We start from the raw sequence: 72,089 nt of genomic DNA on the forward strand, positions 1-72,089 counted from the left end.
ATTTGGAATTCTCAATGTATGACTGGCACGGATCCAGTTTTTCTGTCCAGCACACTTCACAGCTGTGGTCGTGGTCAAAATGACTTGTCGTGGTTTTCCCCACCTTGGAACCAGACAATTTCTTCCTTTGTGGACTTTTATCCTTACCCAATCACCTGGGCTCAGATCATGGGCTTTCTTCTTTTCAAGTGTGGTGGCATCTGGTCCAACCTGATGAAACACAGAATGAACTGCGTCAGCCAGGCCTTTACAGTATTCCAACACCATGTCATCAGAAATTGTCATCAGCTTGTTGACTGGTATAAACACATGTCTCATTGTACGTCCCATGATTATTTAATGAGGACTCAATCCTGTAGTTCTGTCTGGAATGGCCCTTATTGTGATGAGTACTAGAGGCAAGACATCAGGCCATTTCATACCTGTGGCCAAACACATTTTCCCTATTCTATTTCTGATAGTACCATTCATCTGTTCAACCACACCAGAAGCCTCTGGTCGGTAGGCACAATGTAGTTTTTGTTGTACATTCAATGCTTCACAAATTAATCCTACAATCTCATTATGAAAATGTCCTCCTCGTTCTGACTCAATTGTCACTGGGAACCCGAACCTGGGAATGAATTCTCTCAGCAGTAGCTTGGCTACTGTCAACCCATCATTTCTTCTTGTTGGGAATGCTTCCACCCACCTGGAGAATAGACAGACCATTACCAAAACATACCTCAGTCTGTTACAGGGAGGCATCTCAATGAAATCTACTTGCATTCTGGTGAAAGGCCCTCCTTCTCAACCTATTGTTCCCAGACTCACTACTGTCTTCCTTCCAGGATTGTACTGCTGACATATTAAGCATCTCTGACAAAGACTTTCTGCTACAAGTCTGAATTTTGCATTGTACCAGGTCTGCTTAAATGACCTGACCATGGCATCTCTCCCAATATGTCCCTGACCATGATACATTCAAACCATGGTAGACATCATGCTATCAGGCATAACTGGTCTTCCATCTCGATAGACCCACACATGATCCTTTTCCCTTGGGGCACATCCTACTTTTACCCACTGTCTCATTTCTTCATCTCCTGCCTCATCCTGCAATTGTTTTACCTCTTCCCAAGTTCCCACAATGTTAGTGAACATCAATGAGTAAGAAGACATTTCACTTTCCTTAGCCCGATTGACCGATTTCTGATTTCGTGCACAATACTGCGCCATGTCGTTTGCATACCTATTCCCAGTGGCAATATAATCACCACCCTGACTATGTGCAGCACATTTTACAACAGGCAATTGTTTAGGCAGCTGTATCGCCTCAAGCAACTTTCCAACCACTTCTGCATTCTTAATGGGAGTTCCACTCAAGGTCAGGAAACCTCTTCCTAACCATAGTTGGCCGAAGTCGTGTACGACTCCAAAGCCATAATGGCTGTCAGTTATCACAGTCACTCTCACACTTTTCCCAATCTTACATGCTCTAGTCAAAGCCACAAGTTCTGCTACTTGGGCTGATTTTACTCCTTTCAAATATGATGCTTTTATTACTGCTGCGACTGTGCATACTGCATACGCTGCACTCAGCACTCCTTCATCTGTTCTCAAACATGACCCATCAACGAACATCACAAAATCCCTTTCTGGCAAAGGTACATCTTTTATGTCTGGTGGTGGTTTTGTGCAAAAATCAAGTACATCCAAACAATCATGATCTACTTCATCTCTTACTTCCACAATCTCAGCATCAGGCAACAAAGTTGCAGGATTCACATTCACACATCTCACAAGACTCACATTAGTTGCACCCAATATGACCTTGTCATACTTAGTCAGCCGACTGTGTGTCATATATTGAGTACGACTCCTTGTCAACAGAATTGCTACATCATGGGGTACAAACACTTTCAATGGATATCCCATCACAATTCCTTCACTCTGCTCCAAACTTCGACATGTTGCAGCCACTGCTTTCAAACATCCAAGTATACCTACAGCTACTGGATCTAGCATTGATGAAAAATATGCAATTGGTCTTCTCATTTTTCTATGCTTCTGGGTCAATACAGAAAGCGCACATCCATTTCTCTTACTGAAATACAAATCAAATTCTTTTTCATAGTCAGGCATACCTAATGCAGGTGCTTTACACAAACCATCTCTCAATTGTCTAAATGCTGCCAATTCTTCTTTGTTTAATTCAAGGGGATCTTTCACATCACTTCTCGTCAATCGCACCAAAGGCTTTGCGATCAAGGAAAAGTTACCAATCCACTGACGGCAGTACCCTACCATTCCCAAAAACATTCTCACTTCTCCTTGAGTCATGGGAGCTCTCATTTCTTTTATTATTCTGATTCTGTCTATGGTTATTTTCCTTTGTCCTTTCTCAATGTTGTGTCCCAGATACTGCACTTCCTTCTTACAAAACTGTAGTTTTGTGGGTGACACTTTAAGCCCTCCATCTGTCAAATGATTTAGCAAGGCTATTGTATCTACCTCACAGGCTTCACGTGTTTTTGACGCTACCAAAAGGTCATCAATATATTGAACCAATACAGAGCTTTCTGGCATTTCTAGACTTTCCAAAGACTTCTTTAAAAACTGATTGAATATTGAGGGGCTCTCTGTATACCCCTGTGGGATTCGGCACCATGCCAAAATACGCTCAACAAAACGAAATGCAAAAATTTGCTGACTGTCATGGTGCAATGGGATGGAAAAGAAAGCATGACACAGATCAATTACTGTGTACCATTCTGCATCATGGGGAATCTGATATAAAATCACTGATGGATTTGGTACAATGGGACAACATGATACCACAATTTTATTCACCTTTCTCAAATCTTGTACTATCCTGAATTTCCCATTAGACTTTTTCAGTCCCGTTATCGGTGAATTACATGGACTACTCATTATTTCTCTCAAGATTCCTTGACTGATCATTTTCTCTATCACAGGAGTTACACCTTCAATTATTTCAGGTGTCAATCTGTACTGTGGAACATTTGGATACGTTACTCCTTCTTTTACAGTTATTTTGACTGGATCTACATTTCTCATTAGTCCTACATCTTCCCCAGTGAAATCCCAAACCTCTGCCTTTACAGAGTTTCTCATTTCTGTTGGTAATTCATCAGGGTTGAATACAGCATATGTTTTAGTCACCTCACTTTCTCTGTTAGCTAGCGTCATCTTATACAATACATCATCATCTGGTGTTTCAAAAGATATTCCATCCGGAGTATAAAATATAGTGCAATTCATTTTGCACAACAGGTCCCTACCTTATAAATTCACAGGACTGGTGTCACACACCACAAAGCGGTGCATTTCTGAAAATTTCCCTATGCTGACTTTCACTGGTTCTGTAAGATATGTCTTAATTTGTCTGTTGGACACACCAACTACTTGGATCGTTTCATCCAAGAGAGGAAGATTCTTAACATCAGCTGATCTAACAGTTTATCGAGTAGCACCAGAAACCACTAGGAAAGTAATAATTCCATGATTAACCCTCCCATCTACAAAAAGTCCTGTCTAGTCTACTTCTAGAGTTGCGCCAAGTACGCACTCTTCTTCCTCCCTTCGGCACCATCAATAATGTTCTTCATTGTAGAATCCCGATTCACTACTATACTTCTGTGTGTTTCTGCTCTGTGGAAAAGGCGGCTTTGGCACCTGATTATGTGGGGGAACAACTTGCTGCTGTTGCTGCAGTTAACCACTCACCTCATGCTGCAACTGTGGGTTCAATGACGGATTTTCATTGTTAGTACTCGGGGGAAACTTACACTCGGATTTCCAATGCCCTATCCTGCCGCAATTATGACACGGAAATTTCTTTTTAGCTTCTTCAATGTTCCCTTTGTACTTCCCATTATAAAATTTTGGCTTGGTCCCTGCTTGTTCCACCAATTGTGCTTCCTGTCTTTCCGCTACCTTTACCTGTGCCCACATTGCCTTCTCCTTTAACTTCCGCTGTTATATAATATTTAGCATGTCTGTTGGACTTGGCCCTTCTGGCAGGTTCACCCCGAAACTTTTTGCGTTCTCCTAGCCTTTTTCTATAACCTGGTGTTGGTGATTTTAGGCCTCTGAGCACTTTAGCACTGTGGTCCAGTGTAAAGTGCGTGCGCTCTGTGTATGTTTTAGTGAGACTGACCTGCCCTTCCATAGGAATGCATGGGGGATCTTAGTGACTGTGTTAAGTCCTGATGTGAGAGGAGTGCAGGGTCGAGTTTGGTATGTGCGAACTCGTGAGAGTGAATGCTGCACAATGATGGGTGCAGCGTTATGGTGTCTCGTGTAGAAGTGCCACTTCTAGAAGCTGGCCTGTCTGTGTAATAAATGTGCAGTGACTGTCTGGCTTGCGATTGGCTGGTGTGTCTGTCTCTAGGAGTCAGGATGGGTCTGCCCCGGTGGTGAGTGGAGAGATCTGCATGTTGATGGCAGGGAGGAGTACACCTGGGACCTGAATAGGGCTGGGCTTTCCCTACACAATCCTTGCTCCACCCCCTGTGGTGCTTCTGATGTCCCTGGCCTGTCCTGTGAATAGGGAGAGGGGCTGAACAAACCAAAGTGCTCAGGAACCAGTTGCATCTGGTTCGCCTCTTCCCTGCACCTTTGGAGACAAAGGATTTGGTGTATAAAAGAGGGGCTGTGACCCCATGAAAATGTTCTTGTTCTTGGACTAGAAACTACCAGAGGCGTGCTGCTGCTGGGGCTCAGGGGAAGGCTTGCCTCCCTGGGCCCTGCCCAGCCCCTGGATGCCTGATGGACTTCTGGGACCTTTGGGGATTTATTTTCTTTGCCCCAGGACCTTTTGCTGTACTGGCGTCTGGTGAGCGCTGTTATTTTAATTTGACTAAGAGGTGAGGAGAAAGGAGCCCGTGGGCCTGGCAGCGCTGAGCTGCGTCCCCTTCTGAGGGAATCCCAACGTGGGGATTCCCCCGCATCGCAGAGGGAGAGCGGGAGCCCACCCCGCGTTTTACCGATCTCAGCTGGAGCCTATCCTGCTTTATACTTCTTGCCGAAGTGGGTGCCCACCACGCATTCTTTATGAGCCTAAGCGGGTGCCCACCCCGCTGTACATTTTGTATTACGGAGGGAGCCCACCCCTCATTGCCCCCGAGAGCTGAGATCGCTGCTGCCACCCGCGGCCCGCCTGGTTGTGGGCGGGGCCACTGGACGGAAGCGGAAGAGCCGGCGTACGTGTTGATGCGGGGCTCCCATGCTCGAGGGAGAGCCCCGCGGTGATGCCCGGGTGAGGAGAAGAGAAGTCGCCGGCTCATGCCTCAGTGGGGCTCCCTTGAGCTGCTGGGAGCTCCGGTTGAAGATCGAGAGCAGTGCGGGGCTCCCGTCTGGGAGGGAAGCCCTGCGGAGTGCTGGCCTGTTGGAAGCGAACCCCGGGTCCCAGGAGGGGGCCCGGGTGGAAGGAGACACCACCGGATCCCCCAGCGAGGCTCTCATGAGTGAGAGAGCCCCGCCCGCCGCCTATGAGAAAACCCGGCCCCCAGGTAGCGGGACCGGGTGAAAAGGAGACCGGAGCAGAAGGGAAGCGCCGTGTCCACCCCAGAGAACAGTTAAGTGGGGGGTCCGGGGGTGCATTGTTGGTGCCGATCGTGGCACAGGGATGGCAGGAGCGATGAGTGGTCCCGCAAGAGAGAGGGCCACTCCACCAAAATGGGCCTGTGTATATTAAGAGCCCCGTGTGGCTCTAACGCTTGGGGGTACTAACTATCTCCAGAGCCTGTGCGTGGCTCCAACGATTGCCTCATGGTTTTAAGAGGGCCCAGAGGGGTCCATACTGATGGCCTGATTGTTCTTAGAGCCTAGGAGGCTCCAACGGTTGCTCTGATTTATCTACAGAGCCCCTTGTGGCTCCCATGTGGGGCATAGTTTGCTGCAAGGGCCATAGAGTGCCCATGCCTCATTTTTACATTTCCAGCTGCCCAACAAGTAGTGGGCAGCTGCACCGTTTAGGTACTTCTTTTAGGGGGCATGTTTGAATTCAGAGTGAGATGCCCTCCTTCGCCCCCTGACCTTCACAGCTGCGCAGCACTTGGTGCCAGCTGCAACATTTAGGTCTGCGCAAAAGTGCGCACCCTTGACTTGCGCTGCTTAGGCAGCGCGCCCTGACTTTTGGGACACAGGGCATTTGAGCCCCTCGTTGGGATGGCCAGTTGGCCAGGGGGATCGTTAGGTTTGTAGGGCGCCAGGCCCTAAATGTGATTTATGATTAGGATGTTAGTGTCTAATGCGTTTAGACTTCTAATGTGATTTTGATGCTAGGAAATGTAATTCATGCAGTATGTTTTACGCACCCTGTGTTATACCTCTAAATGTGGTCTTTTATGATTATGAGGTAGTTTTGCATATCATGGTTTATGCTAGGGCGATTATGTTCCACTGTGTGAGTTATGCCCCTAATGTAGTTACACTTAGGAGGTTAGGGTCTAATGCGTTAGACTTGTGAGAGATTGCATAATGTGTTTATGCCCCTGTGATGTATACAGGATAGGTTTTATACCTGATTCTATTGTGATAATGCTGAGGTCATTATTGTGCCAGTAGTTACTGGTTGTGCTCTACAGTTATAATTTGTGTTACAGTTGGTATATGTTCTACATTTACCATTGTTGATTTGTGCTAATTCTGACAGTGGCCCATGTGGCCCTGCCTTGTGTAAATAATCCCTTGTAAATATTGCCCAGTGCCAGTTGGCACAGTGTATATTGTGTGATTACTATTCTAATGTGTTATGAGAATACAAAGGCTATTTTTGATATAACCTTGTGTGGAGTTCCTTTTGTAGTGTGCCTTGGATGTTGTTGCTGTGTGCGTGCGCAAATGCTTTACACATGACCTCCGGGATAAGCCTGAATGCTCGTGCGAAGCTACCAAGGGGGTGAGCAGGGGTTATCCTTGGCGTGTAACTCCCTTGCCCTGACTAGAGTGGTGGTTTCTGCCTGGCTTTGGTGCAAGCCTTAGCCAACCAGAAATCCCATTTCTAACATTGGTGATCAGCGATGGGATTAGGACTTGCATTTGCGCAGTACCACAGCGACAACTGGCTACACTACAAAACTCTGCATTTTAGATAGTCACATGTTGGGGATTATTGTTTATGATTTTGTTTTCTCCTCAAGAGTGTCATTTTTAAATGGTGTTTTCTGCGCCTTTATGTTGTGTGGCAGAAGAGAGAAAATGACAGGGAGGGACGCAAGTAGGTGGGAAGGTTCTCATAGATAGGGAGTGCCTTGCTGGGTCCAGTGCCCAATCCCTGTTACTGTCCCCAGAGGTGTGGGTAGATAGGAGGGAAGAGAGGGAGTGTGGAGGAGAAACAGCTAGCTCAGGGAGGTGGTAATCCCCTGAGCGTATTGTGAGTGTCTGGATTCACCAGTAAGGGTGGGATCCAGTGGTGGCAGCAGAAGTGTGTCCAGTGCAGGAAGCCCCATTCCCGTTCCCAGAGTATGGTACCTGGTGCTCAGTAAGAGGGGTACAGGTTGAGATTCAGGGGCAGTGAGGAACTGTCTCACCAGTCTGGGGGGGGCGTGTGTGGATGAGTGATGTATTGCACTGGATGAAGGGGTGTGAGTTCCTTTTGTGATAAGGAGCTTGCATGGAAGGTGGACCTCTGGCTGTGTGCTAGAGGTCTTGCAGAGGCATTGGGGAGTGATTCCAAAAGTAGTGGCTTAGGTATCTTCTGTTCCTGTGTGGGGGAAGAGGTTCAGTGTAGCCCAGCTAGGTCCCAGTGGAATGGGGGGGCGGTGTAGGGGCTCACGTCCGGTCTCAGTGGAGATGCAGTGAGTGTGGGAAGGTGTGTCCCACGGTGGCCCGAAACCCCGTCTCAGGGCCTGGAGGGTTCATTTGAGGAGGATCTTCCAGTGTCTAGAGGAAGTGGAGTGTCTGTAACCAGAGCTCCAGGGGTCCTGGTGTTGGGCAGTACCGCTCCTAAATGGAGGGTGCAGAAGTCCTGGTTGAGGGGGGGAAAGAGTCCCCAGTGGAAGAGCCATTGGGTCAGGGGCCAGCCAGAAGGGCTGAGCCACCAATGGTTGACCATGGTGACGCCACTTCTGTCCTGGGGTATCTCTGTGCCCTGTCAGGTTGGCAGGAGGTCGCGAGATTAGAGCCAGGCAGACTGTCACACGACCCATTAGTTATGTGTCACCCTCAAGGGGGGGACATGCGTGCTCCCCCGGAAGTCCTGGTTCGCTGGGCAATTGTCTGACCAAAGGGTTAAGCCCCGAGGTTGGGGAGGCCAGGTTCAGGTTCAGCCTGACCTGGAGGGAAGGGCATCTGTAATCAGTGTCCTGACCGGTTCGTCTTCCAGGGGTACCGCTCCTAGGTGGGAGGGTGCAGAACTCTGGAAGGGGGTGCAGAGGGAGGGCGTCCTCGCCTCTGACCCCAGGCGCAAGCCTTAGCCAACCAGAAATCCCATTTCTAACAATGTCTCAATACTTCATCTATTTTCTTGTTTTGCCAATCTACCGTATGCTGTTTATTCATCTCACCAATTTCTGGTCGTAGACCATATACAAATCTGTATACAAAATGACTCAAATCCTTTTCACTCAGATTCTCGTCTCCGCTAAACTGCTTAAAAGCTTGTATTAGCCTCTCATAGTATGCATGTACTGACTCTTTACTTTCCTGGTGTGTTCGATCAATTTTTACCCAGTCTGTTTCTTTAGGGGGCACTCTATTTTTCAGAAATACCATAACCTGCTCATACTTCTTCATTACCTTGGGGTCTGGTGCTCCTGTTTTAGGATTCCTTGGATATTCCTTGGTTGGCCAATTTATCATCAGCTTACACTCTGACCATAGATCTGCTGGTACTATTATGTCAAATAGACTATTCAAATCAATCCATAGTATTTTAGACAATTTCACAAATCTGTCTACCTGTCTGTACCACTCGACGGGCTTTTCGCGTAGTCGAGGGAAATCATTCATAAAAGACAAAATATCCTGTCTCGTCCATGGGACATGTACATATCCTCCTCCTGGAATCTCTCTCATAGGGCATTCTGTCACTACCTTCTCATTTTCTCTTACAGGAAAGGCTGAAAATGTCTTATCTAAGGCATCATCGCGTTTTCTATACCACCTGCTTCTCCATTTACCCACGTCTCCCCATTTTCTCAGTAAAATGATTATGTCCTTAATCTGACCTATTCGTCCTGTGGTGTACATATTCTCAATGTCCTTTTCAGTGAATTCGACTCGATATGGTTTCTGTAAGGCTTTTACCTTTTCAATATCAATACCAATTTCATTTGCTTCTTCTGCTAACCTTTCATGCAAGTTTTTCGCTCTCCAGGTCACACTTTGGCACAGAAATAATAATTCTTCATCCTGATAGGTTTTCAATTTTTCTGTCGGGATAGTCCCTACGATTAACTCTTCCAATACCATTCGTAACTTGGCCACATCAATTGATTGGGATTCTTTGTCTTTCCTCTGCAAGCTTCTCAACCATTTGCTCGTCTGTTGATGGTCCTACTTGTTTTTCTACACTTCTGTGTCCAAAATCATTTTGTGTTTCTGACACTGTCTCTATCATTGTCATACGTCTCTCTGCACAATTCTGATCTACAAATGGATTATTTGTAAGATTTGGTTCCATTATACTCATAGTTTGCCTCCATGGATTCTCATTCTGACTCACTTTTGGTTGTTCTACAGGGTTATTATTTCTGTAAGGGACTGTCAAACAATGCTCACTGTCCTGTTTTTCAAAAATAGGCATTACTGGACCTATCGTTACTGGAACAGTTACGGCTTCTAGATTCTTAGTCAATTCTCTTATTTTCTCAGTTAATTCCAGGGTTGTTTTTACTAATTCTACAGAATTTTCTCCATCTGTTCTTCCTTCCGATCTCTTTTTTACTTCCCTGGTACCACTGTTTTTACTCAAACTTAGGGATTCTGGTTCCGATTTTATAATTTGCATCGTTTCTCTCATTGGGGCACTTGGAGTTAACATTTCCGGTTCTGATCGATACGGTGGTGGATTTTTATAAAACATATCATCAAGAACATCATCCTCAGACTCATTCGCTCCATACCCTCTTGACTCCAAATCATGCCTCTTTTCTACACACTTTCGTCCTTCATTCTCTCCTACAGTTCTTACAGGGAACACACCCTCAGTCATGCTCGCATCTCGCCATCTTTTCATGCGATCACTATGCGTTTCGTGTCCGTATGGTCTTCCAAGCCAGTACCTATATCCTCTACCACTTCTTTGTCTTTCTCGTTCATGCATTTTGTCTTCCCATTCTGTCAAAGCCTCAAACTGTGTCGGTCTAGGTCTTGGTTCCAAATTCATCATTTTTTCCCATAAATTTCTTAAAACAGCCAAATTAAAAGAACCATGCTCTGGAAAAGCTAATACTCTTTCGTCCTTGGTGTATTTCACCCAGTTATCTAACCAAATACAAGTATGATACCCATATTTCGCAATCATAAAGGATGCAGGGGTCTTCGGTGGAGGAAGTAACTGTCCTTCCCTAGTCTTAACTGGCTTGTCTTTCTTAAACCATTTCTTAATTCTCTATAACCAGGTTTTCTTCCTTCTCTGGTGGGTCGTAATACACTTTCTTGTCTTTCGCGCAACGCTAGTCCCTCTTTGCAACTGTACCGCTAATCTATCCAATCACAGCGCAACTTCACACTAGCGCACCTATTCAGAGCGTCCACGTCACTGTCACATTCCTCGAATCCTAGCGCGACTCACACCAACGCACCAATAAGGAGCGTCTACGTCACCCTGTTTTCCTCCAATCCTAGCCCGGCGTACACTAATGCACCAATCCGGGGCGTTTCACAGTTCTGACCGACTGTTCAATCCCAGCGCGGTCGTTCTGACGTCAGCAGCCGCTGCAGCAGCTCCTGCTCCTGCTTCTGTCTACCCCTCCTTTACAAATCCGCTCAATAAGTTTTTGTTTCAATTTCTACACTTCTGTTAGTAACAACATAGAAACATCTCCATTGTCCGCTTCGCTAACCAAAGAACAGCAAAAGACCTTTCTCACGAGAATTCCGTCTTTCCCGAGAGCAGCGCTTACCTCTGCCCTACTACGGAATCATTACTTTCGTTGATAAAGTAGCACATCCCTCTACTTCACCCTTCTAACAAGCATTAGCTAATTGTTTCTCTAGTATTTAAGACACATAGTTGGAGACCCAATGCTCCTGAGAAATAAACCTAGAGTTTCGCAATCAACCCAAATGCCTTTACATTCACACTAGTTCACACAAGAAAAATGTAGTACATTCACACAGAGTCCTGTCTTTCCCGAGAACAGCGAACAGTCTGTTCTACTACAGAATTATGACATACGTTAACAAAGCAGCGCTTACCTCTCCTTTGTCCTTCTAACAAGCTCAGAGAGTATCTATTACCCTTCCAGTGATAAGCTTTATCGGAATGCCAGTTGGATCCCTGGTACCTAAGACCAGAACTTCACAGGTAACCTTGGCTATTATACACACTTCTCTCACACAGAAAATGTCTCTAATGGCAACACACGACGATGTCACCGAATCGAAACCCAGACAATGCGCCGTGCAACTTCAATTGTCACACGTTTCCCCTGTGTATCTGCAGGGCAACAACAATTCCGTCTTTCTCGAGAGCAGTGCTTACCTCTGCTCTACTACGGAACCATTACAAACTTCCGACTTCCTACATCCCAGAAGTCGTGAAACAACATTAAACTCAACGTAACTCAACATAGAGTGTTATTACATAAATCAATACCAATCAATTACCAAATCAATAAGCAATGTACAAGCAATAATTACTAAACCAAACAATAACTAACCATCATACTGCTACCAGAAAAACTGATGCAGCGCGGAGTGCAAAATCCCTCCCTACCATCACGGACCAAAAGATCTCACAAACGCACACTATCCATATATTCGCTGGTGGGGCCCATAACACCAACACACACTCACCATTAGTCCGTGCGAGAGGCGATTATCCTTCAAAGCGCTGAATAATGAGGGAGGAAGATACCACTTTACCCTAATGAGCAACAAACCTACAAACCCTTCTTATACTCATTAGGCCCTAGATTCCACATTTGGTATTCCCCTCATAACCGGAACGGATCTGTTAGTTGTAGATTTAAGTGAAATTCTAATACTCTAATTAACCTTTTCATTAACACATTTCAATGAATAAACAACCCAACTCATTTCTGTAGATGTTCAAATCCAAATTTATATGAATATTGCAGATTAAATCATTAATTTGATCAAGTTGCCATTCATATTTACCTATTTCTGGCTAAAGTCGTCCTCTATGTCAAATTTTGCAGTCTCGCAAATCTATGCCCATCAATTTAGCAGATTCAGTTCATCAGGAGTTTGGGCATTAATTCAGTCCGTCAAAGATTCAGGCTAATAGCTGTCCTGCAGTGTCACCGTCCTCTCCGTCAGCATATCATCAGGAAATCGAAGGAGCGACTCTTGACCTCTCTATTCTATGGGTTTTTATAATAATTTCAATAACAAAATGTAACAAAATTGAGTTTTAAACTGTTCTGATTGGCTGATCAGGGGTCAACCTCTCTGTTCCCATAAGGTTTAGTCCATGGTGTCAGCATACTTGCTGGTTCCGGTTCTTTAATAAAGTCTTTTGTCTGTAGCATTGGCACCATTCCCAGTGGCCTTGATAAATACAGCTTGCCTGGGGTCAGGACGGGGCCATTGTTGCTCATCTTAGCGCAGGCGCACTTCCCCCAAGACTGGTCCAGCGTTGGCTGTCGGGTTAGGCACCAAAAGCAGCCCTCATTCGATAGGCCAGAATAGTCAACTTAAGCAAAGAAACACAAAAACGTAATTAATACATAGAAATGACTAATTAAATGTTATTCCCTCGCTAATACCCATACGTGTGTGTATTTATCTAGCCAAAAGCAACACTCAATGCGATTTATACTTACTAAATAAAGCACGAATCACAATTACATCATCAAAGCGACATATATCATGCAATGTTCTAATTATCTATCATTAGTATGCGTACGAAATTTAGTTCACGTCATGAATTAGGCCATGCAGATGAAAATCCCACGTATATTTTGGTCATTAATAAGCTTGATTAGTTATTTCCACATCACTCCAAACCATTAGTACGATTATAATTAATTAATTAATCTAATTAATAAAACGACATGCAAAATGGGGTGGGTACACAAAATTAAGCATTACCCGCTCCAGCATGTGCATAATGTGATGATGTGACAGGGTCATGGGTGTCTCCAGTTCCCACACCATCCGGCCCCCATCAAACCACATAGTTTCAAATTTGTGCCAGCCAGCACACACTCTCGGCATCATTGCATTTCCCAAATCAAGTAATCAACTCACCCCTCACCAGTCAACAGAGTTGAGTAGGCCTTTTAGAGTCATCACCATGTTGGTTTACGTAAAGTTGATAATGTACTTCTTCTGACAATTGCTGAGGTAGTCACACCCTAAGTCCTGCTGACTTCAAGTAACAAATATGTCTAACTCCGTTCCGACTCCCGACCTAAATGAGAGAGATCGACCTGTACTGCAATGCTGTTGTTGAACAACAAGAGAAAAATTGAATAATTGTTTTTGTAGACTAGATTTGAGTTTGTTAGCTAAACTGACGGGTCAGGTCTTTGAGGAGTGTGACTGAGAAAACATAGCAGCATGGACCCAGCAAATAAATCGCTCAAAGTGTCAAACGGGAAGGAAAAAAACACCACAGGAAAAAAATGATCACCCATTAGGGCATCAACATTGTAAACTATCACAAACACAATCAATCTTACAAATTATATCTGAACACCCTCCCTTACTGTCTGGCACCACATGGATCATCTCAACACTCACAATTCAAGCATTGTGGTACATTGCCAATCCTCTTTTATTCACATAACACTTATTGGCCAGTCTTGTGAATCAAATATTCAGGGGAAGTCCTGCTAGGAAATGAAAGGAAGGATAGGCACGGGATCGAGGTAGGCATTGTGTCTCCAATGTCTTTCAAGGGAATGAGGGAGGCTTCTTCACTGCACACTGGTCGAACTCCAATCCGACCATACATGTGTCTAAAATGGTGAAGCTGCATTAATCAGTCAGACATAAACAAACAATATAATATAATGTTCCCCTATCTATATCCTTTTTAGTTCTCGCCTAGCATTGCAGTGCATGAGATGCTTGCCTTGCGAGATCTATTGTCGTTGAGTCGATTTTGGAAGTGGAGTGGAAGCTCCGCCCATGCTTTCGATTGGTGCACGTCATCCTCTATGGTAAACGCTGGCCTCCAATTGAAAGTGATATATACAGTGGACAACCCAATAAACCCTTGAGGGCTTGGGTAAATATAAATGTTCTGGTAAAGTATGCCTTCAAGGGATTTTTTTGAGAAACTAAGTTATATGATTTTTATATAGGATAGAGATATACCTATAAATGAGGTTTATCTCAAAGTACATAAATGAGTTATATACTATGCATTAGTCATATGTATATACATCATCCCAATCAAATTAGGAGAATCAAATAATCAAAAGAAGCACAAGGTGTGTAAGAGAAAATGAATTTATATCAATAAATGGTATTCAGGGTACCTAAAATCTAAGCAGCTATACAAAATTCGGAAGGAAATAATATATTCAATGGTTCCTCCACTAAACAATACATCAAACACTTTTTCTTGACAATACTCAAAAGTTATCTAGAAAACAGTGTGACAATTGAAAGTGACACCTTTTGGTGACCGCCCTGTCTCCTTTAGGCCCCACCCACCCGGATGAATCTTTTACTCGTCTGTTGCTCGTCATGCGTGCTGCGTTTCTCCACTTCTCCCTTCTCACGAGGGGGTGGGCGGGTCCGCACTTGTTTGCAATGGTCGTCAGCACAGTTTTCTTTTCAGGTAGTGGTGTCTTGTCCGATGTTCTTGAAATTATTATTCTGATGACAAAACAGGGGAAACGATAATAACTTTCTGTATTTACACCTCCGGGCCTACATAGTAAAATAGCAGGAGGGGTATGTGTTTCTTCTCGTATTGGTACCGTTATGACTGCAAGACAGGAATTCCGAAACACAAACAAGTATTTGCTTCACTTCCTGCTCACCGACTCCATGTTGCTACGAAACTGGCAACTTCTTTTATGAAGTAGGATGCTGCCATCTTGAGGCAATGTCATAATTTGCACATTTTGATTTGTATATGTTCTAGTTATCTGGTTTCTATTTCCTAATGACATGCAGCTCCATGGTACCTGTTAATATGTATTTCAAAGTGCAAGTTGTACACGTAAAATAATCTTAGCTTGTGGAGTTTAGAGCGGCTGGCAATGTTTAACAACGATTATTTGCTTCAAAAGCTTACTGAAACATAAGCTAATTTTAAGGTTGTTTTTCTAAATTTGGGAAAATATGTTTCCTCTTTTAGTTTGTACTTATAGTCCTTGATTGCAAGAAGCAAGGCTGGCAGTAAAAGAGGAGCAGTTACTGCCAGCCTTGCTTCTTGTAAGCAACAACTATCAGCACAAAGTGCATTTTTACGCACCGCTTGTTTTATTTCTATGTGTCTGGGGCAATCAGACCTTGTTGGTGTCTTGCGGCGCAGTGACTCAGATGTTTGTAAGTGCCTAATTTGTGCCCAGACTGGGCATTACCATAATGCCTGCTGAAGCTCAGATTATACGTGGTCTACGTAGGCCGCTACTGACAACGTCGGGCATGAGTTGCGATCAAATCATTTGCCCGGAACAAAAATGAAAATTAATCTGTGCCTGAGCAGGTAGTCATCAGAGGCCCATCTTTATAACTATATGTGGCAGGGTGGCAGCCTACAACACTGAGCAAACCTCCCAAGGCTGATTCATGTTTACAAAATGTAGTTATAGCTTTACCAATACAACAAGCTGCAAAACACAAAAGACGCTTGGTGAAAAAAAAAAACAGCAAACTGCAAAAGTGGATTCAGTTATACGCCGAAGCTGTGGTCATTTGAGTTTTCCAGACGTAGCAATTGCTGTCCCGGGTTAGTGAACTGATTTGAAATTCTTGTGATTTGATCAGTGTGACAGCTGGTTTGTTGATAGAGCAGTGTGGATAAGTATATTAGCACTAGACCTAAACTATCTCTTCTTGTTGTTGACAGAAGGTCACCGCTCTTTAGACAGATTAAATTCGGAAGTCCTAATGGAATGACAGGCCCAAATTCACCCCTTTCTAACATGCCTTCAACCTGAGTTTACCTCCCTCCACGTGCCAGCAGATTATAAACCTGGAGTTCATTTTTGTGTCCGACCTCAACTTCACTTCATTAATCAATGTTGTGATCAATGGAACTCATTGCAAAGAATAGTGCCTGGCTTCCTTTCTTTTCTGGTGCCACTGAGCAGGGGACTTCTTGAGAGAAGAAGGTGGTAGACTCAATGTGAATCTCAGTAGTTAGTTGCTGTATGCTCTTGCCTTGGTGTCTCAACCTAACTCTGAGCCTTGTGTCATTGCGATGTTCCTTATGTGAGTGATACTACTGTATTGATGGGGACAGGGCTGATTTCCATAATGAAAATGTCACGCTCTGCTTCATCTTCAAATTTCCACTGTGATCGGAGCAGATTCCCTGCTCTCATCACCAACACTACTTGGGATTTTTTAGCTAAGGTACACCTCCCAGAGGATTGCATGGCATTTTCTCAAATGGGTTGTTTGGCCTCCGGTACTATAGTTTGTACCAAACTTACCTCTACTAAGACTTGCATTGCAAATGGAGCATATGGCAATGTTAGCCTCCTGCTTGCTAACCTTAAAGAAGTCTCAAACTGGGGAGGTCAACCTTCTGACACTTGTGCCACTGCCAATGTTCGGAGAAGTGGTGGTAGGTGGGTGTTTCTATATTTACCTCTCTGGAGTGCCTTCTTTTACGGAGGTTGATATGGACATAGGTCAAAGGGCCTTGCAAATATGGAGGCTGGCAGGGGTGATATCTGTTCCACATCCTTCAGAGCAGGTTGAGGTGGGGTAATGTTGGTCTCTTCTGAAATTGGGCTATCATCTATGATGACTGGGTCATCCTCATCCTCTTCTTCATCCATAACTCCAAGGCTTTCAGGAACCTTCCTTTTCCCTTGTCGCTCCTGGCGTTTCTCAGACTGAGGCAGGATCCAAGTGAAGTCTTGATCAGAAGGGGGGGCTTGTAGAAGAATATGGTGGAGTACCCTTACTTTTTCTTGATGGAGATCTGAAAGACAACGGATATCCTGAAAGAGGTGCTTCTTCTACTTCCTCAGCATGAAGCTCTATATCCTGAAGGGCTCCTACTTTGGGAGGAACTACTATTGCTGGCTGCAGCTGCTGTTCTCCACCTAGCTGAGTTTCCGGCAATGATTGGATACTACTTTGCGAAAGAGATACCTCCAATTCAAAGTCACCGCTCGTCGGCATTGCCATGATTACAGTGGCTGCCTTTGTGACAGACATGAGCTTGTGCCTAGGTTGAGGGGGGGCTGTTGAGGCAGGAGTGCTTCTCCCAGCTTGCTCCCCAGAAGCAGGTGCAGCAGGCACACAACGTTGCCCGAAAAAGATCTGAGGCAACATACCAGCGGTAGCACCTTTCTTTGAGGTGATCCTGAATCTGTCAGTTGGCAGTAGCTTCACAAGCTGAAGAGATGTCCATGTTGTGTGGTCATGCATCATGTGCACAGGCAACCTGTCTGTTAGTACTGCTAGTGATGTCTCTTCTCTTGTGCACCTAAAAGCAAACAAGCAAGAAGAACATCAGTAAAACGTGGCATTGTTCCAGTTTGAATTAGTAGCACAAACTATGTCACTTAGTATGGTTACTTAAGTTATTAAAAACAATACAGTGTATGTATTCAAAAGTAAAACCCACACCAAAATGTACTTTGATTTACAACTAGGAAGAATAAGAAAGAACAACATACAGAAGTATGTGCAACAAGTTGGGATGTGTTACTCAGGTAGGTGCAGGAGACAATGGAATAATCCTTAAAAAAATTAATGCTGTTGTGCAGCTGTGCACCTATGGCAGAAAGGGGGTTGATGGATGTTGGGAAAATGTGAAAAAGAAGTAAAAATACAATTTTAAAAAAATTGATTTAAAATGTTTTACCAAAAATAGAACCAAAATGTAAAACAGCAAAAAATAAATAAAAAAAGTATGTGAACAAATTTACAAAAAACTGAAACTTAAAAAAATATAATTGCTTATGTACTATGGGACTACCATCAGAAAGCCATTGGGATTTGAGAGGCAATGAGTGGTGCAGGTGAAAAATGCAAAAAAAGTATATAGTATTCGAAAACACTTCATACAGTACATTTAGTATGAGCAGTGACCTACTAGGCCTCAAGCGTATTATTAAAATGATATCAGGGAAAAGTTTTTAAAAAATCTGCATATTAGGCCTCTACATACAAAATGGCTTTGAAAACTGGAATAAAAGGCCTCATGGTCAAACAACAAGCAAGGAGGTATGGAAAACAAAGAACACATGCAGGTGTATGGCAAAAGCAGACTGGCTGCCTACACAAAATGTCCACCAGCCACATGGTCAAATAACAACAACAACCAGCAAGGAGGCATGGCCACAGCAAAGAACACAAGCAGGCTATGGCATAAGCACACTGGCTGCTTATACAAAATGGCCGCCAGTCACATGGTCAAACAACAACAACCAGCAAGGAGGCATGACCACAACAAAGAATACATGCAGGCCTATGGCAAAAGCACACTGGCTCCCTACACAAACTAGCCGCCAGCCACATGGTCAAACAACAACATCCAGAAAGCAGGCATGGCCACAACAAAGAACAGATGCAGGCGTATGGCACACTTGCTGCCAACACAAAAGGACTGTCAGCCACATGGTCAAAAAACAACAACAGCCAGCAAGGAGGCATGGCGAAAACAATTAAGTATAAATATTTATGTGGGGAACATGTCGCAAATTACATGATACATTCCCCTCTCCGCCTCCACCTCTTCCAGCCCTTAAATCAATGCTTACGAACTCATCCCCAGAAAAACTCATTACCAGACTGTACAGTGGCATGCAACGATCTTCCCCAATCACACACCCGAAAGCCATGACTAGCTGAAATGAAGACCTAGATGATCTCTTATTAGAGACCCAATGGCAATTCTGTTGTGGACAACTGGAGACACTCTCCCCTAACCACAAACTGTGCCTTGTGCATTTTAAGTATCTGCACCGTATCTACAGAACTCCCCTGCAGCTCAAAAGCATGGGTATCCGTCCTGATGCGAACTGTTGGATGCATCATTCCTGCATATGGCCTGGAACTGTCCCGGTATCACACACTTCTGTAAAGAGGTCCTTGACTATATCAATGAGATCCTAGCAACCCATTACATCCCTAGCCCCAAACTATGCCTCCTAGGGTATGTTAAAGAAGTCCCACCAGGCCTTTGTAGGCTCCTTGCCATGCTATTACTACTAGCTTAGTGCCGCATTGCGATGTACTGGGGAAAGCGCACACCACCCACCACTAAAACCTGGATCCTAGATGCCGCGTTCTATCAAGAACAGTTGAACATATATTGGGAATTACTGCCACAGGCATCAAGGCCAAAGGATATCTGGGGTCCCTTTTTGACTTGGTTGTCAGCTCGTAACTTGGAGACTGGACAGGATCCCGAGGCCTCCACCATATCTCACCAAGAGTAATCTATTGAGCGAGTTTCAACCCCATGAGCCACTCCTTGTCTAGGCATTATGCTACTCCCACAAAACTCCTACCACACAGCTCCAATAGCATAATCCACATATGGTATGTGGTGACCTAATGTGAATGTATGATGTTTTTTAACTCGCATATGTATCCAATCAATATGTTGCTTCAGTTTTAACTTTTGTTGGTTAATTTGTAAAAGCAATTTCATATTTGCTTTATCTGGCATCACAAGACGTGCTGCTGAATGTTTGTACATGTCAAAATGCCACTAAAAAATAAAAAAAATAAAAAGTATAAATATTTATGTGCATATTAATATAAATCATTGCAAAATGTACAGTAAAAGATTTTTTTTAACTTGCTTGTTGTGTGGCGTATGGGATGAGTAATACAAATATACAATATGCGTTGTGAATAAAAACATAATTAGTAGTAAAAGTCATTGGTCCCTAGAAAGTCGCGATAAGTGCGGAAGTTAGTTCAAATGTAATATGCACCGCGGCAGGAAGGGAAGTCTCTAAAGTGCATGAGAGCAGGATATGAGTTGAAGGGAAGGATTATATGGTAAGGAGGCATGATAAAACAGGAGAACACAGTATTAATTCAGCAATGACAAAAATTCAAATTAACTGGGCTAACATTTTTTACAATAACACACATCCTCCAAAGGCATCAAATATATTACATCACAGACAGGGTGTTGAAATGCACACCGTTGTACTCAAGCATAGATTGGTATCAAAATGTACTCCACTGTTTTAACTTTGTCGGCGTGCTCGCTCACTTCGCGCTCTGCCCATTTGCGCTGCAAATTAGTAGAGAACACAAGGGCACCTCTTTACGGTACCCATTGAGCTGCACAACCTATTAGAATGAATCCAAAGGATCGACCTCATAATCAGCTCTATTTTTCTTCAACTGTTTATCCAATATTTATTCCATTTTTTCTCTGGTAATTGCTTCAATCCGTTTTACCCATTCATTTTTCCATACTGGTTAAAGAAACGCAGGAGAATAGCTGTTTCCACATGTCGCGTTTTAATTAAAATCACCCAATGCATTTCGGGAATGAATCCCTTCTTCAGGGGTTTCTGCGATACAAAAAGAATTAATTACAATCACTTACATGAAAGATGTTTAAAATACAATGTATCACGACCGTGTAATACAACAACATTATTTCTGTAGCTTTAATTCCGACAACGTTATTACTATAGCTTTGTTACCAACAATGTTAGCACTAGTAGAAAACTACACATCACAAAAAAACTGTTTTCAAAGATGTTAATTTGTCCTTCGATTTTAGTGCCTCCCTTTAACTGAGTTCTGCTCTCGGTTTTAGTAATCCTCCAATGTGCAATCACCGTTACACATGCTACTGAACTAGTCACTCGCTTACTCTGCCCACTAAAGGAATACTAAACTCTCAATTCAAAACCTTCACTGCGCGCTTACCGTCACACGTACTGATGGAAACTTTACATCTCGGAGCTTTAAACTGAATGTCCCAATTCATTTTTCTAGGATGCCTGTATCTGAAAAGCCCAAGCGCTGTTGCTCTGTTCACTTGAAGATGCAAACTGGAACTCACTTGAAAATAATTAACGCCAGCCTTGATATCCCACACTACCATCAGCTCAAATGTCACGTGTCTGTAGGCAAAAGCTAAACTGCGCGCTGAACTCCGGGATTGTTCATGTGATTCATTTATTTAATGCTGACATAGTGCACCTCCCATCCCACAATGCCCCTGTAAGGAATACGAAATTCTAATCTTCTACAGTGCCTGATCTAGATTGGCTGAGACAAAAAGTTGGAAACGTAAAACTGAAAACGGAATAAATTGCAACTCTAGCACATTTTCATTAACTGCTCACTATTCAATAATCACGATCGTGTTACAAAAAAACGGAACTGTTTTATCAAAAACACATAATTTCTTGTCAGGGAAACGAAACTCCTGCGCAAACGATGTTTGTCGATGTCGTCTGATGTACTGGTTCCTCTCAACATTACTCCTTGGGTGCAAAATCAACGTAGGGCAGAAAGTTCATTCAACATCACAGACAGGGTGTTGAAATGCACACCGTTGTACTCAAGCATAGATTGGTATCAAAATGTACTCCACTGTTTTAACTTTGTCGGCGTGCTCGCTCACTTCGCGCTCTGCCCATTTGCGCTGCAAATTAGTAGAGAACACAAGGGCACCTCTTTACGGTACCCATTGAGCTGCACAACCTATTAGAATGAATCCAAAGGATCGAACTCATAATCAGCTCTATTTTTCTTCAACTGTTTATCCAATATTTATTCCATTTTTTCTCTGGTAATTGCTTCAATCCGTTTTACCCATTCATTTTTCCATACTGGTTAAAGAAACGCAGGAGAATAGCTGTTTCCACATGTCGCGTTTTAATTAAAATCACCCAATGCATTTCGGGAATGAATCCCTTCTTCAGGGGTTTCTGCGATACAAAAAGAATTAATTACAATCACTTACATGAATGATGTTTAAAATACAATGTATCACGACCGTGTAATACAACAACATTATTTCTGTAGCTTTAATTCCGACAACGTTATTACTATAGCTTTGTTACCAACAATGTTAGCACTAGTAGAAAACTACACATCACAAAAAAACTGTTTTCAAAGATGTTAATTTGTCCCTCGATTTTAGTGCCTCCCTTTAACTGAGTTCTGCTCTCGGTTTTAGTAATCCTCCAATGTGCAATCACCGTTACACATGCTACTGAACTAGTCACTCGCTTACTCTGCCCACTAAAGGAATACTAAACTCTCAATTCAAAACCTTCACTGCGCGCTTACCGTCACACGTACTGATGGAAACTTTACATCTCGGAGCTTTAAACTGAATGTCCCAATTCATTTTTCTAGGATGCCTGTATCTGAAAAGCCCAAGCGCTGTTGCTCTGTTCACTTGAAGATGCAAACTGGAACTCACTTGAAAATAATTAACGCCAGCCTTGATATCCCACACTACCATCAGCTCAAATGTCACGTGTCTGTAGGCAAAAGCTAAACTGCGCGCTGAACTCCGGGATTGTTCATGTGATTCATTTATTTAATGCTGACATAGTGCACCTCCCATCCCACAATGCCCCTGTAAGGAATACGAAATTCTAATCTTCTACAGTGCCTGATCTAGATTGGCTGAGACAAAAAGTTGGAAACGTAAAACTGAAAACGGAATAAATTGCAACTCTAGCACATTTTCATTAACTGCTCACTATTCAATAATCACGATCGTGTTACAAAAAAACTGAACTGTTTTATCAAAAACACATAATTTCTTGTCAGGGAAACGAAACTCCTGCGCAAACGATGTTTGTCGATGTAATCTGATGTACTGGTTCCTCTCAAAATTACTCCTTGGGTGCAAAATCAACGTAGGGCAGAAAGTTCATTCAACATCACAGACAGGGTGTTGAAATGCACACTGTTGTACTCAAGCATAGATTGGTATCAAAATGTACTCCACTGTTTTAACTTTGTCGGCGTGCTCGCTCACTTCGCGCTCTGCCCATTTGCGCTGCAAATTAGTAGAGAACACAAGGGCACCTCTTTACGGTACCCATTGAGCTGCACAACCTATTAGAATGAATCCAAAGGATCGAACTCATAATCAGCTCTATTTTTCTTCAACTGTTTATCCAATATTTATTCCATTTTTTCTCTGGTAATTGCTTCAATCCGTTTTACCCATTCATTTTTCCATACTGGTTAAAGAAACGCAGGAGAATAGCTGTTTCCACATGTCGCGTTTTAATTAAAATCACCCAATGCATTTCGGGAATGAATCCCTTCTTCAGGGGCTTCTGCGATACAAAAAGAATTAATTACAATCACTTACATGAATGATGTTTAAAATACAATGTATCACGACCGTGTAATACAACAACATTATTTCTGTAGCTTTAATTCCGACAACGTTATTACTATAGCTTTGTTACCAACAATGTTAGCACTAGTAGAAAACTACACATCACAAAAAAACTGTTTTCAAAGATGTTAATTTGTCCCTCGATTTTAGTGCCTCCCTTTAACTGAGTTCTGCTCTCGGTTTTAGTAATCCTCCAATGTGCAATCACCGTTACACATGCTACTGAACTAGTCACTCGCTTACTCTGCCCACTAAAGGAAGCTACAGAAATAATGTTGTTGTATTACACGGTCGTGATACATTGTATTTTAAACATCATTCATGTAAGTGATTGTAATTAATTCTTTTTGTATCGCAGAAACCCCTGAAGAAGGGATTCATTCCCGAAATGCATTGGGTGATTTTAATTAAAACGCGACATGTGGAAACAGCTATTCTCCTGCGTTTCTTTAACCAGTATGGAAAAATGAATGGGTAAAACGGATTGAAGCAATTACCAGGGAAAAAATGGAATAAATATTGGATAAACAGTTGAAGAAAAATAGAGCTGATTATGAGTTCGATCCTTTGGATTCATTCTAATAGGTTGTGCAGCTCAATGGGTACCGTAAAGAGGTGCCCTTGTGTTCTCTACTAATTTGCAGCGCAAATGGGCAGAGCGCGAAGTGAGCGAGCACGCCGACAAAGTTAAAACAGTGGAGTACATTTTGATACCAATCTATGCTTGAGTACAACGGTGTGCATTTCAACACCCTGTCTGTGATGTTGAATGAACTTTCTGCCCTACGTTGATTTTGCACCCAAGGAGTAATGTTGAGAGGAACCAGTACATCAGATTACATCGACAAACATCGTTTGCGCAGGAGTTTCGTTTCCCTGACAAGAAATTATGTGTTTTTGATAAAACAGTTCAGTTTTTTTGTAACACGATCGTGATTATTGAATAGTGAGCAGTTAATGAAAATGTGCTAGAGTTGCAATTTATTCCGTTTTCAGTTTTACGTTTCCAACTTTTTGTCTCAGCCAATCTAGATCAGGCACTGTAGAAGATTAGAATTTCGTATTGCTTACAGGGGCATTGTGGGATGGGAGGTGCACTATGTCAGCATTAAATAAATGAATCACATGAACAATCCCGGAGTTCAGCGCGCAGTTTAGCTTTTGCCTACAGACACGTGACATTTGAACTGATGGTAGTGTGGGATATCAAGGCTGGCGTTAATTATTTTCAAGTGAGTTCCAGTTTGCATCTTCAAGTGAACAGAGCAACAGCGCTTGGGCTTTTCAGATACAGGCATCCTAGAAAAATGAATTGGGACATTCAGTTTAAAGCTCCGAGATGTAAAGTTTCCATCAGTACGTGTGACGGTAAGCGCGCAGTGAAGGTTTTGAATTGAGAGTTTAGTATTCCTTTAGTGGGCAGAGTAAGCGAGTGACTAGTTCAGTAGCATGTGTAACGGTGATTGCACATTGGAGGATTACTAAAACCGAGAGCAGAACTCAGTTAAAGGGAGGCACTAAAATCGAGGGACAAATTAACATCTTTGAAAACAGTTTTTTTGTGATGTGTAGTTTTCTACTAGTGCTAACATTGTTGGTAACAAAGCTATAGTAATAACGTTGTCGGAATTAAAGCTACAGAAATAATGTTGTTGTATTACACGGTCGTGATACATTGTATTTTAAACATCATTCATGTAAGTGATTGTAATTAATTCTTTTTGTATCGCAGAAACCCCTGAAGAAGGGATTCATTCCCGAAATGCATTGGGTGATTTTAATTAAAACGCGACATGTGGAAACAGCTATTCTCCTGCGTTTCTTTAACCAGTATGGAAAAATGAATGGGTAAAACGGATTGAAGCAATTACCAGAGAAAAAATGGAATAAATATTGGATAAACAGTTGAAGAAAAATAGAGCTGATTATGAGTTCGATCCTTTGGATTCATTCTAATAGGTTGTGCAGCTCAATGGGTACCGTAAAGAGGTGCCCTTGTGTTCTCTACTAATTTGCAGCGCAAATGGGCAGAGCGCGAAGTGAGCGAGCACGCCGACAAAGTTAAAACAGTGGAGTACATTTTGATACCAATCTATGCTTGAGTACAACGGTGTGCATTTCAACACCCTGTCTGTGATGTTGAATGAACTTTCTGCCCTACGTTGATTTTGCACCCAAGGAGTACCGTTGAGAGGAACCAGTACATCAGATTACATCGACAAACATCGTTTGCGCAGGAGTTTCGTTTCCCTGACAAGAAATTATGTGTTTTTGATAAAACAGTTCAGTTTTTTTGTAACACGATCGTGATTATTGAATAGTGAGCAGTTAATGAAAATGTGCTAGAGTTGCAATTTATTCCGTTTTCAGTTTTACGTTTCCAACTTTTTGTCTCAGCCAATCTAGATCAGGCACTGTAGAAGATTAGAATTTCGTATTCCTTACAGGGGCATTGTGGGATGGGAGGTGCACTATGTCAGCATTAAATAAATGAATCACATGAACAATCCCGGAGTTCAGCGCGCAGTTTAGCTTTTGCCTACAGACACGTGACATTTGAGCTGATGGTAGTGTGGGATATCAAGGCTGGCGTTAATTATTTTCAAGTGAGTTCCAGTTTGCATCTTCAAGTGAACAGAGCAACAGCGCTTGGGCTTTTCAGATACAGGCATCCTAGAAAAATGAATTGGGACATTCAGTTTAAAGCTCCGAGATGTAAAGTTTCCATCAGTACGTGTGACGGTAAGCGCGCAGTGAAGGTTTTGAATTGAGAGTTTAGTATTCCTTTAGTGGGCAGAGTAAGCGAGTGACTAGTTCAGTAGCATGTGTAACGGTGATTGCACATTGGAGGATTACTAAAACCGAGAGCAGAACTCAGTTAAAGGGAGGCACTAAAATCGAGGGACAAATTAACATCTTTGAAAACAGTTTTTTTGTGATGTGTAGTTTTCTACTAGTGCTAACATTGTTGGTAACAAAGCTATAGTAATAACGTTGTCGGAATTAAAGCTACAGAAATAATGTTGTTGTATTACACGGTCGTGATACATTGTATTTTAAACATCATTCATGTAAGTGATTGTAATTAATTCTTTTTGTATCGCAGAAACCCCTGAAGAAGGGATTCATTCCCGAAATGCATTGGGTGATTTTAATTAAAACGCGACATGTGGAAACAGCTATTCTCCTGCGTTTCTTTAACCAGTATGGAAAAATGAATGGGTAAAACGGATTGAAGCAATTACCAGAGAAAAAATGGAATAAATATTGGATAAACAGTTGAAGAAAAATAGAGCTGATTATGAGTTCGATCCTTTGGATACATTCTAATAGGTTGTGCAGCTCAATGGGTACCGTAAAGAGGTGCCCTTGTGTTCTCATCAAATATATTACCCCACCTATACACTGTTTGGAAAAATCTAGTAGAATATCCCCCAAAACAGATTTTGTAATTTAATCCAATGCCGTCCATTGCCTAAATTATGTTTCTATTCAACAGAATTCACAGAAACAGTTGTTTCATACACCCATGACTAATATTGGGCCTACTGACTGGAAGGCCCATTGGCAGACTAGGCCACATAGTGAATTAAATGAACATTGCAAATGTATTAGAAAACATGGAGAACATGTCCTGAACTGTGCAACATTTTTCTTTTAGAAAAGAAGAAGAATGACATGCAAACAAATAAGAAGGCCCTTATAACTGCATGCCCCCACCACAGTAAATGTTGAAAATTGAATAAAACTACAAATAAATCCTGATGCCTGCTCTCTGTCAAACAAATGACGCCCTTATACAATAGTTTATGAACTTACTTGTGGTATCACAAAAACAAAGTGCTCAAGGCCAATGGTATATATGCAGCAGACAAAGAGAGTGATCCTTCCAGCTCCAAATCTAAATGGAAGTGACCAGGAGGTGAACAATGCACAGGTGAGGAGCCTGCTGGACAGGAACAGGAAGCTAGAGTCTCTGGAGAACTTCCTTGTTGTTGAATAAAAGTAAAATAAAATAAGGGCTCCTGCATAAAACACCAACGCAAATGGTCACTTTTGAGAAGTTTTTTCACCCCAAATTATCTTTTTGAGGAGATTTAGCTGCTTCTCGAGGAGAGAATCTTCTCCAGGTTGCAGCTTTGGTCGCTCGTGCTCGCCTACAACAGGAAAGAAATCTAGCAGCCGCTCATGTGTAGCTAGTAAATTTTGTTGGTGCTCATGTGCACCTGGCAAGTCTCGTCTCACTCCCCGCACATATCAAATGACATGACGTGAGTTCCAACAAAAAAAAAATTTCCACTCCGTTGTGGAGTGCGGACTGTATCAGTATGCCGAACACAGAATTGCCGAATTCTGCAAAATCCATGAGCAAAGTGTAGTTTTATGCCCAGGCCTAATGGAAACTAGGTCCAAACCATAACAATGGGCAAAGTGTTTTTTGTTTTGCTAATAACTTTGGCACCTTTCGACGAATCTTCAGCCAAAACCGCTGAACAGAATTACACCAAATTTGGCAGAAAGGTAGATCTTGGTCTGGAAAGTGTAATTTTGTATAAATCCATTTAGGAGTTTGGGAGTTATGAGAGAAACAAATTTATCAATATCCTTTGTGGAGCTAAAGCCCGTATTGGCTGGCCGCAACTTGAAAGGAAAGTTGCTGCCACCATTTTGTTTGTGCTTGGCCAGGTTGAGGGAACAAGATAAGTTCAAAACACATAAGGGGTCAGGATACAACTAACCTGACCCCATAGCACACATGGAGCGGTCCTCGTGGACAAGAAATTTCCCCAAACCTTTTTTTTTAGCATGAATCAAGGATACATGAGTACCCGCACATCTGAAGTGAATTTGGTAAAAAAAAAACACACACACTCGCACACCATACCCCCACTGTGCGCTGCATAGGGTTAGATGCATCCAGGGGACTTGGCTGCACATGGAAAAAGGACTGTGTGACAGGTGTTGTGATGACATATAGTAATTGTTTTTACTTTTCGTTAAAAAAACATAGTTATATTTTCTTAACATAAGTATACCTATACGTATCCTTGCCTTCAAAATGATTACAGTGTGGAATGTGTGTCACAGCTTTGTGTTATGGGCTGGAGAATGTGCTACAGAGTGATTTTGAAAGGGACATGGGCTTACCTAATGGGGACATTGCTTGGATTGGCCGGAGAGGATTAAAGTGGCATCAATTGCTGCCTTTGGTAAAAAGCATTGCAGATTGCAAACACCCTGACCTCATGATTGTTCACTGTGGTTGCAATGACCTAGGCACCCTTAGTGGAGTATGACTGGAAATTCAAATGAAAGATTCCATAGCTCAAATAATGGCACTTTCCCCTCAGACTGCCTTGGTATACTCCAACATATGGCAAAGGCAGAAATAGAAGTTGTCAAACAACTTCTGGCCACAGATAGAAAAAGCCAGGAAACATGTCATTAAAGCTGTTTCTGCCTTCCTCAGAGACCATAACATGAGCTCTATCTATAACAACTTGCGCTTTAGCACAGAGGGTATATATAGAAGTGATGAAGTTCACTTCACAAAGAAAGTCAACAGGGTGTTCCTCAACAACTTTAAACACTCCATCCTATTTCATGTGTAGTCAGTACACACAATAAACAAAAAGGCTCTTCTCAGAGCCACTCTAGTTCCCAAACACTAGTTCAGTTTCTTTTTAAATCCCTTTTTTGTCTTAATTCACAAATATCACGAATACACAAAAACAAAAGCACACATTCAATAGAAACCTCACATTTAATATTCACAATTATATAAGTCACACTGTACATCTGACTGGCTGTGTCTGTGTTAGTGTGTGAGTGGGTGTATGAGTGTCTGAGTGGGTTTGTGAATGGGTGCATGAGCCACTGAATGGGTCTGCCAGTGTGTGCATGACTCTCTGAGTGCATCTGTCAGTGGATAAATAGGTTTCTGTGTGGGTCAGTGGGTCTGTGAGTGTCTGAGTGGGTCTGTGAGTGGGTGCATGAGTGTCTAAGTGGTTATGGCAGTGGGTGCATGATTCTCTGAGTTGATCTATCAGTGGATACGTGTTGCAGGGTGGAATATTATGTGGTATAACTAGGAGGACCTTACCATACAATATTCTCACAGTACACAGAGATGATTCTTGGATTCAACAACAATATTCTTTAGCTCTGTCCTGGTAGTATGGCAAAGACCAGTCATGCATTACTGGAGGAAAATGTGTAAAGCATTTTACAGTACCATTATGGTGCATAAGTAATTGAGATGACTCAAAAGAAATCCAACACCAATTTATAAAAATAGGGCATATTTTTTTATAGAAATATAGACACCAAAACTTACTTTGTGTCATACATACAACCAGAGTTGTGGGTTTTAAAATCATTCAAAAATGATTGCAGTAAATCTGTCAAACTGAACCCATTGAAATAAATGGGAGAAAACACAGGTGACATTCTGTCACTTGCAGGGTGAGTTCAAACAAACCTTCTTGTGGATAAAGTCATGCAGGTCTCTAGACCAAGTTCCAACAATTGTTACTTTGTTACTTAGCCCAGGGAGTCTGGGTGCGGTGGTGACTTGGCTATCCTTGGTACTGAATGGGCTTCACTGGAGCTGTCAAACTTGCAGCACTTGACAAAACCACACTTGGAGATGGAGTTCCACTCTATCCACGGAGTGTAGAGGCCTTTGGGGTCCTAGGGCCTGGGTTCAACAGCTGGATTTCTTCTACCTTGCTCAGTGCCTCTGGGTGCAAAGGTAGCTGGCAGCTGTCAATCACCAGGGCAGGCAGTGCCAAGATGCCTTACGACACACTCAACAACTCCACCGTCAGGATGCAGGGACACAGCAGTGGGGTCGTTGCCACTGTCAGTCATTGTCACTGTTGCTGTGAGGTGCTCTTGAGCTAGAGATTTTGTTCAAGGTGTCGATCACCCAACTGGTGATCACCAAGCCTAGACTTCTGCAAATGCAGTCCATGGTACTTCGGCAGATGGAGGTCAACAGGTGTGGAGTAGTGGATTGAAACTTGGTGAAGACTTAGCTATCACTCCAAGCTTCCAGGACTCCACTTCTCTTTGGGCTCACTCTTGATAGGCCCAGCGTATTGCAATTCTTGTCACTCAGTGGGTCGATTTTCCTGCAGCTTGCAGGGGACTGGTCCCACCAATCCAAGGGATTCTGCTTCAGGTTCTGGTGTCCAGTGGAGTCCCTTATGCTGGGAGCAAGGAGCGTTTGACACAAACACACGTTGAACTCTCTGTTCCAGTAAATGGTCTCTTCAGGGCACTTAAGTGTCCTATCTTCACAGTGTGGCAGAGACCAAAGTCCTGTTGTCAGAGACTGTGCCTTCTTTGTGCCTCTTCTCAGATTCAAAGTTAGAACTAGGATCTGGTGCCAAGGGAGCCTCTTACATCCTAGTTTTGGGGTGGTAAGAGCATGAGGGCTAGTGGTCAATAGGTTACTGGCCCCTGCGGCTAACCCGCCCCTGAGGGTGTAGGTCACCTTTCTACCCATAGTCTTCTAATATATGGTGTTTCAACATTACAGAACCCTTGCTTGGTGGTACAGACCTCCTAGCCCACCCTAAGAGTATGGCCAGCCTTTTGGAGGTGTGCACCTCCTCAATAACTACTTTTCCTGCCTGTCGTCAGGCTGGGCAGGGTTGGAAGGGCTTTGTTCTCAAGTGGGGGAGAAATAATTACAAATCAAGGGTGGTGAAAGCCTTAGAGGCTCCCGGCCTTGATGACTGTAAACACTAGCCATTCTGAGAGGGAGGAGGTGTGGCCTCCATCCTGCCCAGGACTTTGTCTCTGTCCTGAAGAAGTGCTAGCATATCCCATCAGGAGGGCAGATTCTTGTCTTGGTAGCAACCAGCTTGGGGAATCCCGCTAAGGCACTGACTCACTGTATCCTCGGGGAGCACCCACTCAAGGTGGCACCCCTTAGCTTGCCAGCCCACCCTCGACATGAGAATCATGTTGGGTGAAAAAGCACGGGTTTTGACACCTAACACAACACAATTTAATAATTCCATAATGGAGCTGACTATCTTGAGCTTTCTCTGTAGCCAGCCCATGTTACACTATGGACCCATAGTCACTTACAGTAAAACCTTGCTTTACAGGGTTACTGTAGGGATATATATGTATATACATTTATATCCACACCTTTGATATAATGCACTCTATCTCCTGTGGTAAGAGAGATTTGCTTACATTAAGGCAGTGGTGTGGTTCTACAGCACATGGTGTGTGCAGAGACACTCTTGAGCAGACAGGCTGCTCGTGCAGGGCTACAGTGGCACACCTGCAGACACACTTTTACTTGGGTCACACAGTGTGGCACAATAGAGGGCTGTAGGCCTGGTGACCCCATTACCACTCCTGCCCTGGGTACCACTGGTACCACATACTTGGGACTTATAAGGGGGCAAGGTACCTTGCCAATTGGGTGTACCAATTCACATCACTGTTAGGGAGAAGAGCATGGGCACTGGGGCCTGGTTAGCTGGTCCCAGTGCATTATCAGTGTCAAAAACCTACATCTAGCAGTCCAAAATAATGACAAAAAGTGGGAGGGCATCCACAAAGAAGCCTAGTTTCCAAACATATGTAAGTGTGTGTGTGGGGCTGTGATTGGGTGCATGAGTCTCCCAGTGGATCTGTAATGGGAGTGAGAGTCTCTGAGTGGGTCTGTGAGTGGGTGTGTGAGTCTTTGAGAGGGTCTGTGAGTAGGCTGGTGAGTATCTGAGAAGGGCATGTCAGTGGGTGCTTGAGTTTCTGAATGGGTCTTTGAGTGGGTGTGTAAGTTTCTGAGTGGGTTTGTGAGTGGGTGCATGAGTCTGTGAGTGAATCTGGCAGTGGATACATAAGTATCTGTGTGGGCCCGTGAGTGGGTGCATGAGTCTCTAAGTGGGTCTCTGAGTGGGTGTGTGAGTCACTGGGTGGGTTTGTGAGTTGGTATGTGATTCTCAGAGTGGATCTGTGAGTGGGTGTGCAAGACGCTGAGTGGGTCTATGAGTGTGTGTGTGTGAGTCTCTCAATAGGTCTGTGAGTGAGTGCACGATGCTCTCAATGGGTTTGTGCATGGGTTTCTGAGTCTCTGAGTGAGTCTATAAGTGGGTATGAGAGTGTTTGAGTGGTTCTGTGAGTGGGTGAATGAGTCTCTCAATGGGTTTGTGAGTGGGTTAGTGTTTCTCTGAGTTAATCTGTCTGTGGATATGTAAGTGTCTGTGTGGGCCTGTGAGTGGGTGCATGAGTCTCCCATTGAATCTGTGAGTGGGTGCATAAGTCGCTAAGTGGGTCCGTGGGTGGGTGGGTGAGTGTCTCAGTGGGTCTGTGAGTGGGTTCATGAGTTTCTGAGTGGGTCTGTGAGTGGATGTAACAGAGTCTAAGTAGGTGTGTGAGTGGGTGTGAATGTATGAGTGGGTCTGTGAGTAGGTGCATGAGTGTCAGAGTGGGGTTGTGATTGCATATATTTTTTTATTTTACTGCTGAATTCACAGAGGTACACGGGGGCCACGCTTACTGCTGTGGAAGATCTGCAAATCCTAGCACATGAAAAAATATTTTGGAGCATTTTTTTGCCCAACAGGGGTCCATTACATAGCCCTATATTGTACCCATGTGGTCAGGGTACTTCTACGTTGACCCCTTCTTATTACATTTTCTGTGAATTTTCACAGCCCGCGACCATTCCCCGATTTCTAAAATGGTGGCTGCAACTTTCTACTCACCTGGCGGCCAGTCAAACACAGCATAGCTGTGGTGGTTGGAATCACCGAGCACCGCGATGGATCTGCAAATGATCTGTGTGTGTAGATAAACAAATTTGTTTTCTCCTTTAATATCTAAAAAATTACTGAACGCAATAATATCAAATCACAAAAAGCACTCTTTCTGGGCCAAGCTTTCTGCCAAATTTGGTGTAATTTGGTGAAGCAGTTTGGGCTGTAGTCGTGTCTAAAATCCCCATAGGGAATTACATGGGGAAACTAATTTTTTGACTCCCCCTTTTTCTCGGCCCCTGTTTAACGCATCTCCCCGAAACATTCAAGACCGCAGCTGAAGTGAGTGGCAATCTAGTTTTGAAACTAAACTAAACTGAAGATTTGCCAAACGGTGCTAAAGCTATAAGCAAAACAAAAAATACTTTTCCTATGGAATGTATGTCCTAACGATAACTACCTACAGGTGGCCTATATATATATATATATTACTCCACTTGTCCAAACCATCCAGTTGGCTTACAAAGAAGGGAGAGCACTCACAGGATATTCTTTCCAAGTGCAATTTCAACCCCCCTCCCCCCCCCACACACTGACAGACGTGTTTTGGCTCTCTGCCTTTCTCAATGTCAGTGTAAACAAGTAACAAACACCAGTGCATTAGTACATGACATGAATTAAAATCATTGACATAGAAGATAGCTGAATCTTGATACTACATAATGTAAAATCAAATTCACGGCAGCCATCTTAGAACATGTTCCAGGCAATTCTATGTCATCTTTTATAAGGCGTATTCCACTACATGAACGATTAAATTCCAATTCTAATTGGTTTAAAAAATTGAAGAAAGAAGGAAAACCTCAGTTAATCAATTCTGGTGAGTATTGCTTCCAGATTTTTTTATATACCTATAATAGATAATAACAACCACTTTATAATAGAAAATTCCATTATTAAACTGAACACAACCTCTTTTGTTTTGGGGACTACTAATAGGTTATCACAATTGAGCCCTGAATGGGCAAACCCATTAAGCGGAATTCGCGAGAAATTCACAGACCCAAATCTCATCAATAGACATTTTGTTAAACACAAATATTGTCACCAGATATACTGATACCAATAGAATAGAATAGAGAAAGGAAAGGGACAAAAATTTATTTTGCAGATATAAATAATTAAGGCCTGATGGCGTTTTTGTTTGCAAATCTATGATGTATTTTGATTCAAGAGATCGTAACAGTTTCGTCCTATCCCCACCTCTTTCGTTCTTGGGGACCTGATCGATGCAAAAGAATTTAATAGGTCACGATTGCTGTTGTGTATTTTCTCGAAATGACAGGCCACTGGATAGGTGGCATCTTTTTTTGATATAGCGCTCATGTGTAGCAGTATGTGCTTTTTTGCTGGATGAATAGTACTACCCACATATCTTTTAGGGCACGCATTCCAAAATGTACACAGTAAACTAAAAATTACATTTGAGAAGTCAATTAATAGTTTTTGTTTTGCTCTTTTCCATCCCACTTTCTAAGGTGTTATATTCTAATACTTTGTGGCTGTATTTGCACACCTCACCTTCTGCATTTGATGTGAAGTTGACCTGAAATGACTGTGCACTAAATGGTTGCCAATGAACTTTGTTGTTAGTTCGAAGAATGTGCCAGTTTTTTCTTGAATATTTGGACCACTTCTGAGGACTTTACATTATAGCGGGTAATCATTCTGGCTGGCGTGACATTGGGTTCAGTTTCTGGGTTAGGAGTCTTAGGTATCAAAAGCTTAAGTCTGTTTATTTTGTCTGTTTTCACATGTGCTTGATGGAGTATATTTGAAGAATAGCCACAATCTTTAAATCTATTGAAGGCATCCTCTTTGGCTCTATCATACTCTATTGAAGTTGTGCAGTTCCTCTTTAAACGAAAGAGCTTCTACCACCAGCCTACAAAAAGGTTTGCATAGCTGGGGGTGAAGCACATGCCCATCTCTGTTCCGCACTGTTGTTTATAAAGTTGACCCGAGAAGATGAAAATATTGTTTTCAAGACAAAATGTCAGGCTTGTCCACAACATATCATTATGCTTTCACAATTTCAAGAGTCGCTTGTTCAGAAACCATTTAACAGCCTCCACACCATCTTTGCGATTGATACAAGTGTAAAGGCTGGTGATGTCTAATGTGATAAGAAGCATGTCATCTTCCCAACTTACTACCTCAGTAAGTCTTAAAAAATGGCCTTTTGTCCTTGATGTAAGAGCCAAGATTTCTAACCCATGGTGCTAAGAAGGAGTCAAAGTAAATAGAGCAGTTCTCCAGCAGACTATTGATGGAGGCAACAATAGGTCTCCCTGGTGGTTTATTGACATTTTCATGAATTTTGGGGAGGTGATAAAATGTAGGGATTATAGGATATTCACAGAATAAGAAATTAAATTCATATGTTTCGATTATTTCCTCCTTTGTCCAAGACACTAGAAATTGGTGAAAAGACTGTTGTACAATTTGCATAAACCACTTTATTTGTTGGCAAGTAACACTCCTTATCCTCAAGCTGACTTAACCCTTCTACTCAATAGTGTTCTCAAGAGAAAACAACAGTATTTCCCCCTTTGTCGGTGGGTTTTATTATTATTGAGTCATAATTTTTCAATAATGGGATAGCCTGCCATTGTTCGAAAGGTATGCTATAGTCTTTATTTTTGTTGCTTATGTTCTTCCTTAAATTATTTCTTAATTTCTGTTATGACTGCATCATTGAAGACGTCAATGGTGTCAAAAGGTGTTTGAGGCATCGTTCTTGAAATTTTTTTTTCAATCCACTCTTGCCACTCGATTGCGTAATTTCCTCTATGTCTCGACAGTTCTCATTGTCTGGCAGTTGGTAAACTTCAGTATTAGGCTCAGAGGACTCCAAAAGTTGTAAAGTCGGGAGAGTGTACAGATCAGTACCAACAAGTAGAACAGTGTTGTTTGTAATACCAGTGCCCCTACTAGAAGTAACCTGTGGATGTAACAGATGGATTTTTTGTAACTTCAGTGTTCTGTTATATTTAAATAAGTCAACTCTGGTTTCAACAAAGTCAAAATTGGCTGTGGGGCAAAAGGTCAATCCCAGTTGTAGTACCTGTGTTTCTTCATCAGTTAGTACTCTATCTGAAAGATTGATAACTGTTTTTGAGGTTACCATCTGCCTTGCTCCCCCTTGTGTGAGTAACTCTGGGGGACGGCATATCTCCTCCTTCCTTTCTTGCCCCTTCTTGTTTTTTGTTTTTTTTTGCTGTTGGGCTGGGAGATGAGTGCGTGGCCTCGGTCTTTGGCAATTTTCCCTGATGAGCATGTATTCTTGAAAATAAGTAGACACTGTATTTGAGTCCTTATCTTCGGTGGCTGGTTGTTCTACCTCCGAGCTGTCTACCTCCGACGTATCCCTATTGCTTGGTGCCCCCATTCTTTGTTGATTGAGTTTTTTCCTCTGAATGTCATACGTGCGGGCAAATGTCCGGATGCACCCCAAAATGTGATCCTGCTCATCACGCTGGAACTTAGTTTGTTTCCGTTTGTGTGTACTGCCCTCATACTCTCTGAGTCTTTTCATCATTGATGCTTTTAAATTTTCACTTTGTTTGGTGTCTTTGTCCTTACTAATCATTTCCTCCAGCCTTTTGATTTCCTCTAGAAGTTTTGCTCAATCACTCCAGACATATTTTATCAGAATTCTGACCATTCCTTACGCAGATTTGGTGGTATGGTCAGACCAATCCTTAAGTAAATGCGGATCTGGATTTCATACGAGGGAACTATAAAGATGCGCAAGTCCGTTAGAATGCGATCAACTTGAAGATATTTTTCAAGGGAGGTAGCCTCCCACCACTTCTGCATTTTTTTTTCGTGTGTCTTTTCTAGAGTCGGGTATTGTATTCTCAAATTTGGGATCATTTCTGAGCCATGCTGTTCCCTGTTTAAAAATATCCATTGCTGCTTCCTCGCGTTCTGTTATGGACGACATAGCTTGTCTGGAAAAACACGTCGGTATAGACCAACTTGTCATATTATATATATAAAAGATGGACGCTTTTTTAAGGCATATATCGATCCAACCATGTTCTAAATGCTGTTTCCCTGTCCAAAGCTATGCTCAGATGGTTATACCATGTATTGTTTGACTTTAATCTGGTTATTTCTTACTGACGTATGTTATTTAATGAGTTGTTTGTGGCATCCTTTAGTTTCTTACTAAGGCTGATGACTGTTCTGTGCCGGGCTAGTTCCTGCTTAATCAGCCCGAATTCTAAGCAGTTTTCTGCCTGTGAGCCTTTTTTATCAAAGATCTTTCCAAGGTAAGTATACATCTCTATGGATTCTATTTTGCTCCTTTAAGAAACCAGGTCCCTCTTTTTTTATGAGAGCCAAAGATCACCTATGTTTTCTTTATATTTACCTCCAAGTGGTTGCTAATAATGTATGCATCAAGTGCTGAAATTAACCTTCGTAAACCTATCCGAGTTTGACTCAGCAGGACAATGTCATTATAGTATTGCAAGCTTGGGAATAATAAATGAGCGAGTCTCGATAGATGAAAGTTCTCTTTGTCAATTGCAGTGTTCCGTAGGGGAGCCAAAACACATCCTTGCTTTAATCTGTCACCTGTATCTATTTTCTGAGATAGAGAGTTTCCTTTTTTCAGAATTTTGGCAAATCATTAATTTCAAAGTAAGTCGGTCTCTTAAGGACAGCGAATTGTAACACAGTACGGAAAATAAAAATTATGGGTTTGATAAGACTGCATTCCAAAGAATGCACAAATCAATTTAAGGTTGATATTTGTTTCAATGGCCAGTAGGCGCAGTGTATATTAAATATGTAAATTTTGCATCTCCAAGTGAGTCGAAAAGTTATATATCACTTTGAGAATAATGGGATATTCACTCTGTAAAATAGAGTAACTACAAGTCAATAGCAGTTTGCAAATTGCAGATTATGAATATGAAATGCTGCTTTCATAAGTTTTTATAAGTTTTAATTCCTTATATATTTTTACCATAGTAAAGGTTTGAAATAGACAATGTATATTACTTACATATCCCTTGCAATACGAAGCTTTAAAGGCACCAGCTCTATTGCAGGGATTTTTGCAGCACCCGGCAAAATGAAATTATGTATTTTTGAAGCTCCATTTTCTCTAGCAACAATGTCATTACTAACAATCAGGCTTCATCTTGTGGTCATATGAAATGGCACCATAAGGGAGCTCCGTAAAATTGCCTTAATTTATTACTGATATTGTTTACTATTTAAGACATTAATATGCATTCGCACTCTGAATGGCTGACCTCAACATAATGAGAAATGTTGAGGTTGCCATTACAGGACTCATGTCCTGAAAATTAAAACAATATGAAGTATAAGTGGATAGGCTAGGGTCCCTGATCCCAAGGGCCAAATTAAAAAAGACTTTTGGGTTGCCACAATCATGCAGGACTCTTGTGGAAGTCAACATGATCCTCACTTACTCCTACAGGAGGCTCACAGATCGAAAGACCATTTAAAAACAAGTGGGGCGGGTGTTCTTTGAGGCAGGCCTGGTCCTGTGCTCAACCCCATGTCAGAGCCAGTGGAGCGTTGCTTGGCCTCAGGCCAGGCCCTGCAACCAACCCCACCACACTCACGGCCACTCTCACTGGTGGATTGACCACCCGCAAGGGCCTGGTAATGGTAATCACGTATTAATTTACATTTAAAAAACCTTAGAAATTCAATGAGAAATGCAAAGCTTTAAGTGCCAGCATAGTTAGGTATGGCAAAATTATCTTAAATTATATTTTTAAAAAACTCAGAAATTCACTGGAAAAAACAAAAGTTGATATGATGTTACAGTTAGGTGAAAATATAAGTGAAAACACAACATTTTAAACTCAGCAAAACTACTGAAATTCAGCAGCTATAATTCAGTAAAGTAACTGTAATGGGTGCACTCGCCATGAACTGCTTATGAACTGAGATATTACAACACTCATAACGTGTTCTCTGATATCATTGATAGCATCACTGATGACATCTGAAATGATACATTAATGATATCATTGTGCATGTTTATGCAGTAGATATAGTTGCCTATTCCCACAGAAAATGGTGGGGATCTCTCGACATGATGTACATGAGCTAGATTGAAATGACCATCAGCATGCTGATTTTCCTTTATTTCTTGACCATGAGGCTGTGCATCAAAGTGGGCCCTGCTGTCGGCCCTCTAACACGCTTTCCGACATGGGGATGGACGGGCATGGAAACCATGTCTGAAAGCGAGCATTGTAATCTCAAAAGCAAAAAGAACCACCCTTAAGATTACAGGCCCCATTCTGACTGGGGGACAGGCTCTACGAGCCCTTCGGAAGACAGCCAGAATATCCGGTCAGATTCCTTTCCGACTGCCTCCACCAAAATCAGGCAGTTGGACTGATGTTACGATGCGGCTCGGAAGGCTCCGACCGATGGTTGGAGCCTTACGAGCCTCTTCATAATCGGCCTCTAAATGTTTCTCCTTGGTTTTCCATTAGTAGCTAACATCTCAGATAAAATTCAAGATGGTTGAGTCCTTCACATCTTACCATAAACGGGGAGCAAAACTAGGTTTACTGTCCTTTTAGAACAACTAACTTATTTGGGGATTTCAACAAGCGTCCTCTATGCTCTTCATCATTTGCATTAAACATACAAAGATGAACTTTACTAGGGTTAACATTCTTCAAACTGAAACAATTCAAAAGCAGCACAGACAACCAAGTCATTGCACATGTTAACCAATTCACACTTAGACTGCGTCAGTGAGTCAGATAACCATTTGCAGCTAAACTAAAAAAATGAATTAGCTAATTGGTCCTAGAAGAATTGCAATCAAGATATTTTGAATCTGTAACAACTACCTATGAAAATCACACTCATAGACCGCCAAGGCAAGATCAAAATTTATCAACTCACCTTCCTACTACATTCCCATTGAACTCCGATTTGTGTTATTGAAACTCAATTCAACAGAAGGGGCTACAGGACATTTTTGGTAAAGGTTCACTACCTCTGGAACAATCCCATGATAGGCATTTGCAATGCTTCCATCCCCATGGTCTTCAGAAGTGAATTTGGAACCTACCTATCCTGACACCAATCACTGGCCAAAAGTAACATTAAAAGATACAAAATAAAAATGTGATAAGATATCATGATGAAGAATATACAATAAAAATGTAAATTGAATGCATATTGTGCCCAACAATGAAATCTTAACTAGAAAGAAAGGATGGACAAACCCTATCCAAGAGTGTGGTGACCCCCCTCTTCAGCAGCTACATCGAGGGTGAGGTTCTTCATCGTCCTCTTCTGTTTGCAACTATGTAGACAAACGCTAATAATTAACACAATAAAGTAATACAGAGTTAATAGAAGAGCAAACAGGAGCAAGGATCAACGAAAGATGTGTAAACAAAAAAGGGAAATAAGGAAGGAGAATTTGACCGAAGGAAGGGTGAAAAAAAGGAAAGATAGATGTATTTGTGGGGGGATGAATCAGTCGGTAGATGGATGAGTGGGTGAAAAGACGAATAAATGTATAGATAAATGGACAGGTGAAAGGATGGCATGGTAAATGGATGTATGGATGGATGGATGAGTGAGTCAATAGATAGGTGGATGAACATGTGAAAGGATGGCTGAGTGTATGGATGGATGAGTAAATGGACAGGTGAAATGATGGCGGAGTAAAGGTGTGGATGGATAGATAGGTGGATGGACAGGTGAAAGGATGACAGATTAAAAGGATGGATGACTGAATGAGTGAGTGAAATGAGTGAATGGAAAGATAGATAGGTGGCAGAGTGAGTGGATGGATGGATGGCATGGTGGATGGATAGATGGAAGAGTGGATGATGGATGGATGGATTGATAGATGGATGCATGGATGGATGGATGGATGGATTGATGGATGGATGGATGGATGGATGGATGGATGGATGGATGGATGGATGGTTGGATGGATGGATGGATGGATGGAGAGAAGAAGAGTGGCTGGGTGGCGGCGTGGATGGATGGATGGGAAAGTAGGTGAATGAAATGATGGATGGAAGGGAGAATGGATGGCTGGCTCAGTGGATGGATGGAAAGGGGAAAGACTGAATGATGGATGAAATAATTCATTGATGACAAAATGTAAAGGTGAAATTGAGGATATCCACAAATAGATGGAAGGGTGAAAGGATGAATGGATGAATGCTTGGATGTAAAAGACAAGAGAGGTCTTCTAGAGTTGGTTAGGCTCACTTGCTTCACTTACTTGGTGCAATCAGAGCTTTAGTTCCAAGTGGCCGGGTTGATAATTATCTGGCCACTCCGTTGAACCTATACTACCACCAAGGTAATTGCTAAGCAACTTCAACCCTTGATCTGTGTGCCTCAGCAGCTATCAATAGAACCATGATCAGTGGGCCTAAAGGTCCTTCAATGATTCACTTGTTAATGTGAATTCTATTTGCATGCTGAGGCCTAAAGTTGTCACAGTAATAAAGATTCATACACGCTCAATGATCTTTCACTAAGACCTAGGAGCAGTGAACATAATAATCTTCTAATAAACAGATTTGTTGCCTAAGATTTAGCCTGATGTTTTTATTTCATAAGAAGGCTTATTTAATTCTCTCTTTTCTCTTTGACATTCAAATTGTAATCATATTCACGCACGAAATTGAACAAATTGTGGACAATACATTTAACAAACACTCATGTTACCCACAAAAACTCAAGGTTTGGTTAAGAGAGAGGGATACAATGGCGAGAGCGAGAGGGCACAGCTAGAGGTATAGCTAGAGAATTAGTCAAGCATTGGCAAAGTCAATTGCTCTTGCGTTGGCAATGCTTTTGCAGTTGGCTGTGCCGTTGCTAATAAATTCTGCCAGAATTTTCAAAACTAGTAGCGGTGACCAGATATTTGATATGTGCATTTTCTATATTTTCCAGCTGACCACCATGTTGAGGAATGAAACATGGTTTTATGCAACGTTGCAATGTGGCGATCATCTTGCAAGTATAGAAAACACATTTGTATATTTTCAAGATGTCTGTGTTGTTGCATCACAACATCTTGCGACACGCATTAAGGCACTAATTAAAAAAAGTTTATTAATTACTGTTTTCACTTCACGATGGCCACAAGGTTGTGTCATTCTATGTTGCATTACACAGAAAATATGGTGGCAGGCTGTCATGACTGTCATAACTGATTTTTCTAATGCTGGTGCAATATTAAAATCATACACCATTGAGAAAACTGATAGCAACGAGCTGCAAGCAGTGGTTGAAGTTTGTATAAAGAGGGGTGGGTGGCTAAGGTAAGAGTCTGAGCCACCACTCTGAGGACAAGACATGCGTTTCATTACAGTGCTGAATTACAAATAAAAAAAAGTAAAATTGTTTTACTGATGTCAGTAGTGGAAAGATACAACTCATCAAATCAAAAGAGAGGATAAAGCAGCAATACTCTGGCAGGCACAAGCACAAGAACAAGGATTAACATTACCGAGTTGGGAGCAGGGAATTGGACTGGATGAGTAAGAAATCCAATTATTAGCATGCTGCTCACCCAAATCCCATTCTATGTAGTATAGGATACAATGTTTGATCTGACAGGCAGCTGAAGTGTCCTGTGGTGAGACTGCAAACACATTCATAGGGAAGGTGATAGATGAATTGGGACATATGGAAAGAGATAAAAAGACAGAAAGAGAGAAACCATATATAGAAAGAGAGGGAAAGTGAGAGAGCGAGGACAAAAGAGGGTCAAGTGGAAGGCAGAGGCAGAAACAGAGATAAATTGAGTGAGAAAACAAGAAAAGAAGAGCAAGATTTGCATGGACTTCCTTTTTGGACGTGGTCCTTCAACTGATGCCGAGCAGCTCATTATTTTGAATTGATTAGCACAAAATAAAAATATCAGTTGCATGCACTGCTGCTGAAGAAGTTTAAGATCAAAAATAGTACTAATCACACAGCAAAAATATGTCATCTTGTAATCCATTCCATTTTAGGATACACAAGCTTTGTGGCCAAACAAGATACTGCCAACTAATTGTGGTCTTTTACCTTCATGAGGTAGAAAAGGCATCTGTTTCTTCAATTTTCAAAAAATCAATTGATAACATGGTGTTAAACAACTTTTACAGTCTATTACCATTTGATTATTCTTAGATTATTTGTTCATAGTTTTTGCATAGCACGATACATGTTGTGATATATATTTCTTCAGAACATTACTTTTAAATATTCTCGGATTACAAAGGCTAAGATGAGCATGGGTGATTTTTTCAGTACAGTTCAACTCTAGTTGTTGATGGTTGGCTTAAAAGCAACGTACTGAGGTCAAATTAGAGAAAATGGTATACTTGTGGCTGACAGTGTAATCTTGTTACCACTGGAATGTGGTCTATGAGAGATTCGGAAGAAGAGTAACTGATGATGGGAAAATGCCTCATGACATTTTCCAGCCTCTCTACCCTCATAGGTGTGAGCATCAATAAATAAACATAATAAATTGATCCTTGCACCTGTGTGCAGATGCATCTCCAAGGCACGTGCTGCCAGGTGAGAAATACTGGATGTTTTCTTTTTGTCTTTGTTGTGTTTTGTACTTGGCCTGCCAGCCTTATGTGGCAGAAGATGCAACTAGGATATTGCTGTGAAAGGAAGTTTTAAATTGTGATGTTCTAGCAGATCATCGTTCTCCCCAAAATTGAGAAGATTCGCCATGAAGTGTAATTATGTGTAAGGAAATCCAACAGTTTAGTCACATCTTAATGGGCCATATTCATCACCATTTCCTAGAACAGCACATCTTGTATAAAATGGTACCTTTAGAACATAATTTGTATCTGTACAAGTTTCCCTCTCCAGTGATTCCTGGGACTAGCTTTGTGCGCCATCACATATATGGATAAGCAAGAAATCTAATTTCTGTTAATCTGGCCGATTAATTTTATTATTGGAAGTTTTCATAAATTTGCTTGTGAAATCTCTTTTTTTAAGTATATATTATGAACAGGTGAAATATTTGTTCCTTTTATAGCCATTCGGAATTCTTCATTCCTCTGACTGGGTCACCTCCTGAATAGGTTAGTATTACCAGTAATAGACGCTCCTGAGCTCGGGTGAATACATGTCAAGCTTGAATGGTCCCTGCCGCTAGTGCTTATTTCTCTCTGATAAACAGCAATGGGGAACTATTTTAAAGCTTCACGGATGAACTCTTGTTCTTCAGATGACTATCGGCTTTTTTCTGTATTTGTTTTAGCTAAGAAAGAGAATCTTGCTTTGTAGGCTGTAAAAGACAGGACCATTGTAAAAGGATCATAAAGAGTGATGTCTGAGCTTAGCAGCTCTAAACTAAATCTCTTGAGATATGTAATTTTCTGGACCACTTTGGAATGGGATGTAGAATAGTTGAGTGAGTGGTTAGACTTCAGCATTTAAGGCATATAAAATGCATCACTGGTATAACTTTAACCACCAACCTTGAAAAATTTTTGCATAAAAAACAATTGATGTCTTAATGTCCAAGAAGAAAAAGAGTTGTTTTCACATGACCTAGTAGCCACCTTGACTGAACCTACCTACCAGACATAGGGAAACCAACTACCTGATTTACCTAACTCTGTCTCATTTTAGTGTCCAGCCGGCCTAACCGTGATGCATCACGAATGAACAAACCAGACAACCTGGTAGTATATAAGAGCAGAAGAATCCATAAGCTTTGGAGAATTTGCTCCTAAGATCAACTGGCCTATACGCATAACGATTGAGTCAACCAGGTATAGAAGGAATTGAAAATATTGGCAGACATGTACAGGTGTTCCTTTTGGGGTTTTTCATAAGACAACCAGGTGATGTACTTCTACTTGTTTTGTAGGTTTTAAATTTTAAAAAGCAGCGAGTGTCAAACAATCTTTTGCAGTATCTCAGACTTTTAAACCTTTCTGAAGTTCATTAGAATAGAGGAATGAATCAGCACCATCACTGACTCAGCCTTTACAACCACTTCACTCTAGTCTTAGAGTTTGGATCTCTGCAGATCCATATGCCATGAACTACCTAATGTCCTACAAAAGGATGTTAAATCCTGTTTGTCCTCAGGCTGCAATTATCGGCTACTGGGTTGGGTTGCACTCTGCGAAACAAGCAAATAGAGACATGACTGGTAGAAGCATCCAAAAGAACAAAAAACTCTCAGCTCAGTATCTGAGTTCCAGGCACAACTTTTTTCCTGGATTAGGGCCTGATTTTGACTTCGGGAGGCGGATTAAGTACTGTCACCATAGCAGAGTACTTTACTCCTCCCATGGCAAGGGTACTCCGCCCACCAATTTAGGGATTTCCACCAGCTCAACGGAAATTCCTTTCATTTACAGGACCCATCATCTTCATGGTGGTTCCTGTAAATGCTTTGAAAGTTTGACGGACTGCTCCATCAACATGATGGAGACATATGTCAAACTTTCAACATTTTATTTATTTTAAAGTCAAATCAACTAAGTAGGATTTTGTTTCTAAAAATGAACAAAGTAGTGACCCTCCTCACCACCACCATGGGGGCTTTTTCAGATTTGCTGGCGGTCATTTTTAACTTTTCACTACCCCCTCAGTGACAGATATTAGCTGCCAGTCATGGACATAGAGACCTGGCCATGTGTCCACCACTCTAAGTAGTGGGGTTAGACACATGGCAAACCTTCAATGGCACAAGAGAGTAGTCTCTGCCATCTACATACTGAAGTTCCACCTGACTCTAAATGCGGTGGTTTGCTTTGGCAGAACGGGTACTCTGTCACCTATGCAACAGAGTACCCACTAAGCCAAAGTCTCACTCAGCCCCTAGTCTTTTTTATGGAAGATTTTTCTCTGCTGCGGTGTGTACTACTGGCTGAATCTGATGGAGGGTTGACAATAGCAGGGTGCTGTTTAGTGTTGGTCATGGTGAAATTTCCCACAATGGGAACTTTTCTGGAAGTTGAGTTTCTTTCAGCAGGACAAACCAGCATGTTGAATCCGACTGGCACTGTGATGACGGCGGGTCCGGTTCGGCAGTGATGCCATGTTAGCCTCTGGTTCTTTTCGGAAAATTTCAGAAGAAGTTTATAAATATCAACTTTTGCAATCTTGATGGCAAGACAGTCCTTTTTAACACTGGTCATGGATCCGGGACCTTTTGGGCACCACTTGGTGAGATGGAACTCAATCTCCCAAAAGCAACTAGCAGGACCCAGGGTAAATACAGCTGGAACTTTTTTTGCTGAGCTCTCATTTGTTGCAGGCTTTTTGCACCATTTGTGTTCATAGATCTTAATAGGAGGCTAACCTACTAGCCCTTGGAGACCATTCTTCTGTCCTGGGTTCCTGTGGGAGCAGGTACAACCCTTAGGATTTCTCTCCAGAGATAAAACCGTCGGTTCAGTCCTTCTTCTGATTTCAAATCCTTTGGTTCAGCAGGTGCAGTCCTTTTATCGTTTTCCAGAGCTCCAGCAGTGCTCTGAAGAAAGTCAAAATAGCCACGAGTGCCACTTTTATGCCTGAAATTAGTTTGTACATGGGTGAGACTCCTTGCCCAATAGGAGTACAATTTTCACTGGCAACCCTACCCACTCTCACATCACTTCCTGGTAGTTTGACATCAAACAGTCCCACAGTGCACCCCTCTGCCCAAATCCAAGATGTTAGAATCTTTCCCTGGGTAAGAGCCATGGTCATGCCCCTGTGGTGTATCCAGAGAAATGAGGAATGCCCCCTTCAAAACCAGTTCTTGGACAGGATACCTGCCCACTGGCATTAGATAAACTCTGGCTACTTACAAATAGCAGTTGTAGGCATAGGTGTAAGTTATATCTGCCTGTGACAGGGGTTACTCCTTTGAGTTAGTACAGGTGGTGGCCACATCTCCCAAGCTATCCTGTCAGGAGGAGGTGTCACCTTCTCGCAGCCAAGGGCCTTTTTTTCCCTTTCATGAGATAAATTCATACCTCCAAGAAGACCACATTGTGACATCTGGGGATTATCTCTAAAAAGGGCTCCTAGAGGATTTAGCAAAAGACACGCAGTTGATGGACGGAATGCAGAACACATCAAAACATTCACCCTAGTCAAGAGTCAAGAGATCTGGGTTATATCTGGGCCTGGCAGTTACGGCTGGACTGTTCCCATTGGGCACAGGGTCAAGACTGATTTGCATATGGCTAGTTCCAAACTAGAATGGCATGGTGATCAAAAATACAATGGATTTAAGCCCAGATCTCTGTACTGGGGTGAATGTATGACATTGATCTGCCTTCTGTCCATCAATTGTTCTTTTTGCATTTGTCACCCTGAGTGGGACGGGTATGCCCAGACGTGGGTCCCGTGCTCTCCATGCCACTGGAGTCAAGCTGTCCTGGCTGATGAGGGCTGAAAGCCCGAAACCGGTCCTAGGATGCTTGTTTCCAGTCCAAGGAGCACTGGGCCTGGCAGTTCGTGCTGGACTGTTCCCATTGGGTCAGGGTCAAGACTGATTTGCATATGGGTGGGTCCAAACTGGAATGGCATGGTGAGCAAAAAAACGATGGATTTAAGCCCAGATCTCTGTACTGGGGTGAATGGATGACATTGTTCTGCATTCTGTCCTTCAATTGTTCTTTTTGTATTTGTCACCCCGAATGGGACGGGTATGCCCAGACGTGGGTCCCGAGCTCTCCATGCCACTGAGTCAAACTGTCCTGGCTGATGAGGGCTGAAAGCCCGAATCCGGTCCTAGGATTCTTGTTTCTAGTCCAGGGAGGACCGGGCCTGGCAGTTCGGACTGGACTGTTCCCATTGGGCGCAGGATCAAGACTGATTTGCATATGGCTGGGTCCAAACTGGAATGGCATGGTGAGCAAAAAAACTATGGATTTAAGCCCAGATATCTGTACTGGGGTGAATGTATAACATTGTTCTGCATGTTGTCAATCTATTGTTTTTGCATTTGTCACTCCGAGTGGGACAGGTATGCCCAGACGTGGGTCCAGTGCTCTCCATGCCACTGGAGTCAAGCTGTCCTGGCTGATGAGGGCTGAATGCCTGAAACCATTCCTAGGATGCTTGTTTCCAGTCCAGGGAGGACCGGGCCTGGCAGTTCGGGCTGGACTATTCCCGTTTGGCACAGGGTCAGGACTGATTTGCATATGGCTGGGTCCAAACTGGAATGGCATGGAGATAAAAAAACGATGGATTTAAGCCCAGATCTCTGTACTGGGGTGAGTGTATGACATTGTACTGCATTCTGACCATCAATTGTTCTTTTTGTACTAGAGGATTTATGCAGAATTTGTTTCTAGAATTGGTATTTTCAAAATAGTAGAGTCACATCTATCTTAACCACCAGTTTGGATTTTAAGTTAGTATTTATTTGTGTCATTGAACCATGTTTTTGATTAGTTCCAAACTGAAGTCATAGAATATAAGGTGTTATAATGTAACCTAGTGCTTTTCTAAGGTAAGACAGCCTAGACAAAGTGTAAAATGACTTTGGGGATTTGTCACTGCCAGGACATGTAACACATAAACACATATGACCTACTTGTTAAATACAATGCACCTATGTGCACCTGGGGCATACCTTGAGGCTGGGTGCTTTGAATTTAACAAGTAGGGCATATGGGTCTAAGTTTCACATGGCCTGGTAGTAAAAAACTCCTAACATAATTGTTTACTACTGCAAAGTCTGTCTCTCCGTAAGCTAAGAATGAGTTACCTTATTACGTTTAATAACTGATAAATTTGGATTGGGAGAAGACAGGCATATGCTGTTTACATGCAAAGAAATTGTACTTTAAAATCCTCTTTAAGGGTAAAGTCGGATTTGAAGTAAAAATTCTAAAATTATCAATTTTCAAATGTTGTGCTTTTCTTATCTTAACCATTTGTGCCTTCTGCCAATGTGTTCTGGGTCACATGACTGTGAATGGATCTCCTGTTGGGGATTGTGTATTCCTCCAGACAGTGACACAGAGGGACTACATGTGGGCAGGGAGGGCCATAGTACCAGGATGGGGGCAGAGATGTGCCTTACCCCATTGCCCCTTCAAAGGGACAGCACACACAAAGGAACCTGGCACCAGCCTTTTGTCTCCCCAGACTTTCTGAAGCCTTGGCAGGGGAAGAAAAGAACTTCCCATAGCCAGATGTGGTTTTAGGACAGGGTGTCCCCTACACACAAAGACTGACACCAGGTATAAATATTGGACCTTCATAATACTCCTGGACTTGTGCACATTACAGAAAAAGGACTGCCCTGCTGCCAGAGGATTGCTCTGCTGTGTGAGAATTGTATTACTGTCTGAGAAGGAAGATTGGACCTGCTGACCTTCATCACAGGCTAACCTGAGTGACTCCAAGGGTCTGTCAACTGACTGCTTGTTAGAGTTTCATGGACATACTGAGTTCCAGAGGCCTCCCTGCAACTGCCCAGCTGACCTTCTGCATCTGGGCCTACCTAGACCTGCAATTGCACCTGCCTGAGCTCTGCTGGCCTCTGCTGGGGTGAGCTCCTGATCCCCAATAGGTGTAGCTCCCTGTCCTGGACCCTTGACTGGCATCAGTCTGAGCTCCGTTTATGAACAAAAGGTGAAATCATGAAGTTTGAGATCTGATAGCGACTGCCAGACACTACTGGCAACATGAGACCTGCCATTTGCGCTACAGCACGAACAGTACAGGTGGTCACCCACTCAAAGTTACAGAAATGACCGCCTATGATACCTGATGGTCTCTTTGTGGTCTTTTTGCGGTACAGTGACGACAGCCCATGCCGCTCAACCTGCTCTTCGCTTTGCAGCAACGACCATCTGTGATGCTGTCCCTGCTCCTAGTGGCCTCCTCCTCCGTGAATGAAACTGCTTGTGCAGGACTTGAAGAAGGTAACTCTTTCAGAGGGACTAATGTGGTCCCTATAAGTGGTAGCGCTCCTTCTTGATCATCCTGAACTTATGACTACCCCGCAATCTAGCACAACCAAATGACTGCCAGTAGTGGATTATGCCTTTAAGACCTATTCTTACTGAAGTCTTCAAAATTGAATACTTCTAGTTCTCCGGATTGGATTATTGTTGTTCTGGTATCATTTTATTTATTAAGATTTAACCTATTTTTCCAAATTGGTTTGGGATTTTACGTTGTCACTGTTTGTGTGCTGCACATATACTTTACACTTTGCCTCTAAGTTAAGGCTGCCTGTATTATGCAAGCTACCAGAGGGTTTACCACAGGTCAATTTAGTGACTTTTGTGGTTTGCCCTAACAAGAATTCTGGTTGTGTTGTTACAAATATCACACTTTCTTATACACTGAGCTCTAGACTTCAGTGGCCCAGTGTTCAGAGTCACTAAACCAGCACTAAATCTAGCAAAATGTGGGGGCAACGTTTGGGGGCGGTGATTTTCCTCCCACCCTAGATGTGGCACTTAGGGTCCTGCCACTGACTTGTGAGGAGTAGAGGGAACAAGTAATATCTGCTGTAGTGCTGGTGATAGTGTAGACTGGAATGCAGCTATCATCTTCTGTTCTTAATCATGGGAGATGCCTGAGATCTTGAGGCTTGTTAAGAGCAGTGTGGGGTTTCTAAGGTGATTCTAGTGCCACTAAGGAGGATATGTTGCAGAAGCAGGCGGTAAGTAGACGTGGGTATGAATTCCCTGTATGGGAATGTTAATATCGCTTCTAAGCGTATGAAATGTTTTACCAGGCACCCCATTTTAACATTGCCATTGACCAACCATGATTCATTAGTCTCTGTGTCTGCAGCTCTGTGTCATATGTTTTGAACTTAGAGCTTCTGCTGCAGAGCTAAAAGTGTTTTTTCTATGTACAAGTTGCACTGTTACCATGGTAAAGCCCAGCCTCAGTCCAGTTATGTGGAGTTGTAATTAGGGCTACGGCACAACAAAGGTCCAGCTGCAGGATCAGCAGGTTTGTCCATAGATTCTGGTGGACCTCCCCAGTCTCTTGTTATTGCTGTTACGGCTATTCTCTGCCCCACCTAAGACCCCTCAATACTGTCCATCAGTATAATTGGAGAGGTCTGTGAGGTAGATTTTTGCATTGGTTTTGAGGAGATGGAATTCTACCCTGAGTCCTTTTGGTGATGCTGTATTTTATATTTTTCCATAATTTATGCAGGGGTTGGTCCCTCTGCTCTGTTCCCTCTTAGATACTCAGAGAATCCAGGGCTCTGTAGCACCTATGCTGAGCTGCTTCCTGCCTCTCTTGTGTCCTCAGTTGGTAGTGCAGTGCTGTACAATGAGGCGCACACCACAAATCCTATGGTGTTGGGCTGGTGACATGAACAGAAGGTAGGTAGAGGTAGACTCCTGGCTCCTCCTCATCCTTCGCATGAAGTGCCATTCTGCGATGTCTTCCCCCACGAAGATGACTTCTGAACTCACTGGCCATATATCATGGTGTATCTCTGTTGTACCACTTGTCTTCAGCTCCTCTGGAGGCTGAGGTAGTGCACGGCTGCTCCAGGGAGCCTCCACATCTTCTCTGCACCTGTTATTGTCAGCTCTGTCACCAGGGAGCGGCAGAATGTGCTGGGGTGGATAGGAGCTCAGTGTTCAGCTCGCCTTTATAGCCTAGGATAGCCACACCTCTACTCTGTACCAATTTAAAGGTACAGCTCAGATTGAGAACTTATAGGTCTGCGACCTTTCTAAGTTTGAAGCAATAGTGCAGTGAACTGATGTTTTCTTTGTGACTGCACTAGAGAAATGTTACATTTTACATAGGCTCAAATAGTTCTATTTTATTAATAACATAAATAGAAGGACTTATTGTTGTCTGTATTTGCTTCCCTTTGGTTCCAGTGTTATATTTGGTCTACAGTATTTGGACTCCAATGTTAGTACTGCATAATATATCTTTCCCATCACACCCCATCTTTGATTCACAATAAAGCACAAACGGTAAGAGGTATTTTCACCAACTTTAATAGGCAGTCAGTCTTACAGCATAGCAAAACTACACCATTCAATTTCCACATGAAGGTTCTGGTCAGCCTTTACTAAAAGAATTTGTATTTCTTCTTTGAGTTGAGTAGCTACGGTGATGAATTTGTATGAATCTAACTTGCACACTTAAGTCATGGTGTCTTGTCCGCCTCCTTACGAGGCCTATAGATTTTCCAACCAAGTCATGAGAAAAGCGGCGTAATATAGAAGCTCACAGATGCTGCAGCGAGGTCTCATTGGAAGGCCAGTCTCGTCAAGAGGTTTAAGACACTGCGGGGAGTTCATAATGTGAAGTCTTGGGGAAGCAAACACATTTTTTAATCAGTGGCAAGGAAATGTGAAACTTTGAGCAATTCTTCCCATTTCTTCTGGTTCATATACACCTGCCCTGACCTGAGAAAAATGAGAAATGAAGGCAGTATTCCTTGCAACACAAAAATTCCTCCTCCCGTCCATGGATGAATGCATGAAACGAGAAATCCTTCTTCTGTAGAGCGTCAGGGGATCGAAAAGGAACTTTCCTGAATGGTAATCGCATCACTTAAAATGACTCTGTCCAGTAGTCCTGGCAATGCATCAAAGCAAGCTCCCCAGTAGTGCAGCCCCTGCATTGCGGCTGACTTTCAGTACCCCAGGAGCACTCTGCACGTAGGTGCTGCAGACAGGTGTCCCTGCCTGAAAAGCTGCTTTCAAAAGCACTGTCAGGGGTGCTGGCAATTCATGCAATCAGGGCAGACTTTAGTGCTGGTGGCGCCCAGTGCGACAATCTTTTTTGCGCCCCCTCCCCCCAATTACCGCCTCCTCAGATTTCCTCACTACCACCTGGTAAAAGGGCCCTTCATCACTCCATAGCCCCTCTCTCGCATACATTCAATTTTTTGCAAAGCACTGGTAAAGGCTGGCCTTACTAATTCACTCAGCTATTCACTTTAAATACAGATCTGTTCTTTGCCCCAGGCATATTAACCCTCCGCACTACTTTATGGCAAGTCAAATCTGCCACTAGACAAAACTCCTATCTCTTTCTCTAGAAGGTACATTAATCACCTAGGGCCCGATTCACAAAAGTAATCTGAGAAAAAAATCCTAACTTTACAACTTTTGGTATTCCCAAAAGGTATTTAGTAGTAGGAAAGTTAGGATTCCTACTACTAAATCCCTTTTTGATACCTGTCGCACTGCCCTAAAGCCCGCCCTGAATGTAATTATCATTAAGATGAATACACTGCCCGGGGAAGTTACTACATTCATATGTTACCCTATGGTGAATACAGAACAGAATCGCTTTTTCCGTAATAGGCCTTACAATGCGACTCTGGCAATGTGGACACTGCACATGCTGGAAATAGAAATATGTTAATCGTGGCCTGTTTATCAGAGACATGCTCCTCACACTTAAGGCATGACTTTGTTAGACCACTGAACACATTACCAAAATAACTTTTTTATCAAACTTATGGCGTTAACTGCCCACTCATTGGGTTGTCACAAAGTGCTAATGTTTGATGGTTGTAGTAGCATTTTTGCTGTTAAAGGAATGTACTATTCTGCATGGAACAAAACATTTTACTGATGTATTCACCTCTGTTCATGTCAGTTAACATGGCAATTCACAACCTCTGGAAATATATGCCTGCCTTGTTGCATTAGAAAAAAATGCCTGTGGAGCATTCCTGCAGTCTTTTCTTCATTATTTTTTACACAGCTATCAGCGTTTTTCTTCTATCTTTCTATTCATTCATTTTTGAAGAACTTTTTAATTTGATTTTCATGATGCTGATTTTAGCAATTTTAAGGAAAAAGTCTCATGAACGTTCGACAGATTCATTTGTATGCTTTTAGCAAGGAACTATGAGTATTTCACACTCTGATAAATGAAATATGAAGCAGCATGTTTCACAGATTGCTTGCCACTTCTAATAAAATACTTCATATGCTGAACCTGTCTAAATTCCCATAACCTCAGCAGCAAGTCATATAAACCATTACTGTTTTAAAAAAATGCCCTGACATGGCAATTGTTATTCAAGAAAAGTTTTAAAAAAGTATTTTTTTATAATTCGCCCATACTGTAGTAAGCTTCTGTTTTAAACACTTGTTTGTATAAATAACTGCATCGCTCAACTTTTCTCTGAAATCAAGAAAGGTAATTTAGTTTTCGCAGTGACCTGGCGCCATGCACTGAAGACTCACATCCAAATGCTTCTAACAAGGGAGCAAACACTCCGAGAGGATGTGGCAGACTTTAGAGCTGCCGACTTTGATGCTGGAAACCAAGGTTCGAGCCTCGGGGTCGCGTCCAAGTCTTGTGATTCTAGGCAAGACACTTAGAGGCATATTTACAAGCCCCTTGCGTCACATTTAACATGGGAAAAGTGGCGCAAGGGGCTTGTAAATATGCCCCTTAATTTCCCGGTGTCTACCAAAAAAAAAAAATGAATGTGTCCTTGTGTAACGTAACCGGTATGTAAAGCGCTCCAATACCTTCCGGTCGAGCTCGCGCTCTATAAATCTGCAAAAAATATAAAAATCCGATGAAAAATTTAGAGTTTATTGACAGCTCACGCAATCCGAAGCGCAGCAGCTGCAGACAGTGGCAGGCAATGAATTGGGACCAAGATTAACAATACAAAAGATCTAGAAACGAGAGGAAGCGACTCAGCATGCTCAACAATGCAGAAAATGGCGGATTGGCCCTGAGAGGACTCGCATGAGAGGTGGGGACGGCAGCCCTTCAAACAGTACAGATTACAGCTGCACAAAAGACGATGATCAGAGATGTATTGCAGAGTCAGCTCAAATTAAAGTACCTAGGGGCAGATTTATGTTTCCTGGCGCATCCCTGCAAATCAGCAAGGATGCGCCAGGAATGATGCATCACGCAAGTTTACCCTTGTGCCACACATGATGCGCCGCATTTACAATGCGGCGCATCATGGCGCAGGAATAAACAGATGCGTGACGCATCCGATGGCGTAAGGTTGGCGCAGTGCTTCAGTTGCGTCGCAAGCGCAACGCAACTCCAGCACTGTTCCAACCTACCCTATCCCTAACATGGTGCGTCAAGCCTTACGCCTGCTTCAAGCAGGCGCAGGGTTTTGGCGCATCAGCGTTGGGAAAGTGACTCAGTCAAATCTTATAGATTTGACTGAGTCACTTTTCAGGGGCGTTCCTGCAACGGAACGCCCCCCCCTCTGTCGACACGCCCACGTGAAACCTGATGCAGGTTTTACGTGGCGCAGGGCTTTACATCGTGACGCATCTCCGTAGATGCGTCACGATGTAAATATGGCGCAACGGCGGCGTAAAAGTGGCGCATCTCCAATATAGATCTGCCCCCTAGTATGGGGACAATGAGCAAGGCGACGTCTGTGTCGTTATCGACACGCAAGAGGAGGAAGTAATAAGTGGAAGCATGAAATAATCCCCAGCAAAGTAATGACAATCAGAAACATCGGGAAAAAAACAAGCATTTGCAGTAGGTCTTGCATTTGCAAGAGTTAGAGCTATTAGCGTTGTTTAATGATGATGGGGCATATTATCAAGCCAGTCGATAAAATTATCGCCGCTTTAGCGACAGAAAACTGCCGCTAAAACAGTGATAATGGGCTTGATAATATGCTCTATGGAATTCCAATTGAAGCTCAGGTTAGATAACCTGAGCTTCAATTGGAATTACATAGAGCATATTATCAAGCACATTATCGCCGTTTTAGCGGCTGTTTTCTGCCGCTAAAGCGGCGATAATTTTATCGCCTGGCTTGATAATATGCCCCGATGTCTTGTAGGCATGTGTTTTTTTTAGTGCTGTGGATGTATGTGGTGTGGAGTGGAATTATGTGGGTTGAATTGACATTGCCAGGCATTATGAGAAACACTAGGAAGGCTTGTGTGACATCAGATGCAGTCCACAGAAAATCTGAAACACACATGAAAACTTATTATGAAACTGTCAAGAGCCCATTTTACCTTATGGATGTTAATAGATCGATACCACTAGAGTGACCAACCCAAGCCATTACAGTAAACCAAAAGACACACAATTGGTGGACGGAATGCAGAACAAATCAAAACATTCACCGCCAGTCAAGAGATCTGTGTTAAATCCATAATTCTTTTTTTCACCATGCCACCCCAGTTTAGACCTGGCGATATGAAAATCAGTCCTGACCCTGTGCCTCATGGGAACAGTCCAGCCCAAACTGCCAAGCCAGGTCCTCCCTGGACTGAAAACAAGCATCCTAGGACCGGTTTCGGGGTTTCACCCCTCTTCAGCCAGGATAGCTTGATTTCAGTGGCACAGTGAGCCCGGGACCCACGTCCTAGGACGCTTGTTTCCAGTCCAGGGAGGACCTGGCCTGGCAGTTCGGGCTGGACTCTTCCCATAGGGCAAAAGGTCAAGACCGATTTGTATATGGCTGGGTCCAACCTAGAATGGCATGGTCAGCAAAAAAACAATGGATTTAGGCCCAGATCTCTGTACTGGGGTGAATGTATGACATTGTTCTGCATTCTGTCCATCAATAGTTCTTTTTGCATCTGTCACCCCGAGTGGGACGGGTATGCTCAGACGTGAGTCCCGTGCTCTCCATGCCACTGGAATCAAGCTATCATGGCTGAAGAGGGGTGAAACCCTGAAACCGATCCTAGGATGCTTGTTTCCAGTCAAGGGAGGACCTGGCCTGGCAGTTCGGGCTGGACTGTTCCCATAGGGCACAGGGTCAAGACTGATTTGCATATGGCTGGGTCCAAACTGGAATGGCATAGTGAGAAAAAAAACGATGGATTTAGGCCCAGATCTCTGTACTGGGGTGAATGTATGACATTGTTCTGCATTCTCTCCGTCAATAGTTCTTTTTGCATTACATTAAACCAGGCTTAAGCAATGTGCCGGGAGTACAGGAGAGTTTGAACTGTACAAAAGAATTGTGGATAGGTTGCTAACATCAGGATAATTTCACTGTAGTAAACCTATGGGTCAAGAAACAGGTGAGATGTGAGCTACTGACGCAAACTACTAGAAACTGTATCACAGTAAGAGCTGACCATGGACACCATCACTGAGTGAGGGAAAATTAATAAAGAGGGGGCCAAAAGGTATGCTTTAAGAATAAAAAGCTGTTAAAAGGACTCACATTTGTTCTAATGTTTCCCCTTTCGCCGCTCTATTTAGCCCCAAACGACTAACCCTGACATGCAACCGACGGATGAGTAAATTTGGCAGACAGAGACCACACAACTTACATAAAGGTTCAAAAGAAGAACAACTGCATGAAACAGGATAACCAGTTTTACTTCGTAGAAAAAAGGGAAACTTTAACTTGACTGCATATGGTATTTATAAGTTTAAATCAAAATGGACACCAATGCTGCTGTGTCTAAATAAAAAAAGGTAACGAAAGTTACAGGTATTGGCATTGTAAATGACAATGGTGCCGATTACGATCCTGTAAAAAAATTCCCCGTACGACTCGTATCCGGTCTTTTTACCGTACGAATCGTACAAGTGCCGTACAAACTGCCAAGTACGATTCGCATGGGAAAAAGTCCATACGAATCTCATTGGGAATAAATCCCCACACGTCCTCGGGTCGGAAAATGTGTCCGACACGTCCCCGGACGATTTACCGTACAAATGTGAAAAGTGAAGTCCGACCGCGCAAGTACGATCCATCCCGTGCGTCCGATGTTACAACCGTATGGAAAAAACACCGTCCGCACCGAACTCCCATAGCAACCATGGAGACATGTGCCTGCATACGCACCCAACACTCCCCCAATGTATGAGTCGAATCCCCACCCGTGTATGTACACCCGTGTATGTACGAGACGTACCCCCACCCGTGAATGTACACCCATGTATGTATGACCCGTACCCTCACCCGCGTATGCATGGAGCATACCCCCACCCCAACCGTGTATGTACGACACGTACCCTCACCCGCGTATGCATTGAGTGTATCCCCACCCCAACCGTGTATGTACGGACCGTACCCCCACCCCAACTGTGGATGTACGACACGTACCCTCACCCGCGTATGTATGCAGCGTACCACCACCCCAACCGTGTATGTACGGACCGTACCCCCACCCCAACCGTGTATGTACGACACGTACCCTCACCCGCGTATGTATGGAGCGTACCCCCACCCCAACCGTGTATGTACGGACCGTACCCCCACCCCAACCGTGTATGTACGACCCGTACCCTCACCCGCATATGTATGGAGCGTACCCCCACCCCAACCGTGTATGTTCGACCCGTACCCTCACCCGCGTATGTATGGAGCGTACCCCCAACCCAACCGTGTATGTACGACACGTACCCTCACCCGCGTATGCATGGAGCGTACCCCCACCCCAAACGTGTATGTACGGACCGTACCCCCACCCCAACCGTGTATGTACGACACGTACCCTCACCCGCGTATGTATGGAGCGTTCCCCCACCACAACTGTGTATGTACGGACCGTACCCCCACCCCAACCGTGTATGTACGACCCGTACCCTCACCCGCGTATGTATGGAGCGTACCCCCACCCCAACCGTGTATGTTCGACCCGTACCCTCACCCGCGTACGTATGGAGCGTACCCCCACCACAACATTCTAAGGACGGAGCGCACCCCAGGCCCCAACACCAGCACCTTCACCCAACATCGCGCATGTACGAGTCGTACCAAGCCAGACACAAGGACAGCACTGTACAACAAAATTCTCGAAGTACACACCGTACACACGCTAAAACGCACGTACACAACCAGGACAAAGCAAAACAACACAAGAATACACCATTCGAATGGCACAAAGCCACTAAACATGTCCAACAAGCACAAAAACAACACATTCACTGACCTGCAACTGCCAAAATCCCAAACAGAGGCCCAAAACCCAACCACTCCTTATAACACACCCACCCAAAGTTCAAACACAGTCACACCCACCAATGGACCAATAAAAAGGGCCCACAGACACAAACCATGAGCCTTTGCAACAGACTCACTGCTGCCAGACCCCACAGACAACCTACAGCACCATACTTGAACCTTTACTACACCTTACACTTGCACACCTTCACACACCCACCTTCACAAACACCCCCTCATCACATTCACACACACACCTGCACAACCACACCCACACACCCACAACCATCCACACCCAAACCCCCCACAACCATCCACACCCACACCCCTCACCATGCCCACTAACAAGAATCCAAAGTTCACTAGCCGAGAGTTGGAGGTCCTTGTCGAGCCACACCTCTTTGGAACATTGGTCAGACAGACCAGCATTTCAGAAAAAACAGCCATGTGGCAGAGGATTGTCGATGCTGTGAATGCTGTTGCGGCCACCAGAAGGACCAGGCATGAATGCCAAGCCAGGTGGTACAATCTGCGGAGGAGGGTCCGAGCCAAAATGACCGACGACCACAACCAGGCCAACGTCACTGGAGGAGGACCGCCCCGCAGACGCATACAATACCATCCCTGGGAGGAGAGGGTGATGGCCATACTGCCGGTGGTGGCAGTGGACAGATTAGAAGGACTCCAAGACCCGGGTGAGTACACAAACAACTCACCTCACATGGGGGGAACGTCATCCACAACCAAACTCACAATCAGGCACGCAACCACCCCAAGCTATCGCATGACTCAGCCACACTCCATGAACACGCACATGCCACTGGTGCCACCATGCCCCATGCACCCAGCTGGACAATGCCAAGTCACAGGCCACAGAAAACACCAACACAAGACACGGTAAGCCGGATGGCGGGAGTGTGGGCCCCAAAAATCACATAGTGCAACTCAGAAGCAGACAACAATGCCCTCTGCCCATATGGCCTAGGTCACAGCCAGACAAACAGTGTGACCCCACACAGGAAAGACTTGCCAGCAAATGGCGGACGCCTTGCATTAAGACATGGGGGTGGCGGCACGTTTGTGCACATGACAGCAGCTAATGAACAGCCAACACTGTGAAAGAGTGGCAGCACACACCACAGCAGCAGCAGCGCAGACACAGACACTACACCCAATGGGTGCCTGGAGATCAGAAACAAACTCACATCAACAAGCCAAGGGCCATTCAAAGATCTGCAAAAAGTGTGTGCCTAGGAAGCTGGGCTGAGGTGACAGAGGGTGACACACAGAGGGAGGGAGAGGGGGAGAGAGAGGGAGGGAGACACAGGGAGACGGACAGAGGGAGGAGGCTGACACAGGGAGGGAGGGAGAGGGGGACAGAGAGGGAGTGAGAAAGGGACACACAGGGAGACCAATTCAGCCTTGGGGGTGTGGGAATGTCTGCTCGTCAGCAGGTGGACTGCGTGCATGTAGACAAGGGTGGCCAGTGCCTGAATCCCCCTCTCTTCTCCATGGCAAAACACTGGGCCATGTCTCAACCTGTGCACGAGCACAACGACAGCTACCTGCATCATATAAGTGTGTGGAACAACTCCATGTGCCCACGTACAGTGCAACACGGAAGGCGCCAATGCATGGCTCGCCACACCTGCCCACTCCACTGCTGACTGCAGTCACAATTGACGCAGCAAGTAAGACTGTGCCACACATAGGTAAAGTCGCAAAAGCTGTGGCCAAGGGACATACCCATACACAAGTGCACTGTGAGTGGAATGCAAGACATATCCAAATTCCCAGAGGAAATGTGCCAACTTTGAAACGAATGAAACATGGATGTTGCATGGAACAAAATTAACATTGTCTCTCTCACACACAGGTCAACGTCGTGGATCACCCCCCAACACTGGGGGAGAAGACTCACAGGACCCGGCTCTGCAGGATGACGGAGCCACCGGCAGCGACGACTTTCACCACTCTGTGGACGACCCCGACCAACCTGGCCCCTCTGGTGTCCAACCACCTGCAGCACCTGCGTCAGGTACAACTGGGCCAACCACCATCCCCACACCTGCCACATCCCAGGAGACACCCAGGATCCCTGCCCCACCACCACAATGCAGCCAGGCTGGCCAGGAGGGACACAGTGTACCGGGCACCCAGGAGGAGGCAGGCGACAACGCCAATGCCATCCCTCAGAGGTCCCGGAGACCCGATGTGCCCAGAAGGGCAGGCCAGGTGCAAGTGGGCAGGGGTGGTGGGAGTGGAGGACGGCGGAGGCGCGATCCTGACCAGTTGGCTGCGGAGCCGGTATATTCCCATGTCAGAAACATCCTGGACACATACTGGCAGGACACCACGGGCATGGCCCAGGTTGTGTCCATCCTCGAGGAGATCAAGACCCAGCAGGCCCAGCAACATGCGGAGCAACATGCCTGTCTACTGCGACACCAAGGGCGGATGGAGGACAGACAGGCTGAGCTTGTGACGGTGTTCACGGGAATTCACAGTACACTCCGTCGGATAGCCGACAACATGGGCAATCCTCCCTGTGCCACCAGGCGTAGAACATCACCACCCACAGGGAGGGATCAGGAGGAGGAGGAGTCATCTGACGGAGCATCCCAAACATCGTCACGGCCTGCTTCTGAGGGTCCCCGCAGGAGGGCGGGTCATCCACGGAAAAGACCGTGAGGGTCAGCGCAACAGCACCTTCTCCCAGGACACCTGGCCTGGCACCTGGCCCACTGGACCAACAGCAGCACAGTAGCAAAAGAGCAAAAGACATTCTCTGCCAGATGGACTTGCTGGTCACTGTCTGACCAATGTTGACAAAGACTGTGGCATGGACTCTGAGGATTTCCAATGGCAAGGACACCAACTCCCCTAGTGAACTTTGGATTCCACACACCCGGAAAGCCCCTCATGTCATACCCCCCCCCACGTACCCCAACAAAAATAAAAAGTTACACGATAAAGAGATGATGCCTACATTTGGCATTATTACCTTACATGTGTCTTGTAAAGTCTAACCATGCCTGAGTTCTCATTTGACTTCAACCATCCACACCCTGGGGCCTGAGTCTGGCACAGGACACACATGGGTCACAATGTATTAGGCAACACAGACATGGAGCACCATACACACCCGTGATGGGCCCAACCAGCTGAGGGGGTGGCCGCACAACCGTGCCGACAGACATATTGAGTACAGCGACAGCCATGCGCAGAGGTCAGGGATCATGTGGAGTGTCCTGGGGGGCGCCAGGTATGTGTGGACAGGTGGCAGAACCATGTCCTGCAAGCTTGAGTCAGGTGGATGCAGAGAATGGTGGCCTGGCCAAGGTTGGATGCATGGGGATGGCACATGTCACAATACCCACACAGTCATGGACATCATGCACAATACACAGTCTAATCCCACACAAACAGCTTACATCTTGCTACTCGACACATAGACACATAGCCACTATCAGGGAAAACCATGCCAGACATGCCGTATGCACCGTGGCAACACACCAGCATTGACTGAGAAGAGGCACCTTGGAGGCATAGGGACACCTTTATTATTCATGTATTCGGGAATGCAGAGGCAACTTGGAGTACACATAAACAGGTCATGTGGATTAACATGTGGGTCCAACACTGGAACCCCCCTTCTGCAGCACAAATGCGTGATAGCCATGGAACTGGCACACAAGTGTCGGCTAACAGCTAAACACCCCCTGCTGCTCACGGAGAGGCTGCCATACACCATTGATCCTCTGATGTGGAAGTCCCACACCATGTCAAGCAAATGCAAACCGTATGTGTCCGAGGGCAGTGTTACACACATTGATGCCATCATCACAATCCACTATCCCATCACAGATGACTGGCAACAAGTCTGACCATCTATTCAGGTGTACCCAGCTACATGTCAGGTGTCCCATGGTGATGCAACATGTCTGCAGAGGAACCAAACATTGACAGGGGCAGTGTGCACACATCGTAAACAACTGCCACACCCAATACACCCCTGATGCATCCCTTACCCTAAGGAGACTTCCAAACTTGTCCGTGCGTGTAACGCTGAGTCAGCACACGATGACATGTCCATGAGGAATAGCAGTGCCACAACAATGCAACCAGCAGAAGGCATGCGCAAGTACCTTGGGATGAGAGACACACAAGAAGTCAGCCAAAAAAAGCACAGCCACTTGCATGTGCATGTACTCGACACATGTAAGGATGACAACATGCTAGGTCACAATTATGACTGGGGTAATACACTCATCACTGGCACCATCACTCCAGTGACACATCCACACATACCTCTGACTCACATGGCATACATGCAGATGGACACACACATCGCAACACATGCCACACGGGGACCAATGCGTGCACACACAGACACTGGTACTCACGACTAAGCAAAGAAGTCGCGTATGAGCTGACTCCGGATGTCCTCTTGCGGCTCCACATCCTCCACATCACTAGCCCCATTGCCAAGCCCTTCGTCCTCCACGGGTGGATGGTCCTGATCATCTTGATCCAGGATGAGTGGCACAGCTTTCTCAACTGCCATGTTGTGCAGCATGCAGCAGACCATGAAGATTTTGCAGACCTTCGCCGGGGCATATGGGAGGGCGCCGCCGGTCTTGTGGAGGCATCTGAATCGGCTCTTCAGGAGGCCAAATGTCCTCTCTATCACTCGCCTTGTCCGGCCATGGGCGGTGTTGTAGCGGAGCTGGGCCGGCGTGATGGGGTTGCGGAGAGGTGTGATCAGCCATGGCATGTTGGGATAGCCAGCGTCCCCTACATGGAAACCACATGGACATAAGTAGGACAGGAGAAGCCGTTGTGCTGGAAGTCTACGCAAAATACAGAGTGTACCCACCAACAACACATGCTCGTTCGTTGCGCAGCTGCGTCATCATTTCAGGCACCGTGCTACGCCTCATGATGTAGGCATCGTGTGCTGATCCTGGAAAACGAGCACAGACATGTGAAATCACCATGTTGGACAGACACACCACAAGGGCATTGATGGAGTGGTAGTGCTTGCGATTCCTGTATGCTACCTCCTGTGCCTGTGGTGGTACCAAAGCCACATGTGTCCCATCTATGGACCCAATGACATGGGGCATCCCTCCCAGGGCATAGAATCCACGCTTGACCCCAGTCAACAGTTCAGGAGTAGGGAAATGGATGAACTCATCCAGGTGAAGCAACATGGCCTCTAAGAAATCATGCAGCACACGGCTGAACATGCTCTGGGACATGCCACCAACATGAGCTATGGTATATTGAAAGGTACCCGTGGCAAGAAAATGTAGGGCTGCCATTACCTTCAGCTTGGGTGTCAGTGCCGTAGGAGACCTGTGCAGCGGTTGCAGGTGTGGTGCCAGCCTTGCTGTCAACTCCTCAATCAACGGTTGGGGGAAGCGGTAGCTGCGGATACAGTCATTCTCCCACATGTCAGCCAAGTCCGGAATTGGTCGGGGAAGAGGCGGCGCTCTGCAGTAATTTGGAAGTGACAAGGAAGAGTGAGTGCACTACAACAACAATTTATTTGTACTGAGCACATGTTAATCTGTCAATACACATATGCTACATACGGAGTCAGGTATGTGCCACATGCCCTGGACACGTATGGCTGCCAGGTGACACTCCTACCAATACCCAGCTACACACGGAGATTGTGAACCTCCACATGCCATGGCATGGGATTAGCTGTGTCCCAGTGTAAGTGAACAGCCAGACGCAACACAGTAGTGACATACATCAACACATCAGCAGAAGTAGGATGTCGATTTCAGAGACAGGTAGCGTAACACTAGAGCCACAGGTCACATGACATTACACTAGGACAGCCCACACACCTTGCCAATAAGGTGTACACGTAATGACTTACCACACATTCATTGAGAGGATGCAGACATGTCCATGTTACGCTACTCCGTGTCCCATGCATACATACGCACCTCACATCCGATACCACATGTGGCCTGGTGTGCGTAACAGTGTGCCATGTCCATCTACACACAGACACATGTTGGTTGCTGCAACAGCTGATGCTTTTGAGGGAACACCAACATCAAGCCAATGGGAACACACCACACATACATGACATAGACACATCGTGCACCGTGGGTAGTCACATGTCTGGTGTGGTAACCCCTGTAGCGGGTATCAGGGGACACTTGCGTGTGTTGTTGACTGTGCCATGCCAGTGACGCTCATCCCAAGTGTGCAGTACGACATGCACACATGTCAAAGGAGTTAAGGGCATGCCTGGCACACATTGCACCGTCACACATAACATCTGTACACATCTCATCATACATCTGGTGCCTTCTCGACTCAGGAGTAATGTGCCACATCACAGCCTTTCACATTTGTGCCCCACACATGTAGTACTGCCCAGACAATGCCTTGATGTCCATCCATGGACAAGTATGTCAGCTCTATTCCTTCCTGTGTGCTGCCTGTCACCTCTGTGATGTGTGAAAGGCACCGTACGTTCGCTCAGAGGGCCTGTGTACGTTCCCTATCACTATGGGAGTGCTGCCGTATGCGTACCCATAGTGATAGTGAGCGTACAGGCGTGTGTACGGTCCGTATCACTATGGGTACGCATACGCGAGCACACCCATAGTGATAGTGAGCGTACAGGCGTGTGTACGGTCGGTACCTCTTTGGGTACGCATACGCGAGAACACCCATAGTGATAGTGAGCGTACAGGCGTGAGTACGGTCCGTATCACTATGGGTACGCATACGCGAGCACACCCATAGTGATAGTGAGCGTACAGGCGTGTGTACGGTCCGTACCACTATGGGTACGCATACGCGAGAACACCCATAGTGATAGTGAGCGTACAGGCGTGAGTACGGTCCGTATCACTATGGGTACGCATACGCGAGCACACCCATAGTGATAGTGAGCGTACAGGCGTGTGTACGGTCCGTATCACTATGGGTACGCATACGCGAGAACACCCATAGTGATACGGACCGTACACACACCTGTACGGGCCGTTGCTAGGCATTTGGGGTGCCCTAGGGCCCCGGTACGCACCGTACCTGTGTGTGAAACTCCAAATTACATAGGGGACACATGAGGGACAAGTATAAAGGCCTACATGCATGCTGGTTGTCATGGAGACCAAGTTTAAAGTTTGAATTATTTTTCAGCAGGTGCACAGCAGTAGTCAGTTTGAATGAATCTACTTTGTTGCAATGTGGTTCTGGAGTTGACATCATGCTCAAGAAAAAAACACAATGAGAACCCACTGACTGTGCTAGGTTTGAAGGGATTGGAGGAAACATAGGATGCAAATGTGAGTGACCAATAACTCTGTACTCCTGTGCATGAAACATGCCAGCAAGGCATATATAAGGCAGCCAGGTCCCATGAGGGAGCACTTGCCTGCATATATTTGGATTCTACGACCCAGCTGCTGCTACTGATTCCCTGGAACCATGTCAAGGTCTGTGGAGAGGGCACAGCCTTTCACCCTGGAGGAGAACCTGGCTTTGCTGGATGTGATCCTCCCACAGTACCCCCTGCTGTATGGGCGACAAGGGTATCAGGTGAGTGCAGAGTCTACTAGCACAGACTGTGTCCCTTGTTTGTGACTGTGACTTCTGGCATTGTGTCCAGGTGTGACACACATGCTATGTACTGTAGGGGGGGTTCCAGGGGGGGGAATGCCTGATGTCTCCCAGCCAGTGCATGCTGTGGTGCATGTCTGCCGTCCTCAGTTGCATTGTGTTTACTGTGACAATCACTGCATGGTGCATGCCACATTCTGCCTGTCTTGTCCTCCTGGGAATGTAGCCTCTGCAGTCCTCATTTGATTATGTGGTCAGCCCAGTGTGACAGGTGACTGTACCCACAGATGTGTGTTAGTTCTGTGTACCTGTGCTGAGAGTGTCCACATGATGTGTTCGTACCCTGGACATCGGTGTGTGTGTAAGTCCCCTGTCATGTGGGTGGGTGCATATGTGGAGTGTGGCACCCGGGCTGCATGAGGGATGGATATACCCTGCCCATGTGATGTGAGCAGGGAGCAGTGCTGTGTGTCTGACGTGCAGAGCCAGCCCCACACATGTGAGCCCCCCGTCTAGTGGCACATGTGCAGAGTGAGGTTTGTCACTGCATTTGGCAATGGCAGGTGAATGTCCTGTGCCTGTGTGTGTCTGTGTACTCTGCTGCGGTAGCGTCAGTGGCCTGTGGCATGTGACTGCTTAGAGGTGCTGCACATTATCCTGGTGTAGCTTGTGATGCACAGTGTGAGCCTGGATCATTGATTGTGTCGTTGCCCTCATTCCACCTGTGTACTTTCAATGGCAGGTACTGCTTTTGCCCTTCCCCAGAGGATCATGTCCCTATGACAAAGGTGCAATGCGTTGGATGCATACTATGCCTTGTTGTGAACAGCAAATTTGTTCTAATATGTGTCTCTGTGACATGTGGCAGGTGTATTGATGTAGTGTCACTTGTTCATCCTCACAGGTAGGCGCCTCTGCCAAGAAGCAGATATGGATGAACACCGTCAGTGCCGTGAGGAGGACGGACGGTCGCAAGCGGCGCCTGGCCCAGGTGAGGAAACGCTGGCAGGATATCCGGTGCTGGACACGGAGGATCGCACGGGTCCTGCTGGGGGACTCACCTGAGACCCATAAGAACCGCGGGCGCCGCCGTCTGACCCACATTCACAAGCATGTGCTGGCAGTGGTATTTCCAGACTTGGACAGGCGCTTACAGGAGAAGCAGCAGCAGGAAGGAGGTAGGTACATGTGTGTTTGTTGTGTGTCACCAGCATTTGTGAGTGCACAGTTGCATGGATACACTGCCAGGGTTTAAAGGTGCTGTGCAGATCCAGTTACCCACAGTATAGCGGTGCTCTCCTACCTCCCTTCCCCTCCTTGCAATGTGTTCCCTGGTCTGTGTATAGTCACTCCTTCACAAGGTTATGTAGGCTGGCACTTTCTCCACGTGAACTATGCCTGTAGCATCATGTGTGGGGGTGGTGTGTAACAGGTTTTGGGACCTTGCCTGTGCCCTGTCCAGTTCAGTACTTGTGGGTTCCATGTCAGTTGGCACTGATGCTGAGTCCAGACATGGGAGTTAGTCGCTCAAGTGTCATGCCTTACAGCACGCATGTCCTATGTTGTGGCCTGTGACATGATGTGCATGAGTGTGTGATACGCATAGTGCAGGGATGGTGGCGTGTGTTGCAGTCATTCCCATTCAGGACCATGGAGTTGTGTGGCCACTACTGTCCCCTGGGGCATATTTTCCTAGGTGTCATGTGTGTCATCACAAAATGTGGATACTCTCAGTTTCTACAGCATAGGTTGTGCTCTGTGCCATTGTCCCCTGGCACCATGTATATTGACGTAAAATGTAGTACAAGTGTCCACTGTACAGCCTGACCTGATTTTCCTTGTTTATACTCACGGTGGCCAGTGCCTGTGTGTCTTGTTACAATCATCTGATGATGACCATTTGTACATGATTATTTGGACAGGCGCACCTTGGGTATTTTGTGTCCAATCTTGCATTTATCCAGCCCATGTGTATTTCACCCAGACTAAGAGATGTAAGTGCTTCCTGTGTCTCAATAAATTGTCTCATGTAGGGTGTGGTTGGTGCGGGCAAAGCCTACATGTCAAAACCTGATATCTCCTTGCTAGGTCTGGCCAGTGTGTGATGTTTGTCTGCACATACACTCAAGGTGCCGTGAGCCAGTCATGGTGGGCATGTTCTCAGTATTACCTATGCAGCATGTGCCTCAAGTTCATGGATATGGTCCCTGCTCATTCCTATGTTCGGCAACGCTGTGTGGTGCAGATGCAGTGCTGGATTGTCCCCAGGGCCTGGCTCCTCTGTCAAACTCCATTTCATGTCATTTGCTATTGTGTCATGCTCTCCATAGTTTTTCTGTGGCATGGTGGGTCAACCAACTGTGTGTTGCATGCCCTACATCTGTACCTTGTTTTGTAGATGTTACTGATCTTTCTTTTCAGGCTATGCACTGTAACCTATGTAGATTGGACTCATGTGACATATGTATACAGGTGTATGATTAATTGCTGTCTCTTCACCTTGCCCACAGCATCGTCGGGGGACACGGAGGGAGACATGAGCACAGACGGAGCGGAGGGACCGAGCACCAGTGCCAGCGGTGACATCGTGCCTGGCACATCGAGTGGAACTGAGGCGGAGGAGAGTGAGGCCGAGGACCTGTCCACTGGCACGACAGAATATGAAGCTGACGGGTCCGAGGATGATCTCTCCGAGTGGGCAGAGGCTGCACCAGCAGCTGACAGCGGCACAACATCTCTCCCCGTCCCCTCCATTGCCATCAGCCGCCTCCCACTTGCTCGTGTCCCTTCCCAGCGTGCCCAGTCACCACATGTCTCCTTCCTGCCAGGCACCGCACCCCCTGCCCCTGTCTCCACTGCTGCCGCCAATGCCGAGTCTGTGGACATCCAGTGGCAGTTGCAGGTTGGTCAGGCTGCGATGCTTAATGTCCTCCATGGCCACAGCCAAGTGCTGCACAACATGGAGGCATACTTGGAGGGCATTTTCTCATCGCAGGCTGACCAACGCAACTTGCTGAGGTCCATTGACTCTACACTGACTGCAGCAGTGGGTCTCCTGCAGCGCTACGTCCAACCCCCTACCCCTGACCCATCCACACTTCCCACTCCCATGCCTGTCCCACGTACACCCAGACGTCAACATGCACCCACCACAACAGACACAGGCATCAGACCAGCAGGGAAGGTCAAACGCACACCTCCTGGCACGCACACACAGGGTGAAGTAGGCACACCCACTGGGTCGGGGGGCAAATGTAAGCCACGCAGCCAGAGTGGGAGTCTGCATTCCACCAAATCCACTCCCTCCAAATCCCCTCCCCTCAGCTCTCCTGGCCACATATCCGTCAAAGACTCCTTCATGGCCGCTCTGTCCCTGAGCCCCACAGTGACACCACCCCAAAAGCGGTCAAGGGAGTCCCCGGTCAGGGTGGTTGAGTCCCCCCCCTGTCCACACCCTCCCCCACTGGCGCTGCGACCCATCCCTCCGCCCCCCCCTCCTTGGGGCCCGTGGTTCCTTCGGGTGCAGGGGAATCGCTGGAGGACCTTGCTAAGGTGTGCAGCGCCATCCTGGCCTCCGCCTTTGGCCCTGCCCCACCCCCTGTGGTGGAGTCCTCCATCCCTGCACCCACGACGCCTACCCTTCGCCCTCATGTCCCTGCGGTGCCTGGTCCTTCCCCCCCACATGATGCCCTCCCCGCTCTGGAAGACGAAGGAGTCTGACTGTGCAGACAAGCTAGGGGACACGCGTCCCACTGTGTCCCCCACCTGGATTAGAACTTTGGATTGCCCTATGGGCATTGTACATTTTGAACTTTCAAGGGACAGACAGTTTTTGGATGCTGATTAAAGCAATTTATTTTTCCTTCGTACACTACTGTCTGTCTGGTATTGCTGTTGGTGGACCTGCCCCATTATTTTGGGTGGTGATAATGTGTTGGGTGTGTGGGAATTGTAGTCTTGTGCTGGTCATAGGGTGGATCCTGGTATCTGTGTGCCATCACAAGCTGTTGGCTACATAACTTTGTTCATGTAAGCAGTTACTGCATGGTGACATCGTCCCAAGGTGTGTTCCTTCCTCTGTGTAACCTGACTTCTTCCCTGCAGGGTCTTTCCAATATGTGGTGCTGAGCTGTGTCTACATTGGCTGGGTGTGTGACGGACTCGTTAGACTTGGGCCATGCATGCTGAGCAATGTCTCCACCTGCATCATTCGTGGCGTCCTTGGTGGTCACTGTACTTGTGTATGTAGACTGTTGCCATGACTTCATGTGTACATGTTTTCTTTTTGGCGCTATGCATGTGTATACTCCCAGCCTCGCACACATGTGGTACATGTACTGCAGGATCTTTGTGCACCTGACTGACATTTGTGGGCATTGGATCTGTGGGTACTCCACCCTTTTCTTTGCAGGGGCACTGCTGTGAGTGTTAGGCACCCACCCCACCTGTGTCTGGGCACTGCTGGGAGGACTCTGCACCCACCCCTCCTGTGTCTGGGCACTGCTGGGAGGACTCTGCACCCACCCCTCCTGTGTCTGGGCACTGCTGGGAGGACTCTGCACCCACCCCTCCTGTGTCTGGGCACTGCTGGGAGTGTTAGGCACCCACCCCTCCTGTGTCTGGGCACTGCTGGGAGGACTCTGCACACACCCCTCCTGTGTCTGGGCACTGCTGGGAGGACTCTGCACCCACCCCTCCTGTGTCTGGGCACTGCTGGGAGGACTCTGCACCCACCCCTCCTGTGTCTGGGCACTGCTGGGAGTGTTAGGCACCCACACCTCCTGTGTCTGGGCACTGCTGGGAGGACTCTGCACCAAACCCTCCTGTGTCTGGGCACTGCTGGGAGGACTCTGCACCCACCCCTCCTGTGTCTGGGCACTGCTGGGAGGACTCTGCACCCACCCCTCCTGTGTCTGGGCACTGCTGGGAGGACTCTGCACCCACCCCTCCTGTGTCTGGGCACTGCTGGGAGTGTTAGGCACCCACCCCTCCTGTGTCTGGGCACTGCTGGGAGGACTCTGCACACACCCCTCCTGTGTCTGGGCACTGCTGGGAGGACTCTGCACCCACCCCTCCTGTGTCTGGGCACTGCTGGGAGGACTCTGCACCCACCCCTCCTGTGTCTGGGCACTGCTGGGAGTGTTAGGCACCCACCCCTCCTGTGTCTGGGCACTGCTGGGAGGACTCTGCACCCAACCCTCCTATTTCAGGATAT

This window comes from Triturus cristatus, chromosome 8 (genome assembly GCF_964204655.1).
Source record: "Triturus cristatus chromosome 8, aTriCri1.1, whole genome shotgun sequence".
In the NCBI taxonomy this organism is placed as follows: domain Eukaryota; kingdom Metazoa; phylum Chordata; class Amphibia; order Caudata; family Salamandridae; genus Triturus; species Triturus cristatus.